At 43.0% G+C, this 61,370-nt stretch overlaps 3 protein-coding genes across 3 annotated transcripts; all 3 read left to right on the top strand.

Annotated features, from left to right (window-relative positions):
* Positions 1-444: 444 nt before the first annotated feature.
* LOC132583019 (vomeronasal type-2 receptor 26-like) lies at positions 445-11,341 on the top strand. Its single transcript, XM_060254686.1, has 4 exons — positions 445-876; positions 3,487-3,613; positions 5,210-6,080; positions 11,311-11,341. Exons 1-4 carry the CDS (start codon positions 445-447, stop codon positions 11,339-11,341), a joined length of 1,461 nt encoding a protein of 486 aa, XP_060110669.1.
* Positions 11,342-18,417: 7,076 nt separating this feature from the next.
* LOC132583020 (vomeronasal type-2 receptor 26-like) lies at positions 18,418-38,222 on the top strand. Its single transcript, XM_060254687.1, has 7 exons — positions 18,418-18,864; positions 24,536-24,831; positions 29,622-29,843; positions 30,857-31,136; positions 32,725-32,943; positions 35,600-35,726; positions 37,321-38,222. The coding sequence occupies exons 1-7, from the start codon at positions 18,418-18,420 to the stop codon at positions 38,220-38,222; spliced, it is 2,493 nt and encodes an 830-aa protein (XP_060110670.1).
* Positions 38,223-47,878: 9,656 nt separating this feature from the next.
* On the top strand, positions 47,879-59,906 carry LOC132583021 (vomeronasal type-2 receptor 26-like). Its single transcript, XM_060254688.1, has 5 exons — positions 47,879-48,099; positions 49,122-49,312; positions 50,722-51,200; positions 57,294-57,420; positions 59,005-59,906. The coding sequence occupies exons 1-5, from the start codon at positions 47,879-47,881 to the stop codon at positions 59,904-59,906; spliced, it is 1,920 nt and encodes a 639-aa protein (XP_060110671.1).
* The last annotated feature ends 1,464 nt before the right edge of the window (positions 59,907-61,370 follow it).

Below are 61,370 nucleotides of genomic sequence, written 5' to 3' on the forward strand. Positions count from 1 at the left end.
GCGCATGACTTCCCTGGGGGACCGTAAGCTGTACGGCCCAAGGTTGGCTCCAGGGAGTCTGTGGATCCCGGCACGCGGTGAGTGTCCGCATCCCAGGCTGCACGTGTGAGGGGATGGCGGAGCTCAGGTGAGCGGTGATCAGGATGCCGGGCCGGCCGGGTCTGAGCCGGTTGATTGGCTCATACCCGGGGCTTTGGGGGCTCGCCCAGTTCCAGGTCAAGGAGGTGGTCGGGTGGACCCCTGGCTTGACCTGTCCCCATGTTTTGCCCTTGCCGTTAAGTTTAATAAAGTGGCCCTTTAATCCAATCCGGTGTGTGGCTCGTTATTCCGCCTGGGGTGGCAATTATCCTCTATGGAGACTCAGCGGTCCTTTTGGGACTCACTCTTCTATTTCTAGCCAATCCCAGTTATAAGGAAGATGCATCATTGAGAAAAGTGTGGATTATGACACCACAAATTGATTTTTCACTGACAAGTCTTCAGAGGGAATGGGATTTTGAGTTCTTCTACGGAACCATTTCCTTCACATTTCACTCAAATGAACCTCCTGGCTTCCAGAACTTTCTTCAAGATGTAAAGCCCTTTGAGAAACAAGAGAATGGTTTTCTCAAGGTTTTCTGGGAGCAGGCATTTGACTGTTTCTATCCCAATCCCCAGGAGCCAATGGCCATCAGTGAAACATGTACTGGGGAGGAGAGGTTGGAGAGTCTTCCTAGTTCCCTTTTTGAAATGGGCATGACTGGTCACAGTTACAGCATTTACAATGCAGTCTATGCCATAGCACATGCTGTTCATGTGCTGTACTCATCCCAATTCAATCACAGGGCAATAGACAGTGGTGGAATAATGGAACTTTATGATGTCCAACCTTGGCAGGTACAATTGATCCAAGAAAACGTCTCTATAGCATGTCTATGATGGTAGAAAACGAGCACTTTTCCTGACTGGCCCGATAATAAACACAGTATATAGAATCAACTTTTGTGCCTTCTTATTCCTAGTGATAATCAGAAAAGCAAAATAGTCACTATATATTTCATTTCATTCACTGTCAATGAAAAATTAATAGACTTAGTTTTTCTGAAATTATATGAAGTTATAACATTTGTATTATATCAGCACTCAGACTCCAGTGTTTTGCTCCCTTTTCTGCTTTCAACTAGGTCCACCCTGTTCTACAAGGCATTGCATTTAATAACTCAGCTGGAGAAAGAGTCTCTTTTAATGATAAATGGGATATGGGAGATGGATTTGATATAACAAACGTGGTCACATTCCCAAACAAGTCATTCCACAGGGTAAAAATTGGACAGGTAAATCCCAATGCAGCTGAAGGAGAAAAATTCATCATTCATGAGAATATGATTGTATGGCAAACCATTTTTAATGAGGTATATATTTCTGTTTTCTAAGGTCCTTCTCCACTCTCTGGGTTGTTAACTGAGAGCCATGTTTTGTTTTGTTCTGATTTGCCTATCATGGTTTTTTTTCTTGATTGATTCATCTCATTCTTCAGGAGAAGCCAGGGTTTGCACTGAAATACTTCAGATATATCTTTAAATTCAAAAATATTTGTACATTTTAGAACATTTTAAACCTACAACAGGTTTTCCAGGTATGTGTGATGGTGAAAAAAAAGTTACCTTTGGCAGATTAATATGGCAGTCATGAAAAGAAACAGTCTTGCATTTGATTTGCCACTGCCTGTGTTTCCTTTTATTAATCTCACTTGGACTAGCTTTCCACCACTTAAAGGAGTCCTTCTTACGTTTTACAGCTTCCATTACTTTGTTGTTAACCATGCAGGTCTTCTCTTATACCTGTTTGTGCCTTTCCTAACTTGTGGTATATATTTTATCTGAGCTTCTAGGATTGTAGTTTTAAATAGCCTACAAGCTTCCCCAAGGGTTTTGACAGTATTTGCCTTTCCTTTCAGTTTCCTCTTCACATGCCTCCTCATCTCAGAGAATTTACCCCTTTTAAAGTTAAACGTCGTTGTGCTGGTCTTTTGGGGCAACTCTCTATTTTTACAAATGGTGTAATCAATAACGTTATGGTCACTGCTCCCAAGCGGTGCGATCACTTTTACATCTCTCACCAAGTCCTGGGCATTACTTAGGACCAAATCCAGGATCGCCCCACCACTGGTAGGCTCAGAGATCATCTGCTCCATAGCACAGTCATTGAGAGCATCTAGAAACTCAATCTCTTTCTCTTGACCGGAACACATATTGACCCAATCAATCTGCGGGTAATTAAAATCACTTATGATGACACAGTTTCTACATCTAGCCACCATCTTTAAGCCTTCCATCATATTATAGTCATCCTCTATCTTTTGATTTGGTGGGCGATAACAAACTCCCATGGTTAACCCTCTATTTCAACCCAAAGCATTTCTAGATGGGAAGCTAATTCTCTGACCTGAGTCTTACTGGACCATATGCCCTCTCTGACATACAGAGCCACCCCACCTCCAACCCTTCCCTCCCTATCCTTCCGTTATAACCTATATCCAGAAATCACTATGTCCCACTGATTCTCCTCATTCCACCAAGTTTCTGAAATTCCCACAATGTCTGTTTTCTCCCAACACTAAACATTCCAACTCACCAATTTTACTTTGAACACTTGTAGCATTTGTGTGGAAACATCTATAATTTCGTGAGAAGGGCGGGATATATATTCTAAATAAAATAAATAAATAAATAAATAAATAATTTCCCAGGCAAGCTAGGCCCGCCACCTTCCTCATGCCTCCTCGAGACTCTGGCAGGCAGTCATTCTGTTTTTCACCATCTCAGTGGACAACTCTGATCCATTACCCGGTAGAAAAGTAAGAGCTAACCCTTCATCTCTTTGAGATGAGTCCTCCCGAACCAGAGACATTTCATCTCCTGTTGGCTTAGATTTAGTTTAAAAACTGCTCTGCCCCTTTTTGATTTTAAGCGCCAGCAGCCTGGTTCCATCTAGGGACAAGTGGAGACCATCTCTTTTGTACAGCTCCCGCTTGTTCCAGAAAGCATCCCAGTGCCTAACAAACTTAAACCCTTCCTCCTTACACCATCGTCTCATCCACACATTGAGACTTCTATTTTGTGCCTGTCTCTCCATCCCTGCATGTGAAACAGGTAGCACTTCTGAGGGCTAAGAGCCCTTTAGCTCCCGCCCTTTGGCTCGCGCCAAAGGCTCGCACCTCTGCAAGGTGCAGCTTAATAATGCAAAGAGGGTGGGGAACACAGCCACTCCTAATCAATCAGCAGCAATCACCTTCAGCCCTTCACATGAACTCAGAAGTTTTCAGCAACTCCCCCAGCTGCTAAGCTACAAACCTCATGCTTGTAGCACTTCTCTGCTCTATCAGAGCTTTAATGTGCCTAGATTTAATTGATTATAGATATCACAATGATATGCTGATCATAATTGCTTATGTCTTTCTGCATACCTCAGCTGTAATGTCTAACGTTCTCTTCCTAAATTTTTTAGACATGGCCCCTTTCTCTGTGTAGCGATTACTGCAAACCTGGCTATCGTAAGAAAAAGAGGGAAGGGCAGCCATTTTGCTGCTATGATTGTGTTCCATGCCCAGGAGGGAAGATTTCAATCCAAACAAGTATGTGATCTGACTGTCAAATTTTTATGCAATTGAAAAAAGCCTTGTTAAGGTGATTTCCGCCTCTCTATGATTTTCAAAAATTCATCCATTAGGCAGTCTAAAGTAATTTCAGATCCAAAACCTTTTCTGAAATGGTTAGAAAAGGATCTAACGAATGCATCATGACCAAGGAGGCTGCCTATGTAAAGCCAACATACCCTTGACTAATTCTTATAGAATCATTGATCAAATTACTTGGGACCAAAAAGCACATGGGGAGGAATGGTGGCTCAGTGGTAGAGCATCTGCTTGGTAAGCAGAAGGTCCCAGGTTCAATCCCTGGCATCTCCAAAAAAGGATCCAGGCAAATAGGTGTGAAAAACCTTAGCTTGAGACCCTGGAGAGCCGCGGCAAGTCTGAGTAGACAACACTGACTTTGATGGACCGAAGGTCTGATTCAGTTTAAGGCAGCTTCATATGTCCGTATGTCCATATTGCAAGACTGTCTCCCCCACCCTCCCAAGATGATTACTCCTTCTATGGATATTTTAACAACTTTATGGGTAATCCCATATGACTCAGTCATCCTGTATGATTGCATATATCATGCAGAACTTTAACTGTGAAAAAATGATACTGCAAACTGCCTTCCAAACAAGTCACACAGTGAGCCTCAGAAGTGTCAGAGTCAGCATCATCCAGGGTTTCACAAAACTTAAAAAAAAAAAAAATCTGAGTAGTGGTTTTAAAAAAGTTCATATTCTGCATTACCATAAGTGTTACAGAATTGTCAAGAAACTGAGCTCCTTTCATCTGGACTTTCACAAGTTTCCTTTACTTCCGTTTTTAAAAACTTCAAATTCGACATTGCTGCATTTTCTGAGGAAACTATAAGGCAGGTCAAGCTTTGTATGAAGGAAGGATCAATTGAAGAGTGGTCATTTCAACAAACCAGGGCTAAATCTGAGTAATAAAGACATAGGGGAATGAAGGAGGGACGGGGGTGAGTCTATCTCAGTATTATACCTGGGGAGCATACTTGTGTTGCAGTGTTCATTTTGGCACAACTTGGAGGCTGGTATTGGAAAACCAGATCTTATTGTATCAGTGTAAAGATCAAATAGCTAAAAATCAATGCAGAAAAACAATGACAACAACTATAATATATAACCACAGCATGATTTAGAATACCATCTGAGTTTTTAGAATACCAACATTTCAAATCCAATAATGAGTTGAAAAAGGAAAGGTCCCCTGTGTAAGCAACAGGCGTTTCCGACTGGGGTGACGTTGCGTTCACAATGTTTTCATGGCAGACTTTTTACAGGGTGGTTTTCCATTGCCTTCCCCAGTCTTTCACACTTTCCCCCCAGCAAGCTTGGACTCATTTTACCAACCTCAGAAGGATGGAAGGCTGAGTCAACCTTGAGCAGTCTACCTGAACCAGTTTTTGATGGGATAGATGTCAGGTCGTGAGCAAAGAGTTCAGATCACAGTACTGCAGTATTGCTGCTTTACCACTCTGTGTTGATATGCCCCTAAAACTAAATATGCCCCTAAAGCTCCCATGTAACGTTTCATATAATGGCCGCTGATAATCTTTCCCCCCCCCAGATATGGACAATTGCATCAAATGCCACAGTGATCAATATCCAAGCAAAAACAAAGACGGATGCATCGCCAAGACATTAAGCTTCTTGTCTTTTGAAGAACCTTTAGGAATTAGTTTGGCTTCCATAGCTGTCTGTTTTTCCCTCATCACAGCCACAGTGCTAGGAATCTTCATTAAGCACAAAGACACCCCCATCGTCAAAGCCAACAACCGGGAGATCACCTACATACTTCTCATTGCTCTCCTGCTCTGCTCACTTTCTTCTCTTCTATTCCTTGGCCGACCAATGAAGGTGACCTGCTTCCTCCGACAGCCTGCTTTCGGCATCATCTTCTCAGTGGCTGTTTCCTGTGTTTTGGCCAAAACCATTACTGTGGTTGTAGCTTTCATGGCCACCAAACCAGGGTCCAGCATGAGGACATTGGTGGGGAAATGGCTGGCTAACTCCATCATCCTTTCCTGTTCCCTTGTTCAAGCCACCATTTCTATGGTATGGCTGGCAACCTCACCACCTTTTCCTGATTTTGACACAGAGTCTTTGACCCAAAGTATCATACTAGAATGTAACGAGGGGTCTGTCACTATGTTTTATATTGTCTTGGGCTACATGGGGCTTTTATCTCTCATCAGCTTGACTGTGGCTTTTCTAGCCAGGAAGTTGCCGGACAGTTTTAATGAAGCCAAGTTCATCACTTTCAGCATGCTGATCTTTTGTAGTGTTTGGGTCTCTTTTGTTCCAGCCTATCTGAGCAGCAAAGGGAAATCCATGGTCGCTGTGGAGATCTTTTCTATTTTGGTGTCTAGTGCTGGATTACTAGGCTGTATCTTTTCCCCCAAATGCTACATCATTGTATTGAGACCTGAGCTGAACAGGAAAGAGGCACTAATAAGGAGAAAAAAATCACTAACCATTGTGATTCCTATTTCCTTTCTCTTTCTTTCTTTTTTTCTTTAGTTACATTCATCCTAACACACACACACCAACAAGAGGGCACACTTATAAAAGATAGGAAAGATAGTGAAGTTTTAAGAAAGGGATTTTTTACTTTCCATTGTCTGATTGATTGATTAAGATTTATATTCCAACATACCCTGCAAATAGACTCAGAATGCCTTCTGTTTTATCAAACAATTAACCATTCCATAAAACATTGAATCTACAAAACATTAATTCCAAGGAAGAATTCCAATGACTCATTTAAAATACCTAACTGGCAGTTCAGCAGTCAGTTACATTTCAGTGCTCAGTAAGTCCATGCCAGAAAAAGGTGGTGGATCATTCCGATTTAATAACTCAGCTGTAACTGGAGACAATAAATGTGAATGATCCATGGAGTAATTGAAGCAGTTGAAGCAATTGACTGTTGGGGGGGGGGCGTATTCTTTCATGTCTGTTGCCTCAACCTGAGTTTTACAGACCCCCCTGATCTCATTTGGGAGCAAGGTCCACTAGGCCAAGCCAGGGTACCAACCAGTGAAAAGAACAGAAGGGGAGATTTGTCTCAGGAGCCAGACAGGTTATTGTTTCTTGAATTGTACTAGACAATGTCTGAAATTAGTTTTAAGCATTTCACAAGTTTGGGGGATGCCAGTAAGACTCCACAGAAGAACTTGGGTTGGGAGAAATAGCTAGGGGTTTGTTCAATCTATTTGATATTAAGAACATAAGAACATAAGAGAAGCCATGTTGGATCAGGCCAACGGCCCATCAAGTCCAACACTCTGTGTCACACAGTGGCAAAAAATTTTATATACACACATACACTGTGGCTAATAGCCACCGATGGACCTCTGCTCCATATTTCTATCTAAACCCCTCTTGAAGGTGGCCATACTTGTGGCCGCCACCACCTCCTGTGGCAGTGAATTCCACATGTTAATCACCCTTTGGGTGAAGAAGTACTTTCTTTTATCCGTTTTAACCTGTCTGCTCAGCAATTTCATCGAATGCCCACTTGACATTTTCAGTGAGTTATCTACCACGACCCCAAGATTTCTGCAGAAATGTACTGCAAATTGACTACTTATACTGAAAGTTCTCCATAGGGATGTGCAAAAAAAAAAAATTGGTTTTACACGGATTCGGAAGTATACGGGGGGGGGGGAATTCGGAATCCCCGTATACTCCTGAATACCGCATTCAGAATAGCCGCATATACGGTAGATGCACGGCTATTACCGAATACACGGCCCTATTATACCCTATGGGCCATTGAAATCAATGGCAAATAGGGTATATTTGAAGCCGCATGGAGGGGAAGGGGTTTGAGGGAGAGCCCCCAAATTTGCAGGGGACCTGCAGGGGACTTTCTGTTGCCTACTTGCAGCCCATAAATATGTCCTGGCAAACCAGAACATGTGACTGTCAACTCCATGGGCTGAAATTCTGTAGTAAAGCTATGATGGATCCATGACCAAACAGGGAGACATGACAGAATTCAGGGGAACAGCTTGGATTTCCATAGCAGCCTACTTTGTCATATCAAAAAATCTTATCTTTTTTTGCGATGCGGTGACCATAATTGTACACAGTATTTCAAATGAGGTCGCACCATCGATTTGTACAGTGGCATTATGATAGTTGCTTTATTTGTTTTCAATTCCCTTCCTAATAATTCCCAGCATTGTGTTGGCCTTTTTTATTGCAATTGCACAGTCTCGACATTTTCAGTGAGTTATCTTCTATGACCCCGTATACTCTTGAATACCACATTCGGAATAGCCGCATATACGGTAGATGCACGGCTATTACCTAATGGGCCATTGAAATGAATGGCAAATAGGGTATATTTGAAGCCGCATGGAGGGGAGGGGGTTTGAGGGAGAGCCTCCAAATTTGCAGGGGACCTGTAGGGGACTCTCCCCTCCAACCCCCCCAAGTCCCAAAACTATTGGGCCAGGGGATCCCATTCCAGGGGCACCCAAAGAGGGTGCCCCTATTCCATCATTATACCCTATGGGCCATTGAAATCAATGGCAACATAGGGTATAATTAGAGGCTACTGGGGGGGCAGGGGGTTTGAGGGAGAGCCCCCAAATTTGCAGGGGACCTGCAGGGGACTCTCCCCTCCAACCCCCCCAAGTCCCAAAAAGATTGGGCCAGGGGGTCCCTGTCTTTGGGCTCCCCAAATGTCCCATTGCCAACAATGATGGGGAAAGCCCAATTAGCCACTTCCTCACTGTAATTGTCGTGGGAAAAGTGGCTCTGGGGAGCAGGGGGTTTTGAGGAGAGCCCCCCCCCCAACTGCTGTGCAGCTTCAGGGCACTGTCCCACACAAAACCCACAAGGCCAAAAAAAATTGGACAGGGGGTCCAATTCCTGGGGCACCCAAAGCCAAACCTAACTTCACATCAGAGAATCTCTATAGGACCCAAATGCACTACATCCCTCTATCTACTCTATGAACCCTGCAGGCCTGGAAGCAATATAAACCCAGTTGCCAACGTCACTGCCACACAAAACACAATCTGCTCAAGGTCTGCTCTGCAGACCTGGCTGCAGCAAACCCAGATGCCAGCTCTCCAGCCCTGCCCCAAACAACATGGGGAGAGCTGGCCAACCAAAACAAGCCTGCTGGTTCTGGGTCTCTCACCCAGGTGCCAGCTTCCCTGCCACAGAATACACAATCTACAGATGCCAGCTCTCCAGCCCTGCCCCAAACAACATGGGGAGAGCTGGCCAAACACAACAAGCCTGCTGGTTCTGGGTCTTTCACCCAGGTGCCAGCTTCCCTGCCACAGAACACACAATCTACTCTATAAAAACAAGAAAGTGACCCAGCCCACACACACCCTCGCCAACCCCCACACCAACCAGAGGTAATTTAAAAAAAACAAAACAAAACCAGCAGAATCACAAAAGGCCAAGAGTTAAAAAAAAGTGGCCTTTTCACCAACAAGAAAGCTCAGGCCAAATCAGTCAACAACACCCCCCCTCTAAAACCAGAACCAGGAAAAGGGGGACAAAAGTGGCCTTTTAAACAATGGAAATTAGGCCAAACAGCACTCCCCCAAGAACCTGAAGAGAAGAGTAACAGCAGCAGCACAAAACAGCAGCAACAAATCAAAAACTGAATACTTTTAAAACAGTAAGAAAATTAACTTTTAACAATACATGAACTTTGCGAACCCCTCCCCCCCAAAAAAACCCCCTTCACCCTAACCCCAAGAAATCCAAGCCACCCAAATCAGGAGAAGTAAAAGGACACTGCACTTTTAAAAGTCCTCTCACTAAATTAAGATATGGGCAAATTGGCAAAATCCCCCCCACCCCAGGCCCCCTCCCCAAGCAGAAACCCCTAACCCCAAATAAGCTACCCAACCACCACCCAAATCTGGATAAGTAAAGGGACTCTAAGTCTTAAACAGTCTTTTTACCAACAATAAATAAAAACAGGAACCCCAAGACTGTCTTACCTTGTCTTCTCCAGGGAAGTCTTGTAAGGCTGAGTGAGAGAGCAGCAGGCAGCAGCTGAAGCCAAGGGCCAGCCAGCAGCAGCACAATCTCTCACACACAGCAGCAATGGAGGAGTCCTCCAGCCAGGAAGGAAGACTCCTTTAAAAGCCCTGCAAATCATGCATTTGCAATGCATTTTGCAAATGCATGCTTTGGATTGGCTGCTGGGGCTCCTCTTCCCCCTCGTCCCCTCCCTGATCCAAGGGAGAGGCGGGAAAAGGCAACTAAAGGCGGGAAAGTAGGCAAGCAGCTCCTTTGAGGCTGCAGAAGCTACTTTCCCGCCTTTTGAATTGATAGCCATTCGGAGGTATACGGCGAGCCATATTCGGCTGCCGTATAATGGGCACCTATGGGGATCGGCTTCAGCCTATTCCGTATACAGCCGAATCAGTGGTGATTCGGCTGTAAATACGGCTCGGCCGAACCGAATGCACATCCCTAGTTCTGCATCAAGTTCCCTATCAAAATCATGACTTTATCCTCTTCATCTTTGGTTGTCATCAGGGGTGGAATTCTAACAGGAGCTCCTTTGCATATTAGGCCACACAACCCCTGATGTAGCGAATCCTCCAAGAGCTTACAAGGCTATTTTTGTAAGCTCCCGGAGGATTGGCTACATCAGGGGTGTGTGGCCTAATATGCAAAGGAGCTTCTGCTAGAATTCCACCCCAGGTTGTCATACTAGTCTTGAATGTGCCTACATTTTTCCTACGTTTAGGAGCAGAACTAACTTGTGTTCAAAACCACACAAAAAAAGTGTTTGGTATGAAAGTTTCTAGGGTTCTTGTTGGCGAAATGAATCATTTCTCACTGGAATTGTCCAAATCACTGTAATTTGATCTTCATTCCAAACCCCTGTTGGCTTTCAGAAAATTCTAGATGATAAGTATTGAAATAGTTATAGAACCATAGAGTCATCAGCAGCTGGAAGGAAGAACAAAATGTCAGTGTGATAACTTTTTTTGCCAGTTGCCTTTTAAAGCCAGCTTGTCAGACTTCCTTGGAGGTTTTAAAACAGAGGCTAGATGGCCATCTGACAGCAATGAAGAACCTGTGAATTTAGGGGTAGGCATTTGTGAGGTTCCTGCATTGTTCAGGGGGTTGGATTAGTTGACCCTGGAGTTCCCTTCCAACTCTATGATTCTATGACTATTTTCACTCTGATGCAGTAGGTGTTTCTGTTGCCAGCTCCTCCCCCCCCCTCGATGGTGAATTCCCTTCCTTTCAAAAATTTTCCTTTGGTGTCCCATGTAGCATGATGAAGGCTGGCTGAGGCTGTAAATAGGCATAGGAAAGATATGCATTACTGGCACGATGTTCAAACTAGTTCTGCTGCTTCTACCTCCAATCTCACAGAAAGCTAAGATCACAAAGTGTCACATGAAGGATCTACTCTCCATTCCCCATGACTGGTACCAGCCGGGAGATCTCCGCATAGGTGGAATAGTTTTCTAGATAGTTTATCACTTGTATGAAATAGCTGTTCATCAACATCCAGTTCAAGAGTTGCATAGGGGTCCATACGAAAGAATTATTATGTTTCTCTTGTGAACATGGCCTGGCTTCACCCTTGAACTTTGAAATGTGCAAGGGAAAAGATGTTGACAAAAAGAAGGTGAACCCTAGTTCTGCCCCAGCACTCTTTCTTTTCAACCACATTCAGAATGTTCTTTATTAAGTCTTGTTTGCCGTCCATCTGGCATGTCTTGATTCACAAAGAAGAATATTTCCATGTCTGGAGGGCAGCAGAAAGGAATAACACATCCTCAAAACATTTTAAAAATATATAAATGCCTGGGGACCCAATGCCAAACAAGCGGAATTCCTTCAGACCAGTCACCTGATTCAGTATAAAGCATCTCCATGTGTTTATGTGACAACGTGAGATGCCTTCAGCGTATGGATTTCCCAGAAAATGTCCTATTTGTTTAAAAGCTGAGATAAATTAGCCAGAACAGTGTTTGATTTTGATTCTCAGTGGTTCTACTTGTAAAATATATGTGAACACTAATTTTTAGCTGACTTATGGATCATTAACCCCAGAGGCGAGAGATGGAAAACTATCTGCTTCCTTTTACTTTTACTGCGTGGTTCCAAATGAAGCTCATCGAAATACGGGGATCGTCCAGTTACATCTCAATTTCTAATGGAAGTGGGTTGGGCTTTTTGCTGGGGATGATGACAGTGGAGAACATTTCTTGAAGCTCCTGGGGCCATCGCTTTCACGAAATGGAATCTGTTTGGCTTTGATGCAGAAAATTCCATACAAAACCAAATTCAATGACATGGATTATATCATTTATATATATATATATATATATATATATATATATATATATATATATGTGTGTGTGTGTGTGTGTGTGTGTGTGTGTGTGTGTGTGTGTGTGTGTGTGTGTGTGTGATATAATCCATGTCATTGAAATTGGTTTTGTATATATGTAAGTATTTACCTTTCAGAGACAGCAAAGCCAATGCAGTTATCCTCTATGGAGACTAAATGGTTCTTATAATTGACAATCTGATATTTCTAGATCTTTCATTCTGGATTTCTCTTAAATACTAAGCCTCACTTAATCCCAGATAACTGGGACACAAAGTGGGTAACAACAATGAGAACCAGTAAAAGCACAGGTTTCTAAAAAAAAAAAAAAACCCAACACAGCAGAATAACCACTAGACAAGCTTTAAAAATAACCTTCACCATAAACTGCTGTCTTTCATTGTACATACAATGCTATTACATTGAAGAGGGAAATCTGTTCTAAAGAGTTCTCTTTTGCAAGCTCTACAGAACTGTGAGCAAGATGCAGATCTTTTAACTTCCTCTGGAAGCCTATTCCATAACACTGGATCAGCAAAGAAAAAGCCCACAAAAAAAAAGACACTTCCTTGACACTGGGGACTACCAGCAGATTTTGCGATCCGGACCAAAGTGCTCGCTGGGGCATATATGGGGAAAGGCGGTCCCTGAGGTATGCAGGCCCCAGCCATATAGAGCTTTAAAGGTTAAAACCAGCACCTTGAAGCAAATCCGGTACATTATGAACATATGAACATATGAAGCTGCCTTATACTGAATCAGACCCTTGGTCCATCAAAGTCAGTATTGTCTTCTCAGACTGGCAGCGGCTCTCCAGGGTCTCAAGCTGAGGTTTTTCACACCTATTTGCCTGGACCCTTTTTTGGAGATGCCAGGGATTGAACCTGGGACCCTCTGCTTCCCAAGCAGATGCTCTACCACTGAGCCACCGTCCCTCCCCTGATCTTTTTTTTTTTTTAATTTTAAACATTTATTGAAGTTCAAACAAAAAGTACAAACAAAAAACCAAAGACACCACCAAAAAGTAACATTACAAAAGGAGAAAAAAAATACATATATCCCATACCCACCCATCATCCACCACCACATGTGAAAGGAGCTTTGGGAGCATATAGGAATATTAAATCTACTGTCTCGTATCATATCCCATACTTTTCGCCCATATATACACTGGTTCCCAAGTTTTTATACATTCTTGCCAATTTCCGTCTCTCAACCTTATGGTTAAGACATCCATTTCGGCAGACTCCAGTAATTTAAACAAAAATTCTTCCTTACACGGGATTTGGGGGGATTTCCAATATTTTGCAAAGAGAATTCTGGCAGTTGTAATCATATATATTACCAATTTTTTCTCACCCTGAGTTAAGTTTTCTCTACATACACTCAACAAATATAGTTCGGGGGAGTGTTTCAGCCTTTTCTTTAATACCTTTTGGATCCATATACTTATTTGTGTCCAAAATTTTCTAGCAATCTCACAGTTCCACCAAATGTGATAGAGTGTCCCTTTAACTTTTTTACATTTCCAACATTTGTCATTATAGGTTGGGTTCATTCTGGCTAATCTCGCAGGAGTCAGGTACCACCTATACATCATTTTATATAAGTTTTCTTTGAAGACTACCGATTTAGTCAATTTGATGTTATATTTCCAAATCTTTTCCCATTCTTCCAATTCAATCGAATAGCCAAAGTCCTGTAACCATCTTATCCAGCTCTCTTTAACCGTTTCCGACTGCATTTCCGTCTCTAATAACCAGCTGTAAATTTTTGAAATAAGATTTTTGGGTTCATATATCATTGTATCAAATTCATTTACTTTGGCGTCTTTAGGAAAGCCCACGCTTTTATCAGATTGGTACGTTGACTTAATTTGGCACCTGACCCACCAGTCCGGGATTATGTTTACTTCCAGATTTAGGTTGTTTTTGGTATCTAACAGTGTTGCATAATTTTGAGGAGTTTTCCAGTCATATAAATTAGGGTGGGTAGCTGCTTCCACTGGTGAAACCCACAATGGAGTATATGTATAAATTTTCTTTTTAGTCTCAAACCAAATCTTATAAATTGCCTTGCGAACTTCATGTGCCTGGAAATTGGTGCTTTTTGGCGAGGTCTGGTACCAGATGTATGCATGCCAGCCTTTAGTCAGTCCTGCCCCCTCTAATACTAGTAATCTTTTGTTTTCTAACAGACACCAATCTCTGGCCCAGGCTAGGCAAGAGGCTTTATAGTATAAATACCAGTTTGGTAAGGCCATACCCCCTCTTAATTTGCTCTCTTGAAGAATTTTTAACTTAATCCTTGGCTTCTTGTTTTGCCATACAAAAGTCATAATCATTTTGTTGAGCTTTTGAAAGAACAAATTGGGTAGTTGGACTGGAATCATCTGAAATAAGAATAGGATTCTAGGCAAAATGTTCATCTTAGTTGTGGCTACTCTTCCCAGAAGGGAAATTTGCAGGTCTCGCCATTTCTCCAAATCCATTTCAATTTCCTTTAAAATCTTCTCATAGTTGTCACAATAGAGAGATTTCACATCATTTGTTAAGTGAATTCCCAAATATCGAATTTTCTTCTCATTTTTAAAGCCCGATTTATCTTCTAATTGCTTAATTTGCTCTTTGGTCATATTTTTAGTTAGGAATTTAGTTTTCTGTGTATTAACTTTAAATCCAGAGACTTCTCCAAATTGTTGCAAATTCATTTTTAGTTTATCAATCGAAGAGATAGGATCCTCCAGAAAAAACAACAGGTCGTCTGCAAATGCTTGAATCTTAAATTCTTCGTTCTTTACCTTCAAGCCTCTAATTTCAGTATCCTCTCTTATTTTTTGAATCAAGAATTCTATTGTAGTTACAAAAAGAAGAGGGGAAAGAGGGCACCCTTGTCTGGTCCCCTGTTCTATTTCCACAAATTCTGAGTTGTTCCCATTTATATTAATTCTTGCATTTTGTTTGGTATATATAACCTCAATGAGCTTCTTAAAATTCTTGCCACAACCAATAGCCTCCAATGCTTTGCTCATAAAATTCCAATTCACGTTGTCAAACGCTTTTTCAGCATCCAATGAGATTCCTGCAAATTGTTTATCAGGATGATCCTTATAGTATTCTAAGATGTTCAAAAAATATCTTAAGTTCTGCCGCATCATTCTTCCCGGTATGAATCCAGTTTGATCTTCCTGTACTATATTGGTTACTACTTTCTTAAATCTATTTGTCAGTATCGTTGCAAAAATTTTGTAATCTGCGTTTAGGAGAGAAATTGGTCTATAATTCTTAATTTCCGTTAACTCTGTTCCTTCTTTATGAATTAATGTAATCAACGCCTCTCTCCAAGATGTTGGAATTATTGCTGATTCCTGAATTTTCTCCAACAATTTTTTATAGGGAATTAAAAGTACATCTTCAAGAGATTTATATACTTCCACCGGAAGACCATCCAAACCGGGCGTTTTGTTAGATTTCTGTTGCTTAATTGCTTCAATTATCTCATGGATTGTGATAGAGCTATCTAATGAATCCTGTTGTTCTTTCGTAATTTGTTTCACATTAACGCTTTGGATATATTCTTCTTGCCGTTGCTCTTCAATTTCCTGTTTTTTGTATAGATTTTGATAAAAGCTTTTGACAATTCGTTCCATTTGATCTTCTTGTGTGGTCTCTTCACCTTCTTGATTTTTAAGTGATCTTATAATTTTTTTTTCCTTTTCCTTTTTAAGTTTGTAGGCTAACCATCTGCTTGTTTTATTTGCATTTTCAAAAAAGTTTTGTTTAGTCCATTTCATTTTCCTTTCCAGTTCTTCTGTTAGCCATAAATTAATTCTGTGTTGCGTAACTTGTATTTTTACTTTTATCTCTTTCGTATTACGAATTTTCTGCTGCTTCTCTTGCTCTTTTAGATCTTTCACTAAATCGTTAAATAGCTTCATACGTTCCCGATTTCTTTTCGCCGAATAGCTAATAGCCATACCCCTAAAAAAGGCCTTGAAAGTATCCCAAATATTCTGGATGCTAGTATCTTCTTCCACATTACGTTGAAAAAATTCTTTTATTTCTTTTTTCGCCCCTTCCAGAAATGCTGTCTCTTTTAAAATTTGGGTATTCAAAGTCCAACGACTGTTCCTTGATGGATAATGTATCATCACTTGCAATGGATTATGGTCAGCAAATGTTTTCGGGAGAATGTTAGCTTGGTTAACTTGTGGAATCAAGCCTATCGTCATCCAACACATGTCGATTCTAGACCAACACCTGTGAGCTTGTGAAAAGTGTGTAAAATCTTCTGTTTGTGGGTTCTTAACCCTCCAGATATCAATAAGACTTAGTTCCTCTACCATCTTGAGAAAAGTCTTTGGCAAGACACTGCGTGATGGATTTTTCTTTAACTTTTCGAATTTTTTATCTTTTTGAGCGTCAAATACCGCATTAAAATCTCCTACAATGCAACAAGTTTCCGTCTGTAACTCCACTAATTTCTCATGTACATTTTTATAGAAATTTTCTTGTTTGTCGTTCGGGGCGTATATATTTACAAACAAAATCTTTTTTTTGTTAATTGTTGTTTCTATTATCAGGATCCTTCCCAATTCATCTCTATAGATCAGTTTGGAGTCTATATTATGGTGAACATATATGGCTACTCCTCTCCTCTTCCCTTCATCACACGAACAATATAACTGTCCCAATCTCTTATTTTGTAGAAACTTAGTATCACTTTCCTTTATATGCGTTTCTTGAAGACAAATTATTTGGGCTTTAGTTTTCTGAAGCAGTAGAAAGGTTTTCCTTCTCTTCTTTGGTTCATTTAAACCGTTCACATTTACCGATATAATCTGCAATCCCGTCTTTTTGTTCATCCTAATATCGTTTTACTTTCTTCTGTTGTTCTTTGGTCTCTTTTAGTGAATTGTCTTGTTCTAACTCCTTCTCTTCTGAACTTGCAGGTATCCTCTACTTCCTTTCCATACAAGTCTGTTTCTTCCTCTTGATCTTCCCCTACATCAGAACTCTGGTTGCTTGAAGCTACAAAACTATCCCAGAAGTCTTCCATTTTTCCCAGGGTAGTAATATTGTACCTCTTGGCTTGGTAAGTAAAAAAGATTCCTTCTGGCACCAGCCATCTAAATTGAATTGACTGCTTCAATAGCCAACTGGTCAACTTCTTATATCCCTGTCTTCTTTGGCGAATTGTCCAGGGAACATCTTTTAAGACTTTGATATTGATATTTTGCCAAGATAAGCCTTCATCTCTTGCCTTTTTTTGAATCTTTTCACAGATCGCAATTCGAACAAACCTTACTAAAACTTCTCTTGGCAGATTATGTCTTCTGGAGTAGGAGGAAGATATTCTCCTAACCCAGTCAATCTCACTCTTTCCTCCCTCCAGTAATTTCTCTTCCTCTGTATTTAGTATCTCCAGGATTTTATCCTCTAAGTTCTCTCCCCTAGCTTCTGGGATATTCTGGAACCTTAGTACATATGCCGCTTTTTCCATTTCTAATTTCGCTACTTTGTCTTCCAACTCCACTAGTTCAGTTTGATTCTCCCGCACCGTCACTGTGGTGACTTTACTTTGATCTTCCAGTCTTTCAACTTTGGCAACCAAACTATGCACTTGCTGTGTGTTTGCTAATAATTGTTTTTGAAAATCGTCCATTTTATCATTTGTTTTTTTAATCTCCCCCATCAGATCCATTTTCATCCCTGCCAGGGCTTCTTGGTTTTGCTTAAAGCTTGCCACCATTATCGCTTGCAATTTCTCTATAGCTTCCTGATTATCTGTTGGTGGTATGGGTCTTGGACCTCCCAGTGAGGTGCCCTGGCCCACTTTTTTGACTTTGGCCTCCATCTGTCTTTCTTTTTTCTCTTTGTCTCCCATACCCTTAATATTTCTGATCACTAAAACAATGTAAAATAACTTTCTCTTGGCTTTATATTGCTTCTATTTCAGTTATTACTCACAACACACACCAATTACTTCAGCGTATTAATAGGTATTGACCGTTCAGAAGTTATGAGCCACTTTAACTACTACTGACTTCCGGTCTATGGCGGGCTGAGAAGGACGCGTCTACTCCCTGCTCCGGTAAAGTTTAAAGCTTTCTCCAGCTGTACTGCCCGAAAAGAAAACATTGAACTTTTTTGCTCACAGTTTACAAGTGATGAATTGCTTAAGTGCCTAGTTGCGCTTATCTGGTGATTTATAGCCGCCTGGCAACCTGTTTAAGTTGCGAGCTGTTAAATTTCCTCTGGTGCTTCTGTGCTCCTGTGTTCTGAGCTGGCCGTTTGTGCTGTTTGACTCGTCCTTGTTGGAGTTAAGACCCAGTGAGGTGGCTGTCTCTGTTTCTGTTTCTGTTCTTGGCTTTGAGAAGAACTTGGAAAGAACTTGGAAAGGTGGCGTCTGGAACTAGGAGCGCAGCCAGAATGGGGAAAAACAACAAAGATAAGCCTGGGGAGGCGGCTGAAGCTCCTTCTGCTACACCTGACTCATTAGCGGCCATGTTAGAAACTATGCGGCAAGAACTCAAGCCTTTGAAAGATATACCAGTCTATATTACACAGCTTCGAGCTGATATCAGAGAGCTAAAAATTGAACTTTCTGCCATGCAAGAAAAATTTCAGTCAGTGAGTGCCAAATGCATTGAAGTGGAGGAAAGACTTGCCACCCACGAGACATCATGCAATGAAAAAATTACCTCATTAACTAGTCGGGTGGATCAATTTGACTCTGCACTGAGGCGCCGTTCTCTCAAGGTACTCGGGTTGATTGGTGTGGAGGCAAGAACCAACGCCGAGTGGGTAGACTTCATGGACCTTTTTTTCAGGCAAGTCTTCAAGTTGGACCAAGCATACCCCTTGGACATTGAAAAAGTAAATAGATTCTTCTCCCCCCATCGTGAGGGGGAGGGAATACAAGTTATTTCAGTCCAATTTCTCAAAATTGCAACCCGAGACGATATTTTGGCTAAGTTTCGACAGTATACTGCTAGGGAGCCTCTGTGCTGGGGGGCAAATGAACGGAAAATTATGATCTTTCCTGATTATGCAAAACATATTGTGGAGGCCAGGAAAAGATTCAAACCAGCGAAGGACATGGCCCGTCAGTTGCGACTGGAATATTATTTGGGCTTCCCAGCAGTCCTATCAATCACACATGCAGAAGAGACTAGGCGCTTCTCCAGTCCTAGAAAAGCAGAAAAGTACCTGCAACAGATTAAGGACCAGTCTTAACATGTCCTTAGTCTAACTAATGAGAGTATTAATTCATTTATTAATCTATTAATTATTTGAGTTTCTGAGTCTCTAGGGATCTGTTATTAAGTGTAAAAATTGTTATATGTATATATATGTGGAGGGCAAATGAATTAAATTAATTAAGCATTTAAGTTGCTGGTTGGGTAAAAGAAAATGGGTATTTATGAAAGCAGATTTCTAATTTAAAATGGAGTGTGGCAGATCTAGTAGCGGGGAAATATATATATATATGGTGTGAACTGTTTTTTTTTTGTGTGTGTATGAGTTGGGCAGCAAAAATAGCTAAACAGCTGGAGGTTTTATAGATACTTTTCTAAGGGGGTAGGGAGTGGCAGAGATCCCGGAAGCACCCCATATAATCGGAAGTCCTTGGGAGTATCACAGGGGTGGGTCAGGGGTGGGGGGGAAAAACACACATGTATTAAACAAAATGAAATTGATAGGCTTAAACACTATATGGTTAGCTTTAAGTTCTAGAAATGGACAGAAACAAGAAAGAAGGCACTCATTTAATATTATAATCTATGGTATATACAAGATTAAGTTGAAAGTATTGTTTCTTTGTTTACATGTTTCATAATTAAGAATAAGGGTGATTTAAGATGGTAAAGATTCTAACGGTTAATATACATGGCGCTAGGACTACAAAAAAGAGAATGTTGCTCTGGCAAACGTGTAAGTCCATGGGTGTAGGGATAATATTTATTCAAGAAACCCATACCTTAAGTTCGGAATGTAGTTGGTTCTGTCAGGAGAAAGGAACTCAGGTTTTTTCCACCGATTATAATATTAATTCACGTGGTGTGGCAATTCTAATACGCAAGATTGCTAATGTGTCAGTTCAACAAGTCATCTCAGATCCAGAAGGAAGATATATTGTGTTGCATACTCATATGTATGGAAAAAAGGTTTTATTGATTTCAATATATGGTTCAAACCGTGATCAACCTGCTGTTCTTCATAAAATAGGAGAAAGTATCCAGAATATGGAGTGGGATGACATTGTTTTTGGTGGCGACTTCAACGTAACTATGGACCCGCTTCTGGATAGGAGCGACGCTAATATAAATAGACTCCCACAAGTTAGAGCAGTGTTGAGTGGCTATATGAAGGATTTGAGGTTGACTGATATATGGAGATTGTTACATCCTACACTCAGGGAATACACATTTTATTCAAGGGTTCATAACCTGATGTCTAGACTTGATTTCTTCTTGTTATCTCCCGATTTAATTTCAAAGGTGAATACTTGCGAGATAATCCATTCAACAATCTCTGACCACAATATGGTCCTGTTAGATATTCACTTGGCTCTTCAAGAAAAACCAAAAACAGCTTGGTGCTTTAATGCTACTTTGTTAGCGGATGACACATTTGTATCACAAATGCGAAGAGAAATCAATGAGTTCTTTGAGATAAATGAAGGCTCGTCATCTTCTAGATCTATAGAATGGGAAGCATTTAAAGCAGTGATCCGTGGGAAAGTTATTGCCTATACTGCACATAAAAAAAGAACAAGCGAAGAGCGGCTTGTATCTTTGGAGAATGAGTTAACTCAGGCTTGGACAATAATGTATCAAAGCCCAAATGTGCTATCCTATAAATTGATCCAAAATTTGAATTATCAAATTAATTTATTAAAATATCATACACTTGAGCAAATCATGTACAAATCTCGTCATCAGCACTGGGAGTCAGGTGATAGAATAGGAAGAATATTATCAAATAAATTAAAAAGGGAAAAAGCTGATAAAAAAATCATTGCGATTAAAAATAGACAGAATAAGATCTGCATAGATTCACAGGAGATTGTTAACTCTTTCTTTGAGTTCTATCAACAATTATATAATATCCCACAGATAGCAGAAGAGTCACAAATATCTAGCTTTCTGAAATGGGTAGAACTAAGTAAATTAAATAGTGAACAAAAAGTGGATCTTGCGCAAAAAATAACTAGTCTAGAGATTAAGGTCGCAATTGATTCCTTAAAACGCCGTACATCCCCTGGCCCAGATGGTTTTATATCTGAATGGTACCTTGAATTTCAGGATGTGCTGATTCCTAAGTTACATCAGTTATATAACTCTTGGTATCAAAATGACTCTATACCAGAAGTAATGAATGAGTCTTTGATAATCGTGATCCCGAAACCCAATAAAGATCGGTTGGAATGTACTAGTTACAGACCAATTTCTCTAATTAATCTTGATATAAAAATCTTAGCAATAATTTTGGCTAATCGGGTTAAGAGAGTAGCGGGGTCTTTGATACACAAAGACCAAACAGGATTTATGTACGGCAGAAATGGGCAGGACAATATCCGGTTGGCATTAGACATAATTGATCTGCAAAGAGATTCTATGGAAAACTCAGCGCTAATCTCTTTGGATGCTGAAAAAGCGTTCGATTCAATCCATAAGAACTTTATTTTTTCGGTTTTATCACATTTGAATTTTCCTCAATCATTGATAAAATGGATTAAATTACTATACCATAATCCATCATCCCGATTAAAAATTAATGATAATTTATCACCTCCTATTCGATTAAATCGCGGTGTGAGACAGGGGTGTCCTCTCTCACCTCTTATTTTCAATTTGTGTATTGAACCTTTAGCGGCAGCCATTAGAAAATCTAAGGACGTCATAGGGATTAAATTTAAGAGTTTGGAATATAAACTTGCTTTATACGCAGATGATCTATTGCTGTTTGTGTCGAACCCTGAGCATTCTATCCCAGCTGTAATGACAATAATTGACAATTTCGGTAAGTTAGCTGGGTATAAAATAAACTGGTCTGAATCTGAGCTGATGCCATTAGGGCGTGGAAGTTTAGATTATAGCTCTTTCCAGTTAGCAGTTACAACAGGGCAGGTGAAATATTTAGGCCTTTTTTTGCCCAACGATCTATCGCAGCTAGTTAAGATTAATTTAGATAGGGTATTAACCAATATAACGACAGATCTAGAAAGGTGGAAGGGCTTGACCCTGTCATTATGGGGGAAAATTAATACTTTAAAAATGTGCATATTTCCAAAATTAATTTATATTTTGAGAGGCATTCCTATTCTAATCCCTAAGAAATGGTTCAATAAAATCGATGGGATCCTATCTAAGTTTATTTGGGGCTCCAGTCGACCTAAGATCTCTATGCTTAAGCTTCAGAGAGAGGTGAAGGAAGGTGGTTTTGGGGTTCCGAACCTGTTATTATATCACAGAGCCCTTTTATTAGCTGCAGTTAAATGGTGGAATCTTGTCAGCTTGGATAACGCACCGACCTGGGCATCGCTTGAGGGCGCAATGATATTTCCATTGGAGGGATGTTATGCACTAGGTTCGACGTTCTCTGTGATAAAACATCCACTGAGATCAATTACTTCAGCTAGAAAAGTATGGGAGCTGACACTGAAACTGGTTAACGCTGACCCTTTCTCGCATGAAAAAGCCTCTTTGTGGGGCAATCCTTTAATTAAGATAGGCAATAAGCCGGTTTTTTGGCTTCGGTGGATGCACGCCGGTATTGTTTCTTTGGATCAGTTAAAAAATCAAGAGGATGAGTTTATTGCACACTATGAACTTCCAACTCAAATAACATCTTTACCATTATATCAGTGGAATTTTATGCAAATAAAACAAGCCTTGCGAACTGTGTTCGGGCCTGATGCGTTGGCGGCATCACAGTGCCCGCCATTGTTTGGTCAACTGTCTGAGGCATTTGAGCAGAAGAAATCCAATTTAGTGTTGTATAATATACTGAAGGAGATTACAATACCTGACCTATCTGCACTAAATCAAAAATGGAATCTAGAGGTCCAATGTCACGTGAACTTGGACCAATGGGAAGATTGTTGTAATAAAATTAGGAAGTCCACTCTGGACATCAGGTTGATAACTATACAACAGAAAGTATTGCATAGAGTTTATTGGACCCCACTTCGTATGTTTAAGAGAGCAATGCTATCCTCAGCAGAGTGTTGGAGATGTAAGAGCAGAGAGGCGAATCTCACACATATGCTATTTAATTGTGAGGTGATTCAGAATTTTTGGCAACAGGTGTTATTGAAAATAAAGGATACAATTAAACGTCAACTACCATGGCAAGATAGTCACTTAATACTAAACTTTTTTCCGAAAGAATGGAAATTAAAGAAGGGGCAAAAATTATGGTTAGGAAGGGCTCTGTTGATAGCAAAACGCCAAATTCTTAAACACTGGAAACAAAATGATGTAATTTCAATTCTTCTTTGGGAAGATGACTTATTGAAACTTGCAGCTTTTGAAAAAATATCGTTTTCTGGTCGTAGACAAATGTGTCGTTTTAATGAGATTTGGAGTCCATTTATGCAAATGATGAATGTTTAGCTGATTTGATTTGATATCGTTGTAAACTGTATCGCTTTACTTTTCTTGTATTCACTATATGAAAGTTAGGTTGATGTTCTTCTTTCTGATATCTATTAATGTTTAACTTGAGTAACTATTGTAATTTTATGCACTGGGGTTTCACATAAAATAAAAATAATAATAAAAAAAAAACTTTAACTACTACTAATAATTACCTAAGTCAAACCCCCACCATTTCATTTTGTTGTATCTCCCCCAAAATCAATAAGTCAATTCCTTGGTAAATCAATTCCACATTTCATCAATACCTAAACAAATAATAAATAATGAATCAATATCTCTTCCCCCAACCTTTCTTCACGTTAACAATTCATTCTTTGGCATTAATATTACTCTAAATTCAGAAAACACAACTCTCAATTCAGTATAATCATTACAGCTAAGACCCACAATTATTTTAAGGCTCAGTCTTATTAGTTTTACTTTGTTTTCTTTCTTCTTATTGGCTTCTTTCTTCTTCTTTCTTTCTTCTGTCTTCTTTCTCCCCTTTTATTTAACCGCCTACAGTCTGTCCCAGGAGAATTTCTATATATAGTCTTAGTCTCTGTCTCTATTTCTCTGGTTCTTATATCCTTTTGTTTCTCACCCTTTCTTCAAGGGAGGGACAGCCGCAGAGTTCCCTGCTAAAAACTGTCTCTCCCTCTCTTTATTAAGCCTTAGTTCTACTTCTCCTTCTCTTTCTCTTTCTGTCTTGTTGTCCGTTCTTCTCTTTCCAGCCACCTTCTATATTCCCCATCACTAGTCTTTTGCTCTTGGCCCACTCTCTATCACCGCTCTCTCCTTCACTCACCACTCAACGCCATCTTCCGCCATGCTGCCTCGCTCCGGACCATACACCAGTCTATTTCTCCCCAACTTTTCCGTTCACAACGTCTGCTCAGTAGACCCGTTGCCACCAGTATAGCATTTTCTCCGCACCACCGCTCGCCTTCGTTTCGTCTCCCCGTCGACTCACCCAGGCACCTTTTCCAAACTTCGCTGTGGCCGTCACCGCTCGACTCAGGGCCGCCTATGCCTCGGATTTCAGTAACTGTCCAGTCCGCTCCGCCAACGCTATTCAGCCGCCACCGCCACCAGCCGCTCTCGCCCTATCAAACTTCTTACACGGCCCTTTCGCCTCTCCGCCGCCGCGCCGCGCCGCCAGCAACCTCTCTTCTGTCTTTCGCTTCCCTGCCAGACGGTAACTTTTTATATTCTTCAGTAGTCTCTCCTCTTGATATTTCGTTGATATTGGCAATTCTTAAATTTTATCCTAGCTTAGGGCAACTCGTCTGAGTTCAGTTGCCCCCTCCGCTCCTATTCCAGAGGCCTGGTTATTGCGCTAAGCGTTGGAGAGCTCCAGGCGAGGGACAGGCTGGAGTAGAAGAGACGCCTCCGCGTTTCTCCTAAACCCCCAACCAGCTCCCCCAAGCTTCGATGCGTCTTTCGGACGCTTCTTAAGAGACCCCCTGCAAAGAGGGACCTCTCTGGAGCGCTCTAATCCACAGTGCACGCCGGAGCTCAGCGATGCCCTGTGTCTCACCATGCCATCTTTCCGGAAGTCCAATCCGGTACATTATCATTGCAATGTGCTATACTTGAGGAACCTTTGAAAAGGGTGGGGAGGCTACCTTTAGTGAAGAATAAAGCAGCCACTGGTCAGCGAACAATGTTACAATGTTATGATCCCAGTTACAAAAAAATTACATTGGTTTCAATCTGCCCCTGAGTCCAATTCAGTGTTGGTGTTAACCTCTAAAGCCCTACATGGCTTGTAATTGGGATCTCTTCTTCTGTACATTCCTGCCAAGGAACTGAGTTCACAGGGAATGGCCACGTTAGCTGTCCCATTGATCCAGTTTCTTTGTCTGATGGGTAATGAGTGAGGGTTGTTCAGTGGCAGCCCCATTGTTACTCAAAATGGCCTGATATTTAGTTGATGGGGGAAATTAACTAGCAAAAGGTGGGTAACTTGGGATATCCACCTTTGTATACAGGGATCCTTTCCCTCAGAGCATTCTGAAATAAACCAGACTGATGTTCAACTAATAGCGTTTTTATTGAGAACTAATAGTATAAGCAAAAGAATACACACAATGTGCACTTGAAAATCACACACACTAACTCAGAGGAAAATAAAGGTAGCAGCAGGAAATGCTGGTGAGGGAGGGCAATATAGACCAGTCTCGTATATTCATAGAAGAGAAAGCAGTGAGCATTTGAGGGCAACAGTGGGATGGCTTCTAGTGCCTTGGCCATACTGGTGGACCTCCTGATAGCACCCGGGTGTTTTTACCGCTGTGTGACAGTGTGTTGGACTGGATGGGCCATTGGCCTGGTCCCACATGGCTTCTCGTATGTTCTTATATTGATGTCAGGAACACACACACACTGTAATGGGGGCAGTGTGCTTATATTTATATCCAAAAATGATATCTAAGGGAATGCTGATGTGTTTGCATCAAAAGAGCTATAGTCTTGATGTGTTTATACGAACTTTTTCAAAGATGGAGGTTATGACAAATGGTTCTCTTCGGACAGAGATATCAAACAACTGAGAGGAGTTGGATTGTTTTACACTTCTAATGATACTCGTGTATAGAATGGGGAGATATTATCAGGTATTAAAAAGGTAAAGGTTCTCCCCTGTGCAAGCACCAGTCGTTTCCAACTCTGGGGTGACGTTGCTTTCACAACGTTTTTACAGCAGACTTTTTACGGGGTGGTTTGCCATTGCCTTCCCCAGTCATCTACACTTTCCCCCCAGCAAGCTGGGGACTCAATTTACCAACCTCGGAAGGATGGAAGGGTGAGTCAACCTGAGCTGGCTACCTGAAACCAACTTCCGCCAGGATTGAACTCAGGTCTTGAGCAGAGAGTTCAGACTGCAGTACTGCAGCTTTACCACTCTGCGCCAAGGGGCTCTTACTATCAGGTATTAGGATTACACTAAACAACGATAAGCATACTAAGTGGAAGCAGTTTTGGGGATGAAAGAGGTTAATGCAAAACAAGGCAGTGTTTTTCCCAAGAAATCCATCGTTATTTCATTTGGGAGGGAGACAAAATGCCTTGCAAATCAGCCTTTTGAATCACTTCCAAATAGTTTCCCAAGCTGGTTTTCTGAGTAGCATTCAAGGGTCACCTTCAGGCCAAGCAGCGTCAGGTATAATGTGATTATCTATTTGTAGTGATTTTATGTGAAGAGAGTATGGGCTTCTTCTCTTCTGGATGTCAGCTACTCAGCTGCAGGGTTGAATATTAATTCCATGATGATGGGACAACCTCCCCAAGGAAGTATACTCAGTCCCTTCCAGGGGTGGAAATCTAGCAGGAGCTCCTTTGCATAAGAGGCCACAACCCCCCCCCCCCTTATGTAGCTAATCCTCCAAAAGCTTACAGGGCTTTTAGTACAGGGCCTCCAAGAGGACTGGATAAATCAGGGTGTGTGGCCTAATATGCAAAAGAGCTCCTGCTAGCATTTCCCCCCAGGTTCCTTCACTCTCAGACTTTAGGAAGCAGCTGATAATGACAGTTCATCGTGAATTTTAATCCAGTATTCTGCCTACTGTCAATTTTCAACCATGATTTTAATACATGGATCTTACATATGATATGCATTTTACTATATTTTATTACTATGTACAGTGTAAGCTGCCTCAAGTTTTTTTTAAGGTAGAAAGGCAGCTAATAATTTTTTTATATGAATGCATTTAAAATAAATTTTTAAAGTGCTCCTTCTGTGGGTGGCAGCAATCTCAGTAGACAGAGAGGCGGATGATAGACACATTCAGGAGATATCTAGAGTAGTTACTCTGATTCATTGCTAGAATCGCACTTCAATCTGATCTATGATTTGACCAAGTGAGCTAAACATCTCGGGCTCCGCAACCCTAACTTTTCTATTGCCTGCTTGAAACCCATGAAGAATTCTTGGCAAACCAGAGTGTCTGGTGTTCACTTTGGTGGACTCCAAGTTCTGCAGGAAAACCTTGAGGGATTTATAAGCAAAGAGTGGGACAACTGGAACAGGAGAAAACTCAGGGGGAAAATTGGAATTGGCAATATTTCCTCAGCAGGCTTAGTTCAATGTATTCAGAATCTTAAATCCTATCCCCTAATGGATCTAGGGCAAAGATCTTCTTGTTAAAATAGAAACTGTGGGCCACTTTTAGAGACTTGCCAAAAGGATGAATTTTGTAAACAAATAAAACTATTCACCCCCTCCCCCCTCCAAAAAAAAGCCCCTGAAAGCATTAGTTCAACTGGACACCCGTTAATTCATTTCAACATTGTCTGCACATACAGAAAGTTTTGCATTGGATCCACTACCAAAGTCATCATTGCACTTTTGAATCTGTCTCCCTTTGTTTGCATTAAGGTGCATAACAAACTTGTGTTCAAAGCCGACAATACTCTAACCTGTCTGGTGCCAAACTTTCTAAAGTTACTGCTGCAAGAAGTAATTATTTCCCGCTGGAATTGAACAAATCACTGTGATTTGATTTCTGTTCCAAAGCTCCTTTGGCCTTTGAGACCATTCTAGAAATAGAAATAACATCGAAATAGTTACAAAACCATCAAGCTATTGATTCTTCAGGTGTTGCCTTCCCAAGACAGATTTGTGATCAGAACATATTTGCTCTGAACAGGCATGGGCTTTTGTTGCTGAAATCTTAATCACGGAAAATCAGTTTCTTTCCAGAAAGGAAATCTGGAGACTCAACCATGCTTCATAGTAGCCTCTTGAAGGAAAGCTGAGTCTGAGAAGGCAGAAGAAGGAGACAGAATGATATTGCCAAGGTCCCGGATTATCTAGCTCCCCCTCAAAGGAGATATGTGTTAGCTCCAATCTCCTATCTCACAACTCTAACAATACCATCCCACAGAAGGGCCTTTTCTATGGCCCTTTGCAATATCTTTCCTTCAGCAGTCGTTGAGGGCCGCTTTAGAAAGGTGCCTATGGCTGAGTGGGTTTGTCTTTGTGGTGCAGATAAAGTTGAAATGATTGACCATGGGCGTTTTCCCACAGAGTTTACCGTGGAGCGACGTCCCTCTTCACCGCGCAGCATCTGCGCGGATTTCCCACCAACTGCTCCGCAGAACCAGGAATTGCCGGGCCTTTTCCATTGCAAATGTAAACCGCTAAAAACCAGTTTACGTTAGCGACACAAAAGCCGCGGCTCTTCCTAGTTCTGCAGAGCAGTTGGTGGAAAATCCGTGCAGACGCTGCGCAGTGAAGAGGGACGTCGCTCCACGGTAAGCTCTGTGGGAAAATGCCCCATGTTTTGTTTGGGTAAGGCCTATACCCTGGCATACGAGCCAGGTACATTTATTCTTTGTTGGAGGGATGTCTCGGATTTTCTGATTTCAAAATCAGAAATATGCTGTTATCAGATTTTAACCCCCAATTCACAATTAATTGTGCCAAATTTATGGCTTCAGCTAGGAGAATTCATGAGGATTTTGTAAGGAAGGGGTCCTGAACTGACTGTTTTTTGAATATTTCCAAGCTTGTATTTTATCTTTTCTTAAATGCCTGAGTACTCTGTATACCATCACAAATGCTACTGAAACTGATATAAATACGGAGACCATGCATAAAGTTGCCAAATTTTGTTCCCATGCAATCAAATTGCATTTTATGGTTCTTACAAGTTAATGTCGAGGTACCAGATTGTAATTTTAACCAGTGTATTCCAGTTAATATTTTTTCTGAAGCTGTATAATTTTTATTTTTTTATTATATGTAGTATATTTATTAAGCTAGAAGATGTTTGACCACTACTGTATTATTTGCCATATCTTATTATTCATACTAATGTCCTATATTTTATTTTCACATTTATTTTTTAAATATCTTACGTTTCACCTATTTAGGTCCATCTTGATTTTTACAATTTTTATGTGGTTGTTGTTGGCCTGCATTGTGCTGTGTATTTGGTCATGGACCGTAATAAAGCAAACTGAACTGATTTTCATTCTTGGCAGGATGTTGGAACTAGTGCTGGTGGTCATGCTGCTGCTTTTACCTTCAACTGCATGCAAAGCAGAGCCCACCAAGTGTGGCATGAAGGATGCGCTCCCTGTTCCTCTTGAATGGTTCCAGCTGGGAGATCTCCTCATTGGTGAAATTGCTTCTCATTTATTTTACCATGTGCATGAAATAGACTTCAGACAATATCCCGCTCAGGAGTTATACAGGAATCCATAGTAAGGAATCATTAGGTACCTCTTGGGCACTTTGCCTAACCCTGCATTTTAATACAAGTTGATAGAAGGATATGGATGGTTGAGGGGGGAGGGGGGGAGATAGACCCGTGTTAGTCCTTCCCCCCCTCTGGGTTCCTCTTTTCCAATCACATTCAGAATCTTATTGACTGAGGCTTGTTTGTAATCCATCTGTCATGTGTGCATCCAGAAAGAAGGCTTTCCTGAGCTAGAGGGGAAGCAGACAGCATTAAGACATTATTATATAGTGGCTTTTATGCATGGCAGAGACTCAGAGTCAGTGATAACAAGCTCTTTTAATAAGAGTGACTTAGTATAAGGTCACATTACAAGACTGGCGTTGGGGCCCACGGGCCAAAGTTATATACATCTCTGGGTTCCTGCGCAAGCGCATTATTGGGTCATTCAAACCGGTGGGGGCTTGTGATTGGTCCTGAGCTGCAGGGATATGAATCCTGCAGCCCTTTGTTGCCAAGTCCCCAAGCTCAGTCCGTATGGCTCCAATGAGCCAGGCAGAAACGTCCAAAGTCTTCCCTTGAATCCACTAACAGACATCCTCCAAACTTTGATAGGCAGAGGATGATTGTATCACCCTTATTTGAATCACTGCATAAGTAACTCTCTGCTAACTCTACATTCTGTGCTGTCTTGGGGAGGGTGCTTTCATTTAGTCACCACAGCCTCGCCCAACCAGGAGTGGAACTGTTCTATGGGTCATAGTGAAGTAGGACAAGAGTTTATAATTTTTTTTTACAAAGAACAGTGAGATGAAAAGATATCTCAGAAAGTGTTGTTATTGAATTGCCAGGCTTTGTGTTCTACCATCTTCTAATGGTTAGACATCTGTGTGGTAGCACACCCAGCCAAACTGCCATGCTCACATTCAAACTACACAACAATTTCTTGTTCCAGTGCGTGACAAAACACTCATCTCTCGAGCTTTTTTCCTTCTCCTGTTGACATCATTGTTTTTCGTATCTCCATATCTCTTATAGTACAACTACAAAAGTCTACCAACATGTCCTGGCTCTGGTGTTTGCTATTGTAGAGATCAACAAAAATCCCAGCTTCTTGCCCAATGTCACTCTTGGGTTCCACAGCTATGACAGCCGCTATGATAAGGAGACCGCCCTCAGGTTGCTCTTTAACGTGCATCGATATTTACCTAACTTTGAATGTGATGCCCATAAAAACCTAATTGCTGTCATTGGGAAATTTAGCTCTGATACCTCCTTCCACAAGTCAGGCATACTCAGTCTCTACAAGATTCCACAGGTAATGTTAGATTGTATATATTTTAAATTGGTCTTTTACTGTTTTTACTGTTGACTGTCTTTACGATGTAACCTGCCCTGAGCCTGTTCTACGGCGGGCTAAAAATCAAATCAAATAAATAAGACCTATGATTAGAAGAAGTGATGTAACCAATTATTATTTGGTGTAGTGGTTTGGTGTAGTGGTTGAGTGCGCAGACTCTTACCTGGGAGAACCGGGCTTGATTCCCCACTCCGACACTTGCACCTGCGGAAATGGCCTTGGGTTAGCCATAGCTCTCGCAGGAGTTGTCCTTGAAAGGGCAGCTGCTGTGAGAGTTCCCTCAGCCCCATCCACCTCAAATGGGGGGAGAAGATATTGAAGATTGTAAGTTGCTCTGAGTCTCTGATTCAGAAAGAAGGGTGGGGTATAAATCTGCAATTTTTCTTCTTTTCTGGGAGTTTTATGGGATGTAAAAGAAGATGGGGGGTGAATGTCAGTAAAAACGAATGCAAAGAAACTTGTTTCACTCAAGGGAGGAGAAGAACAAGGATGATATAATGAGGAAGTACTGAGGATAAGCAGTAAAGCATCTGCTTTGCTGATAAAGTGGCAGCCTCAGTCTCCGGCATCCTCAGTTAAAGTTATGCTTTAGGTGATCTGACAAACCCTTAACATAAATGCCTGGAGAGCCACTGCCAACCAAATAGGCATTATTGACCATTAGACCAGTTCTTGACTCATTATAAGGCGACACAACACGTTCAAGTGAAAGTATGAGATGCTTTTAAAACTTGGATTTTCAACAAATCACCCTAGGTCTCCACCACCTGTGATGTACCAATGAGAACAATGTTTCAACTCTTGCCAGATCTAGTTTCCTTCATGAACTATTCCGATAAAACGAGACACTTGCAGTCAACCAGTTCTCTTAACACATCTAATATATATGTACAATTCTTTTCAGCTGATGTATGGCTCACTTGCCCCAGAAGAGAGGGATGCAAACCAGTCCCCTTCCTTTTACCACATGGTTCCGAATGAAGCTTATCTGAATCGCGGGATCATCCGGTTACTTCTCCATTTCCAGTGGAACTGGGTTGCCCTTCTTGCTGGGGATGATGACCAGGGAGAGCATTTCTTGAAGGCCCTGGAGCCACTGCTTTCCCAAAATGGCATCTGCTCAGCTTTGAGACTGAAAATTCCCACCAAACACAATTGGAACTACTTGGATAATCTCACTGATATGTTTTTAAATGTATATCTACCTTTTAGAGACTGCAAAGCCAACACATTTATCCTCTATGGAGACTCAGTGGTCCTTTTGGGACTCACTCTTCTATTTCTAGGCAATCCCAGTTATAAGGAAGATGCATCATTGAGAAAAGTGTGGATTATGACACCACAAATTGATTTTTCACTGACAAGTCTTCAGAGGGAATGGGATTTTGAGTTCTTCTATGGAACCATTTCCTTCACATTTCACTCAAATGAACCTCCTGGCTTCCAGAACTTTCTTCAAGATGTAAAGCCCTTTGAGAAACAAGAGAATGGTTTTCTCAAGGTTTTCTGGGAGCAGGCATTTGACTGTTTCTATCCCAATCCCCAGGAGCCAGTGGCCATCAGTGAAACATGTACTGGGGAGGAGAGGTTGGAGAGTCTTCCTAGTTCCCTTTTTGAAATGGGCATGACTGGTCACAGCTACAGTATTTACAATGCAGTCTATGCCATAGCACATGCTGTTCATGCGCTGTACTCATCCCAGTTCAATCACAGGGCAATGGACAGTGGTGGAATAATGGAACTTTATGATGTCCAACCTTGGCAGGTACAATTGATCCAAGAAAACGTCTCTTTAGCATGTCTATGATGGTAGAAAACGAGCACTTTTCCTGACTGGCCCGATAATAAACACAGTATATGGAATCAACTTTTGTGTCTTCTTATTCCTAGTGATAATAAGAAAAGCAAAATAGTCACTGTATATTTCTTTTCATTCACTGTAAATGAAAAATTAATAGACTTAGTTTTTCTGAAATGATATGAAGTTATAACATTTGTATTATATCAGCACTCAGACTTCAGTGTTTTGCTTCCTTTTCTGCTTTCAACTAGGTCCACCCTGTTCTACAAGGCATTGCATTTAATAACTCAGCTGGAGAAAGAGTCTCTTTTAATGATAAATGGGATATGGGAGATGGATTTGATATAACAAACGTGGTCACTTTCCCAAACAAGTCATTCCACAGGGTAAAAATTGGACAGGTAAATCCCAATGCAGCTGAAGGAGAAAAATTCATCATTCATGAGAATATGATTGTATGGCAAACCATTTTTAATGAGGTATATATTTCTGTTTTCTAAGGTCCTTCTCCACTCTCTGGGTTGTTAACTGAGGGCCATGTTTTGTTTTGTTCTGATTTGCCTATCATGTTTTTTTTTCAATTGATTCATCTCATTCTTCAGGACAAGCCAGGGTTTGCACTGAAACACTTCAGATAGATCTTTAAATTCAAAAATATTTGTACATTTTAGAACATTTGAAACCAACAACAGGTTTTCCAGGTATATGTAATGGTGAAAAAAAATGTTACCTTTGGCAGATTAATATGGCAGTCATGAAAAAAACCACAGTCTTGCATTTCATTTGCCACTGCCTGTGTTTCCTTTTATTAATCTCACTTGGACTAGCTTTCCACCGCTTAAGAAGTCCTTCTTACCTTTTACAGCTTCCATTACTTTATTTGTTAACCACGCAGGCCTTCTCTTATACCTGTTTGTGCCTTTCCTAACTTGTGGTATATATTTTATCTGAGCTTCTAGGATTGTAGTTTTAAATAGCCTCCAAGTTTCCCCAAGGGTTTTGACAGTATTTACCTTTCCTTTCAGTTTCCTCTTCACATGCCTCCTCATCTCAGAGAATTTACCCCTTTTAAAGTTAAACGTGGTTAGGTGGTCTTTTGGGGCAACTCTCTATTTTTACAAATGGAGAAATCAATAATGTTATGGTCACTGCTCGCAAGCGGTGCGATCACTTTTACATCTCTCACCAAGTCTTGGGCATTACTTAGGACCAAATCCAGGATCGCCCCACCCCTGGTAGGTTCAGAGATCATCTGCTCCATAGCACATTCATTGAGAGCATCTAGAAACTCAATCTCTTTCTCTCGACCAGAACACATATTGACCCAATCAATCTGCGGGTAAATAAAATCACCTATGATGACACAGTTTTTACGTCTAGCCACCATCTTTAAGCCTTCCATCATATTATAGTCATCCTCTATCTTTTGATTTGGTGGGTGATAACAAACTCCCATGGTTAACCCTCTATTTCAACCAAAAGCATTTCTAGACGGGAATCTAATTCTCTGACCTGAGTCTTACTGGACCGTATCCCCTCTCTGAAATACAGAGCCACCCCACCTCCAACCCTTCCCTCCCTATTCTTCCGATATAACTTATATCCAGGAATCACTATGTCCCACTGATTCTCCTTATTCCACCAAGTTTCTGAAATTCCCACAATCTCTGTTTTCTCCCAACACTAAACATTCCAACTCACCAATTTTACTTTGAACACTTGTAGCATTTGTGTGGAAACATCTATAATTTCGTGGGAATGGCGGGATATAAATCCTAAATTAAATAAATAAATAAATAAATAAATAAATAAATAAATAAATAAATAAATAAATAAATAAATAAATAAATAATTTCCCAGGCAACCTAGGCCCGCCACCTTCCTCCTGCCGCCTCGAGACTCTGGCAGGCAGTCCATTCTGTTTTTCACCATCTCAGTGGACAACTCTGATCCATTACCCGGTAGAAAAGTAAGAGTTAACCCTTCATCTCTTTGAGATGAGTCCTCCCGAACCAGAGACATTTCATCTCCTGTTGGCTTAGATTTAGTTTAAAAACTGCTCTGCCACCTTTTTGATTTTAAGCACCAGCAGCCTGGTTCCATCTAGGGGCAAGTGGAGACCATATCTTTCGTACAGCTCCCGCTTGTTCTAGAAAGCATCCCAGTGCCTAACAAACTTAAACCCTTCCTCCTTACACCATCATCTCATCCACACAATGAGACTTCTATTTTGTGACTGTCTCTCCACCCCTGCACGTGAAACAGGTAGCACTTCTGAGGGCTAAGAGCCCTTTAGCTCCCGCCCTTCGGCTCGCGCCAAAGGCTCGCACCTCTGACAAGTCGCAGCTTAATAATGCAAAGAGGATGGGGAACACAGCCACTCCTAATCGATCAGCAGCAATCACCTTCAGCCCTTCACATGAACTCAGAAGTTTTCAGCAACTCCCCAAGCTGCTAAGCCACAAACCTGATGCTTGTAGCACTTCTCTGCTCTATCAGAGCTTTAATGGGCCTAGACTGAATTGATTATAGTTATCACAATGATATGATGATCATAATTGCTTGTCTTTCTGCATACCTCAGCTGTAATGTCTAACGTTCTCTTCCTAAATTTCTTTAGACATGGCCCCTTTCTCTGTGTAGCGATTACTGCAAACCTGGCTATCGTAAGAAAAAGAGGGAAGGGCAGCCATTTTGCTGCTATGATTGTGTTCCATGCCCAGGAGGGAAGATTTCAATCCAAACAAGTACGTGATTTGACTGTCAAATTTTGATGCAATTGAAACAAGCCTTGTTAAGGTGATTTCCGCCTCTATGATTTTCGAAAATTCATCCATTAGGCAGTCTAAAGTAATTTCAGATCCAAAACCTTTTCCAAAATAGTTAGAAAAGAATCTAACGAATGCATCGTGATCAAGGAGGTTGCCTATGTAAAGCCAACATACCCTTGACTAATTCTTATAGAATCATTGATCAAATTACTTGGGACCAAAAAGCACATGGGGAGGGATGGTGGCTCAGTGGTAGAGCATCTGCTTGGGAAGCAGAAGGTCCCAGGTTCAATCCCTGGCATGTCCAAAAAAGGATCCAGGCAAATAGGTGTGAAAAACCTCAGCTTGAGACCCTGGAGAGCCGCAGCAAGTCTGAGTAGACAACACTGACTTTGATGGACCAAGGGTCTGATTCAGTTTAAGGCAGCTTCATATGTCCGTATGTCCATATTGCAAGACTGTCTCCCCCACCCTCCCAAGATGATTACTCCTTCTATGGATATTTTAACAACTTTATGGGTAATCCCATATGACTCAGTCATCCTGTATGATTGCATATATCATGCAGAACTTTAACAGTGAAAAAATGATACTGCAAATTGCCTTTCAAACAAGTCACACAGTGAGCTCAGAAGTGTCAGAGTCAGCATCATCCAGGGTTTCACAAAACTTTAAAAAAAAATCTGAGTAGTGGTTTTAAAAAAGTTCATGTTCTTCATTACAATACGTGTTACAGAATGGTCAAGAAACTGAGCTCATTTCATCTAGACTTTCACAAGTTTCCTTTACTTCAGTTTCTAAAAACTTCAAATTCAACATTGCTGCATTTTCTGAGGAAACTATGAGGCAGGTCAAGCTTTGTGTGAAGGATGGGTCAATTGAAGAGTGGTCATTTCAACAAACCAGGGCTAAATCTGAGTAATAAAGACATAGGGGAATGAAAGAGGGACGGGGGTGAGTCTATCTCACTCAGTATTATACCTGGGGAGCATACTTGTGTTGCAGTGTTCACTTTGGCACAACTTAGGGGCTGGTATTAGAAAACCAGATCTTATTGTATCAGTGTAAAGATCAAATAGCTAGAAATCAGTGCAGAAAAACAATGACAACAACTATAATATATAATCACAGCATGATTTAGAATACTATCTGAGTTTTTAGAATACCAGCATTTCAAATCCAATAATGAGTTGAAAAAGGAAAGGTCCCCTGTGCAAGCACCAGTCGTTTCTGACTGGGGTAACGTTGCGTTCACAACGTTTTCATGGCAGACTTTTTACGGGGTGGTTTGCCATTGCCTTCCCCAGTTTTTCACACTTTCCCCCCAGCAAGCTGGGTACTCATTTTACCGACCTCAGAAGGATGGAAGGTTGAGTCAACCTTGAGCTGTCAACCTGAACCAGTTTTCGATGGGATAGATCTCAGGTTGTGAGCAGAGAGTTCAGATCACAGTACTGCAGTATTGCTGCTTTACCACTCTGTGTTGATATGCCCCTAAAACTAAATATGCCCCTAAAGCTCCCATGTAGCATTTCATACAATGGCCCCTGATAATCTTTTTTTTCCCCAGACATGGACAATTGCATCAAATGCCACAGTGATCAATATCCAAGCAAAAACAAAGATGGATGCATCGCCAAGACATTAAGCTTCTTGTCTTTTGAAGAACCTTTAGGAATTAGTTTGGCTTCCATAGCTGTCTGTTTTTCCCTCATCACAGCCACAGTGCTAGGAATCTTCATTAAGCACAAAGACACCCCCATCGTCAAAGCCAACAACCGAGAGATCACCTACGTACTTCTCATCGCTCTCCTGCTCTGCTCACTTTCTTCTCTTCTATTCCTTGGCCGACCAAGGAAGGTGACCTGCTTTCTCCGACAGTCTGCTTTCGGCATCATCTTCTCAGTGGCTGTTTCCTGTGTTTTGGCCAAAACCATTACTGTGGTTGTAGCTTTTATGGCCACCAAACCAGGGTCCAGCATGAGGAAGTGGGTGGGGAAATGGCTGGCTAACTCCATCATCCTTTCCTGTTCCCTCGTTCAAGCCAGCATTTCTATGGTGTGGCTGGCAACCTCACCACCTTTTCCTGATTTTGATACAGAGTCTCTGACAAAAAGTTTGATACTAGAATGTAATGAGGGGTCTGTCACTATGTTTTATATTGTCTTGGGCTACATGGGGCTTTTATCTCTCATCAGCTTGACTGTGGCTTTTCTAGCCAGGAAGTTGCCAGACAGTTTTAATGAAGCCAAGTTCATCACTTTCAGCATGTTGATCTTTTGTAGTGTTTGGGTCTCTTTCGTTCCAGCCTATCTGAGCAGCAAAGGGAAATCCATGACCGCCGTGGAGATCTTTTCTATTTTGGTGTCTAGTGCTGGGTTACTAGGCTGTATCTTTTCCCCTAAATGCTATATCATTGCTTTGAAACCTGAGCTGAACAGGAAAGAGGCACTAATAAGGAGAAAAAAATAACCAGGCATTGTGATTCCTATTTCCTCTCTTTCTTTCTTTTTTTCTTTAGGAACATTCATCCTAACACACACACACACACCAGCAAGAGGGCACACTTATAAAAATTAGGAAAGGTAGTGAAGTTTTAAGAAGGGGATTTTTTGCTTTACATTGTCTGATTGATTGATTAAGATTTATATCCCAACATACCCTGCAAATAGACTCATAATGCCTTCTGTTTTATCAAGCAATTAAACATTCCATAAAACATTGAATCTACAAAACATTAATTCCAAGGAAGAATTTCAATGACTCGTTTAAAATACCTAACTGGCAGTTCAGCAGTCAGTTACATTTCAGTGTTCAGTAAGTCCATGCCAGAAAAAGGTGGTGGATCATTCCGATTTAATAACTCAGCTGTTACTGGAGACAATAAATGTGAATGATCCATGGAGTAATTGAAGCAGTTGAAGCCATTGACGCTGGGGGGGCATATTCTTTCATGTCTGCTGCCTCAACCTGAATGTCTGGTGAAACAACTCAATTTTACAGACCCTCCTGATCTCATTTGGGAGCATGGTCCACTAGGCCAAGCCAGGGTACAAACCAGTGAAAAGAACGGAATGGAGGATTTGTCTCAGGAGCCAGACAGGTTATTGTTGCTTGAATTGTACTATAGAATATCAGAAATTAGTTTTAAGCATTTCACAAGTTTGGGGGGGGCACCAATGAGACTCCACAGAAAAACTTGGGTTGGGAGAAATAGCTAGGTTCTTGTTCAAGCTACTTGATGTTCTTTTCCTCTGGGAAGCATCTCAGGATCAGTCAAGAAACATGCTGCCCTTGATAAGAACATAAGAGAAGCTTTGTTGGATCAGGCCAATGGCCCATCCAGTCCAACACTGTGTTTCACACAGTGGCCAAAAAACCCAAAGTGCCATCAGGAGTACTAGAAGCCCTCCCACCAGCACCTTGAAGTGAATCCGGTACATTATTATTGCAATTCGGCCCCGCCCGGGCCTCCCCGCGAAGCGGCTGCACGCCGCGGGGCTGCTCTTTGCCTCCCTGAAAGGATGGGAGGCTGACAAGAATCCTTCCAGCCCATCCAGGTGTTGTGGGTGGGCGGAGTGTCGGGGCTATTTGTAGCCTTGACCCCGCCCTCCCTACGCAGTTCAGATTCTGCTCTCGGCTCCGGCGGAGGCTTTTTCAAGCGTCCGGAGCCTAGAGCGGAGGGGGGCCTCATCGCGTGCTGTGTGTTTCGTCGCCCTATTGCGTCGGGGAAAGGGCCGTTTATCGCCCTAGCAGGCGCCACCCCCTGGAGGTGGGTGAGTTCCCAGGGATGGGGTCCCAGCCTGGCTCGACGCAGGGCAAGAGAAGCACCCCCGTGGGCGCGTCCCTTGCAGTTGAGGAGGCCTCGGTGGCTCGCTGGGAGGAGAGGCGAGCAGGCACCGCTTCATGGCCAGTTCAAGTTAGTTTCCCACAGTATTTTGTTGAGCTGCTCCCCCCCCCCCTTCATGTGCACGTAGCGGCAATTTTGTTGTGGGGCGGCTTGTTTGTAGGGGTTTGCCCCCCCACCTCCCTCCTTGGAAGTGAATGCCGGGGGGAAGGGGTTTGACAGGGGAGGGGGCTGCACTTTCCGAGGTTGTTTGTCTGGTTGGGGAAATGCACTAGGAGGGGCTGGGTCTCCCCAGCCATGAGAAAGTTCTGAATGTGCTGACCTGGATGGCACAGGCTACTCTGACCTCGTCGAGTCTTGGAGGCTAAGCAGGGTTGGCCCTGGTTGGTGCTTGGATGGGCGACCCCAGGGAGGACCGGGGTCACTGTGAGGAGGCAGGCAGTTGCAAACATCTTCTGTCCATCTTTGCTATCCGTTTCGCCTTCTTCAAGGATGGTGGCTCAGTGGTAGAGCATCTGCTTATAAGCAGAAGGTCCCGAGTCCACTCACAGCGGCTCCAACTAAAATGGGTTCAGGCAAATAGGCGTGGAAGACCTCGGCTTTGTACCCGGCGAGCCGCTGCCAGTCGGGGTGGACAATGCTGACTTTGATGGACTGGGGGTCTGATGCAGTATAAGGCAGCTTTATATGTCTATATGTTACTTTTCTGAGAAGAGGCAAGGAAGGTAACCACGATCAGAATGGTTGGTTTTTTCTCTCAGTATGGGACCTTAGAAGGGGCAAGTTCTTTCCAACAGGAAGCAACCGGCCAAAGGCCCCGTTAATCGCGTTTTCCGGGGCTCTCTGCGCGAGGAGCAGTGAGATGGGTCTGAGACGGGGCAGTCCATTAGGGCAAGTTTGGCGCTTTGGAAAGGGAAGAGGTGTGGTTGGTGCACCTGTACCCCTGTTAGGTGGCCATTGGGCTCCGGGGCGGTCCGCCCCCTCCCATCTTTACTTAGGGTTGGTGGTAATGTCGAGTCTGTTTGCGTTGCATGATGGTAGGGAATTGGACCAATGCCCTAACGAAGAAGAAGAAGAAGAAGAAGAAGAAGAAGAGATTGGATTTATATCCCGCCCTCCACTCAGGGGAGTCTCGGGGTGGCTCACGGTCTCCTTTGCCTTCCTCCACCACGGCAGGCGCCCTGTGGGGTGGGTGGGGCTGGAGAGGGCTCTCACAGCAGCTGCCCTTTCGGGGACGGCCTCTGCCAGAGCTGTGGCTGACCCAGGGCCATGCCGGCGGGTGCGGGTGGAGGAGTGGGGAGTCGGGCCCGGTTCTCCCAGATGGGATTCCACGCACTTAACCACTATACCAAACTGGCTCTCCTAACAGAGTCAGGAGGCCGGGATGAGCAAGGACCCATGCCTGGGAACAATGGCGGGGGCTTGGAAGTGGAGGCCAGTGATATATGGGGCTTTTTCAGAGCTCTGGACGGCATGGTACAATAGGATGTAACATTTCGTAGGAGGGTAGCGATTATTTCGGCTTTATCTGTGTTCCAAATCAATCACATAATTGTGGCTACAGCTGATAGCGCCATCAAATCCCAATTTGGGGATAGGGCTGACAGGGGCATTTGGTACACAGTCTATCGGCTGTCCCTATTACCGCTCATCAGCGAGACGGTCGGCTCAGCCTCAGCCGCGGTTGGACAATTCTCTTCCCAGGGAGGTTTCTCCCCAATAGCTTGCAAATTCAGGCATGAATGCCCGTTAAGCGGCAGCCCCCCCCCCCATTTTCGGCATGCAGCAAAATGTAGCAGAAAAGGGGGGCGTAGCGACCCAGGGGGCTGGGGCAATCTGCTGACACCTAAAAAAGGGTCCCAGTTCCATTCAGCTGAGAGTGCTCGAGTGTTTCCTGGGGGGGTTTCCCCACGGAGACGGATAGGGCTCGATTAGGGGGAGGGGTTTACATCGTGGATCAGAATACCTTTTTAAGGGCATTGGGCACCTCGTGGTGTTCCTAACCTCTGGTCTATTGTAGGGCTTGAACAGGTTGTCCGGTCAAAGAGAGCAAAGGAGGTTTGTAGGGGTGAGTCTTTGGTCCTTTTATGACCCCCCCCCCCCGTTTCTATGTTCACGGGTTTCCCCTCTTGGTTTGGTGCCCAGGCGGGCAGCTGGTGATTATAGGCTTGTGCATCATCATTCTTATCCTTGTGAAGGATCTGTGAAAGATGGAATTCTTGACCACCTGTGTTCAGTTAGGTCCACTTCCTTTGACCAAGCGGTCAAAGCGGTGCAGGTGCGCGAGCTGGTGCATTGATGGCCAACCGCGACAGTAAGTTGTGTTTCGCCTGTTATTAGTACACCCTTAAGACTTTGAGTTTTTGGGGATTTTAATTTAGGGAATTATTACATGGGTTGAGCCCTAGCGCTCTGTTTCCTGCACAGCCTTTGGGAGATTCAGTTCTTATTTTGTAAAGGGCCTGCCCCTTTAGCATACGAACAGACAGAGGGTCTGGCTACATGCTGGACAGTTGAGGTTTGAACTGGACACGGTTCAGCAGGTCATGAGTCCTGGAGGTTGGTACGACAACTTGGGGAGTGGCTCGATGCCACTGAACCTAAACACACGGTGTCGTGGCTGGAGTTATATCAGCCTGTCGGGAGCTCAATTTTGTTTGTGGAGCGGTGGCACCGGGGAGAGCATGTTTGTGGCATCTTTGTGAAGCCATGTGGTCCCTCCGGTCCCCCCCCCATCATGGTGCGCATTAACGAACGGTTTGCGCAGCGATTGGAGGTATGGGATGCTTTCCTGGAGTTGTTTGATGGTGTTTTGTTTGGCGCGAGGACATGAGAGTAGCAGGCTATCATTCAGATATCCACAGATTCGGCCGGGTCGTCCGGTTTCGGGATTCTTTTTCATTGAATGTGTTTTTGGATAAGGCGACCTCTTGGTTGTAACGGGGCGGTGGACGCCCTGTCTAGATGATGGATGAGCGTTTCACCTGCTGACCTCGGAGGTAGACCTTCGGCCGGAACAAATGCGCAAGGACCTGCGACAGCGTGGTAGGACGTAGCGGTAGGGCAATTATGTTGTGTTGCCCCCGAGCACACGGAAAGTGTATGAGTGTTGCTCGACAATTAGGAGGTGTAGATATATGCTGCTTTGGGGGACAGCCGGCCCATTCTGCGGTTGCATGGATGCAGTTCTGTGTGCAGCTGAAAGATACGGGTTTAAGGGTTAAGTCTATTCGTGTGCAGTAGGCCGCCTTTGCTGCTGTAGCAAGGCGCTGGGCTTTCCAGCTGCAGTTGTGGTTTTAGAGTATGATGCTAGAAGGTCGGTCGCGTGAGCCGGGTGTGCGGGAGGACGCCCGGCATCCCATCTCGCTGCCATACGAGCGAGATGGGGGCCGCGTTTTGCCTGATGTGCGCGGCTCTGACTAGGAGATGGCACTATTCATGCAGACGCACTGACACCTTTTCGGCACCCTTCGGGTGGGTGAACCGATGTGGCTGTCACAGAATGATCAGTCGGATAGGGCGTTGTAGCATAGCGACGTCAAATTTATGGTTGAGAAGAGGGGCTGCAGGTATGGCGACCCAAACGGTTTTGTGGTGTAGTGGCACTTGTATCGCTATCTGTGCAGGGGCCGGTTGTGCGGGCAGGTGTTCAGCATTATGAGGCAGTGAGGGGGAGTGTCCAGGGACCCATGTGGGGCCATAAGGAGCCCCCCCTCACTAAGTATCAATTTCGGGCAGTTTCGGCCCTGGGCAAGCGGGGATGGATTGGGTTCAAGTCCGGCAACCATTCCTCGAACCGCTTCAGCAATGGGCTATACAGGTCCGACCATTTAAGGGTGGGCCGCTGGTGTTAGCAGCTTTCCATGCTTATATAAGCCCATGGGTGCCTCTATGGAGGTGTCGGGAAGGCTGTTAGTTTTAAGTTTGTTCAGTTGGTTTGACTGTTTTCATTCCAGCTGCTGTGTCTTGCCAAGGGAGGCGTGTACTCGCTGGCGGGCATGGTAAGATATTATGGGCGGCCCACTATGCAAGGAGATCACCAGTCAGCACCCTGCGGGGCTGAGTGAGTGGGCTGAAGTGGTAGGGCATGGGCACCGAGGGCTAAGGTGGCCAAGGTCCCTGCTGTTGTTGTTTTCCAGGTGGGCCGGTCCCCCATACCATTATTGCATTTGCCTTGGGGGAATGACCGGGACTGGGTAAGGGAAGGCCCTTTCATTGCAGGCGGTAGCGGAGCTCCGGGCCATCGTGCGGGGGTGGCCTGGAGTCCGACTACTCTGGTCCGCCATTATATCGAGAAGAGTCTGGCTGGCTGCTTGTGACCTGGGTTGGGTCGAGCGGGGCAGATGGAAAGCTAATCTGGCCCTGCGGTGGCCTTTGCTGAGGGTCTGGGTACCTTCTTTCTTCATCATTCACCTTGGTGGGAATGATTGGGGCGGTGCAGGGGAAGGCCCCTTTCATTAGAGGCGGTGGTGGAGCCCTGGGTCATTGTGCAGGGGGGGCCTGGAGTCCATCTAATTTGGTCCGCTATCCTATCGCGAAGAGTCTGGCTGGCTGCTCGGGACCCGGTTGGGTCGAGTGGGCCCGACGGATGGCTAATCTGGCCCTGTGGTGGCCTTGGCAGATGGTCTGGGTACCTTCCTTCTTCATTTAATTAGGGGGGACATGGGGGAGCAGTACTGGCCAGATGTGATTCATCTGCTGATGTGGGTAATCGGGCCTTCTTCCACGACATTCGGCAGGGGCTCGGGTGGCCTTGGCTGCTCGTTGGGGCGCTAATGCCTAAGCAGAGGCTTGGCATTGGCTGTGGCAGAAGGAGCAAGGGGTTTATACCTTGCAGGTGAGCACCCAGGCATCTGCACCTGTTAGTGCAGTCGATACACAGGAGTGGCAGATGGGCTTTATGGCTCAATGCTGTATAATGCGGATCGTAGTCATGCCTCCTCCTAAATTCGCCTCCTTCTGGGTATCGGGGCAGAAGTTTAGGGGAGGGGTTTTGGCCTGGCCGGCCCGGCATTAGCCATAGTCTTATGGCTCGTGCTGGGGGCAGGGTGACTCACCCTTTGTGGGACTTGGCGGGGTCTGAGGAGGACCCCAGGGCTTGTCCTACTGCATGTTGCCCTTGCCGTGTTTGTCGTGTTAATTCAATAAAGTGGCCCATTTCCCAATATTATGTGTCAGCCTCTTTATTCCGACTGGGGGGGCAATGTGCTATACTTGAGGAAACCTTTGAAAAGGGTGGGGAGGCTACCTTTAGTGAAGAATAAAGCAGCCACTGGTCAGCAAACAATGTTAGGATGTTATGAACCCAGTTTTAAAAAAATTACATTGGTTTCAATCTGCCCCTGAGTCCAATTCAGTGTTGGTGTTAACCTCTAAAGCCCTACATGGCTTGTAATTGGGATCTCTTCTTCTGTACATTCCTGCCAAGGAACTGAGTTCACAGGGAATGGCCGCGTTAGCTGTCCCATTGATCCAGTTTCTTTGTCTGATGGGTAATGAGTGAGGGTTGTTCAGCGGCAGCCCCATTGTTACTCAAAATGGCCTGATATTTAGTTGATGGGGAAAATTAGCTAGCAAAAGGTGGGTAACTTGGGATATCCACCTTAGTATACAGGGATCCTTTCCCTCAGAGCATTCTGAAATAAACCAGACTGATGTTCAACTAATAGCGTTTTTATTGAGAACTAATAGTATAAGCAAAAGCATACACACACAAAGTACACTTGAAAATCACACACACTAACTCAGAGGAAAATAAAGGTAGTAGCAGGAAATGCTGGTGAGGGAAGGCAATATATACCAGTCTCGTATATTCATAGAAGAGAAAGCAGTCAGCATTTGGGGGCAACAGTGGGATGGCTTCTAGTGCCTTGGCCATACTGGTGGACCTCCTGATAGCACCCGGGTGTTTTTACCGCTGTGTGACAGTGTGTTGGACTGGATGGGCCATTGGCCTGGTCCAACATGACTTCTCGTATGTTCTTATATAGATGTCAGGAACACACACACACTGTAATGGGGGCAGTGTGCTTGTATTTATATCCAAAAATGATATCTAAGGGTATGCTGATGTGTTTGCATCAAAAGAACTATAGTCTTGATGTGTTTATAGGAACTTTTTCAAAGACAGAAGTCATGCCAAATGGTTCTCTCCGAACAGAGATATCAAAAAAACTGAGAGGAGTTGGATTGTTTTCCCAGAGATGTTTTACACTTTTAATGATACTCGTGCACAGAATGGGGAGATATTATCAGGTATTAAAAAGGTAAAGGTGCAAGCACCAGTCGTTTCCAACTCTGGGGTGACGTTGCTTTCACAACATTTTTACGGCAGACTTTTTACGGGGTGGTTTGCCATTGCCTTCCCCAGTCATCTACACTTCCCCCCCAGCAAGCTGGGGACTCATTTTACCGACCTCGGAAGGATGGAAGGGTGAGTCGACCTGAGCTGGCTACCTGAAACTAACTTCCGCCAGGATCGAACTCAGGTCTTGAGCAGAGAGTTGAGACTGCAGTACTGCAGCTTTACTACTCTGCGCCAAGGGGCTCTTACGCTAAACAATGATAAGCATATTAATGGAAGCAGTTTTGGGGATGAAAGAGGTTAATGCAAAACAAGGCAGTGTTTTTCCCAAGAAATCCATCATTATTTCATTTGGGAGGGAGACAAAATGCCTTGCAAATCAGCCTTTTGAATCACTTCCAAATAGTTTCCCAAACTGGTATTCTGAGTAGCATTCAAGGGTCACCTTCAGGCCAAGAAGCGTCAGGTATAATGTGATTATCTATTTGTAGTGATTTTATGTGAAGAGAGTATGGGCTTCTTCTCTTCTGGATGTCAGCTACTCAGCTGCAGGGTTGAATGTTAATTCCATGATGATGGGACAACCTCCCCAAGGAAGTATACTCAGTCCCTTCCAGGGGTGGAATTCTAGCAGGAGCTCCTTTGCATAAGAGGCCACAACCCCCCCCCCCCTAATGTAGTGAATCCTCCAAGAGCTTACAGGGCTTTTAGTAATGGGCCTCCAAGAGGACTGGATACATCAGGGTGTGTGGCCTAATATGCAAAAGAGCTCCTGCTAGAATTTCACCCCTGGTTCCTTCACTCTCAAACTTTAGGAAGCAACTGATAATGACCGTTCATCGTGAATTTTAATTCAGTATTCTGCCTTCTGTCAATTTTCAACCATGATTTTAATACATGGATCTTATATATGGTATGGATTTTACTATATTTTATTACTATGTACAGTGTAAGCTGCCGCAAGTTTTTATAAGGTAGAAAGGCAGCTAATAAATATGTTATATGAATGTATTTAAAATAAATTTTTAAAGTGCTCCTTCTGTGAGTGGCAGCAATCTCAGTAGACTGAGAGGCGGATGATAGACACATTCAGGAGATATCTAGAGTAGTTCCTCTGATTCATTGCTAGAATCGCCGTTCAATCTGATCTATGATTTGACCAAGTGAGCTAAACATCTCGGGCTCCACAACCCTAATTTTTCTATTGCCTGCTTGAAACCCATGAAGCATTTTTGGCAAACCAGATTGCCTGGTGATCACATTGGTGGACTCCAAGTTCTGCAGGAAAACCTTTTTGGATTTATAAGCAAAGAGTGAGACAACTGGAACAGGAGAAAACTTAGGGGAACAATTGGGATTGGCAATATTTTTCAGCAGGCTTAGTTCAATGTATTCAGAATCTTACATCATATCCCCTAATGGATCTATGGCAAAGATCTTCTTGTTCTGCACATACAGAAAGTTTTGCATTGGATCCACTACCAAAGTCACAGGTTCATTTTCTTCAGATTTGGTCATCATAGCACTTTTGAATCTGTCTCCCTTTGTTTGCATTAAGGTGCATAACAAACTTTTGTTCAAAGCAGTCAAATCTCGAACCTGTCTGGTGCCAAACTTTCTAAAGTTACTGCTGCAAGAAGTAATTATTTCCCGCTGGAATTGACCAAATCACTGTGATTTGATCTCTGTTCCAAAGCTCTTTTGGCCTTTGAGACCATTCTAGAAATAGAAATAACGTCGAAATAGTTACAAAACCATCAAGCTATCGATTCTTCAGGTGTTGCCTTCCCAAGACAGATTTGTGATCAGAACATATTTGCTCTGAACAGGCATGGGCTTTTGTTGCTGAAATCTTCATCACGGAAAATCAGTTTCTTTCCAGAAAGGAAATCTGGAGACTCAACCGTGCTTCATAGAAGCCTCTTGAAGGAAAGCTGAGTCTGAGAAGGCACAAGAAGGATTTTCATTCCTGGCAGGATGATGGAAGTAGTGGTGGTGGTCGTGCTGCTGCTTTTACCTTCAACTGCATGCAAAGCAGAGCCCACCAAGTGTGGCATGAAGGATGCACTCCCTCTACCTCTTGAATGGTTCCAGCTGGGAGATCTCCTCATTGGTGAAATTGCTTCTCATTTATTTTACCATGTGCATGAAATAGACTTCAGTCAACATCCAGCTCAGGAGTTATACAGGAATCCATAGTAAGGAATCATTAGGTACCTCTTGAGAACTTGCCTAACCCTGCATTTTAATACAAGTTGATGGAAGGATATGGATGGTTGAAGGGGGAGGGGGGAGATAGACCCATGTTTGTCCCTCCCCCGCTCTGGGTTCCTCTTTTCCAATCACATTTAGAATCTTATTGACTGAGGCTTGTTTGCAATCCATCTGTCGTGTGTGCATCCAGAAAGAAGACTTTCCTGAGCTAGAGGGGAAGCAGACAGCATTAAGACATTAGTGGCTTTTATGCATGGCAGAGACTCAGAGTCAGTGATAACAAGCTCTTTTCATAAGAGTGACATAGTATCAGGTCACATTACAAGACTGGCGTTGGGGCCCACGGGCCAAACTTATGTACATCTCTGGGTTCCCGTGCAAGCATATTATTGGGTCATTCAAACCGGTGGGGGCTTGTGATTGGTCCTGGGCTGCAGGGATTTGAATCCTGCAGCCCTTTGTTGCCAAGTCCCCAAGCTCAGTCCGTATGGCTCCAATGAGCCAGGCGGAAACATCCGAAGTCTTCCCTTGAGTCCACATACATAACAGACATCCTCCAAACTTTGATAGGCAGAGGATAGGCAGAGGATGTTTGTAGCACCCTCTACATTTGAATCACTGCACAAGTAACTCTCTGCTAACTCTACATTCTGTGCTGTCTTGGGGAGGGTGCTTTCATTTAGTCACCACAGCCTCGCCCAACCAAAAGTGGAACTGTTCTTTGGGTCATAGTGAAGTAGGACAAGAGTTTATATTTTTTTTTACATAGAGCAGTGAGATGAAAAGATATCTCAGAAAGCATTGTTATTGAATTGCCAGGCTTTGTGATCTACCATCTTCTAATTGTTAGACGTCTGTGTGGTAGCACACCCAGCCAAACTGACATGCTCACATTCAAACTCCAGCACAATTTCTTGTTCCAGTGCGTGACAAAACACTCATCTCTCGAGCTTTTTTCCTTCTCCTGTTGACATCGTTGTTTTTCGTATCTCCACATCTCTTATAGTACAATTACAAAATCCTACCAACATGTCCTGGCTCTGGTGTTTGCTATATCAGAGATCAACAAAAATCCCACATTCTTGCCCAATGTCACTCTTGGGTTCCACAGCTATGACAGCTGCTTTGATAAGGAGACCGCCCTCAGGTTGCTCTTTAACGTGCATCGATATTTACCTAACTTTGAATGTGATGCCCGTAAAAACCTAATTGCTGTCCTTGGGAGATTTAGCTTTGATACCTCCTTCCACAAGTCAGGCATACTCAGTCTCTACAAGATTCCACAGGTAATGTTAGATTGTATATATTTTAAATTGGTCTTTTACTGTTTTTACTGTTGACTGTCTTTACGATGTAACCTGTCCTGAGCTTGTTCTACGGCGGGCTAAAAATCAAATCAAATAAATAAGACCTATGATTAGAAGAAGTGATGTAACCAATTATTATTTGGTGTAGTGGTTGAGTGCACAGACTCTTATCTGGGAGAACCGGGCTTGAATCCCCACTCATACACTTGCACCTGCTGGAATGGCCTTGGGTTAGCCATAGCTCTCGCAGGAGTTGTCCTTGAAAAGGCAGCTGCTGTGAAAGCCCTCTCCAGACCCACTCACCTCACAGTGGGGAGAAGATATTGAAGATTGTAAGTCGCTCTGAGTCTCTGATTCAGAGAGAAGTGTGGGGTATAAATCTGCAATTTTTCTTCTTTTCTGGGAGTTTTATGGGATGTAAAAGAAGATGGGGGGGGGTGAATGTCAGTAAAAACGAATGCAAAGAAACTTGTTTCACTCAAGGGAGGAGAAGAATAAGGATGATATAATGAGGAAGTACTGAGGATAAGCAATAAAACATCTGCTTTGCTGATAAAGTGGCAGCCTCAGTCTCTGGCATCCTCAGTTAAAGTTATGCTTTAGGTGATCTGACAAACCCTTAACATAAATGCCTGGAGAGCCACTGCCAACCAAATAGGCATTATTGACCATTAGACCAGTTCTTGACTCATTATAAGGCGACACAACACATTCAAGTGAAAATATGAGATGCTTTTAAAACTTGGATTTTCAACAAATCACCCTAGGTCTCCACCACCTGTGATGAACCAATGAGAACAATGTTTCAACTCTTGCCAGATCTACCGTTTCCTTCATGAACTATTCCGATAAAACAAGACACTTGCAGTCAACCAGTTCTTTTAACACATCTAATATATATTTACAATTCCTTTCAGCTGACGTATGGCTCACTTGCCCCAGAAGAGAGGGATGCAAACCAGTCCCCTTCCTTTTACCACATGGTTCCGAATGAAGCTCATCTGAATCGCGGGATCATCCGGTTACTTCTCCATTTCCAGTGGAACTGGGTTGCCCTTCTTGCTGGGGATGATGACCAGGGAGAGCATTTCTTGAAGGCCCTGGAGCCACTGCTTTCCCAAAATGGCATCTGCTCAGCTTTGAGACTGAAAATTCCCACCCAACACAATTGGAACTATTTGGATAATCTCACTGATAAGTTTTTAAATGTATATCTACCTTTTAGAGACTGCAAAGCCAACACATTTATCCTCTATGGAGACTCAGCGGTCCTTTTGGGACTCACTCTTCTATTTCTAGGCAATCCCAGTTATAAGGAAGATGCATCATTGAGAAAAGTGTGGATTATGACACCACAAATTGATTTTTCACTGACAAGTCTTCAGAGGGAATGGGATTTTGAGTTCTTCTACGGAACCATTTCCTTCACATTTCACTCAAATGAACCTCCTGGCTTCCAGAACTTTCTTCAAGATGTAAAGCCCTTTGAGAAACAAGAGAATGGTTTTCTCAAGGTTTTCTGGGAGCAGGCATTTGACTGTTTCTATCCCAATCCCCAGGAGCCAATGGCCATCAGTGAAACCTGTACTGGGGAGGAGAGGTTGGAGAGTCTTCCTAGTTCCCTTTTTGAAATGGGCATGACTGGTCACAGCTACAGCATTTACAATGCTGTCTATGCCATAGCACATGCTGTTCATGCGCTGTACTCATCCCAATTCAATCACAGGGCAATGGACAGTGGTGGAATAATGGAACTTTATGATGTCCAACCTTGGCAGGTACAATTGATCCAAGAAAACGTCTCTTTAGCATGGCAGGTACAATTGATCCAAGAAAATGTCTCTTTAGCATGTCTATGATGGTAGAAAAAGAGCACTTTTCCTGACTGGCCCGATAATAAACACAATATATGGAATCAACTTTTGTGCCTTCTTATTCCTAGTGATAATCAGAAAAGAAAAATAGTCACTTAATATTTCATTTCATTCACTGTAAATGAAAAATTAATAGACTTAGTATTTCTGAAACGATGTGAAGTTATAACATTTGTATTATATCAGCACTCAGACTCCAGTGTTTTGCTTCCTTTTCTGCTTTCAACTAGGTCCACCCTGTTCTACAAGGCATTGCATTTAATAACTCAGCAGGAGAAAGAGTCTCTTTTAATGATAAATGGGATATGGGAGATGGATTTGATATAACAAACGTGGTCACATTCCCAAACAAGTCATTCCACAGGGTAAAAATTGGACAGATAAATCCCAATGCAGCTGAAGGAGAAAAATTCATCATTCATGAGAATATGATTGTATGGCAAACCATTTTTAATGAGGTATATATTTCTGTTTTCTAAGGTCCTTCTCCACTCTCTGGCTTGTTAACTGAGGGCCATGTTTTGTTTTGTTCTGATTTGCCTATCATGGTTTTTTTCTTGACTGATTCATCTCATTCTTCAGGACAAGCCAGGGTCTACGCTGAATCACTTCAGAGAGATCTTTAAATTCAAAAATATTTGTACATTTTAGAACATTTGAAACCAACAACAGGTTTTCCAGGTATGTGTGATGGTGAAAAAAATGTTACCTTTGGCAGATTAATATGCATTCATGAAAAAAACACTCCTCTCTGGGAGTCGTGGGTGGTGTAGTCATTTTGTAGTTTCTGTAACCCAAATATTCCTGATCCATCAAAGAAATGAAATTGTAATAATATTATCATTGATAAAAATGTGCTTTAAGAACATAAGAGAAGCCATGTTGGATCAGGCCAATGGCCCATCCTGTCCAACTCTCTGTGTCACACAGTGGCCAAAAATTATATTTATATATATATATATATATATATATATATATATATATATATATATATATATATATATATATATATATATATATATACACACACACACACACACACATATATACACACTGTGGCTAATAGCCACTGATGGATCTCTGCTCCATATTTTTATCTAACCCCCTCTTGAAGCTGGCTATGCTTGTAGCTGCTACCACCTCCTGTGGCAGTGAATTCCACATGTTAATCACCCTTTGGGTGAAGAAGTACCTCTTTTTATCCGTTCTAACCCAACTGCTCAGCAATTTCATTGAATGCCCACGAGTTCTTGTATTGTGAGAAAGAAAGAAAAGTACTTCTTTCTCTACCTTCTCCATCCCATGTGTTCTGTCTTGCATTTAAGTCTTGATGTACAACACAGCGAACGCGACAGAGGCGACCAGTGGAAATCCACCTGTACCCGGATGTAGCTCACTAATACGCTCCACCAATCAAGATCTGTGGTGGGAAGTTTAACTGGCCAGGATTGGATCTGGCCAGATGGAGGGTTGTTCCGGGGCATGTATGTAATCGGGACCCGGCCCGCGTTTCCCTCTCTTGTGATGTACTCGCCAATAAAGTATGTTGCCTTCAACACGTCTCGTCACTCAGTACATTACACCATGCATAATCTTGTATACCTCTATCATGTCACCCCGCAGTCAATGTTTCTCCAAGCTAAAAAGCCCCAAGCGTTTTAACCTTTCTTCATAGGGAAAGTGTTCCAAACCTTTAATCATTCTAGTTGCCCTTTTGTGGACTTTTTCCAAAGCTATAATATACTTTTTGAGGTGCGGTGACCAGAATTGCACACAGTATTCCAAATGAAACCGCACCATCGATTTATACAGGGGCATTATGATACTGGCTGATTTGTTTTCAGTTCCCTTCCTAATAATTCCCAGCATGGTGTCGGCCTTTTTTATTGCAATCACACACTGTCTTGACATTTTCAGTGAGTTATCTACCATGACACAAAGATCTCTCTCTTTGTCAGTCTCTGCCAGTTCACACCCCATCAACTTGTATTTGTAGCTAGAATTTTTGACCCCAATGTGCATTACTTTGCACTTGGCCACATTGAACCTCATCTGCCATGTTGACGCCCACTCACTCAGCCTCAACAGATCCCTTTGGAGTGCCTCACAATCCTCTCTGGTTCTAACCACCCTGAATAATTTAGTATTATATGCAAACTCGGCCACTTCACTGCTTACTCTCAACTCCAAATCATTTATGAACAAGTTCAAGAGCATGGGACCCAGTACTGAGCCCTGCTGCAGTCCACTGCTTACTGTCCTCCACTGCAAAGACTCCCCAATTATACTCACTCATTGCTTCCTATTAATTAGCCAGTTTTTGATCCACAAGAGGACCTGTGCTTTTACTCCATGACTCTCAAGCTTACTAAAGAGCCTTTGATGAAGAACTTTATCAAAAGCTTTCTGGAAGTCAAGGTAAACAATATCTATCGGGTCTCCTTTGTCCACATATTTGTTCACCCCCTCAAAGAAATGTAACAGGTTAGTGAGGCAAGATCTTCCCTTACAGAACCCATGCTGAGTCTTCCTCAATAACTCATGTTCATCAATGTGCCTACTCATTCTGTCCTTGATAATGGTTTCTACCAACTTTCCCGGTATTGAAGTCAGACTGACTGGCTTGTAGTTTCCCGTATCTCCTCTGGAACCCTTTTCAAAGATGGGGGTGACATTTGCTACCTTCCAGTCCTCAGGAACGGAGGCAGATTTCAATGAAAGATTACAGATTTTTGTCACAAGATCCACAAGTTCAACTTTGAGTTCTTTCAGAACTCTTGGATGTATGCCATCCGGACCTGGTGACTTATTAGTTTTTAATTCGTCTATCAGTTGTAGGACCTCCTCCCTTGTCACCTCAATCTGACTCAGGTCTTTCAACACCCCTTCCAATATAAGTGGTTCTGGAGTAGGCAAACACTTCTCATCTTTTATAGTGAAGACGGAGGCAAAAAATGCATTCAGCTTCTCAGCCATTTCCCTATTTTCCTTCAGTAATCCTTTTACGCCATGGTCATCCAAGGGCCCCACTGCGTCCCTGGCTGGTTTCCTGCTTCTAATTTGAAGAAATTTTTATTGTTGGTTTTTATGTTTTTTACAATATGCTCCTCATAGTCCCTTTTTGCCTGCCTGATCACAGTCTTGCATTTGATTTGCCACTGCCTGTGTTTCCTTTTATTAATCTCACTTGGACTAGCTTTCCACCGCTTAAAGGAGTCCTTCTTACCTTTTACAGCTTCCATTACTTTGTTTGTTAACTGTGCAGGCCTTCTCTTATACCTGTTTATGCCTTTCCTAACTTGTGGTATATATTTTATCTGAGCTTCTAGGATTGTAGTTTTAAATAGCCTCCATGCTTCCCCAAGGGTTTTGACCGATGCTTCCCCAAGGGTTTTGACCGTATTTACCTTTCCTTTCAGTTTCCTCTTCACATGCCTCCTCATCTCAGAGAATTTACCCCTTTTAAAGTTAAACATGGTTGTGCTGGTCTTTTGGGGCAACTCTGTGGTCGTTTTCGCACTCATCTCCAGCCGGTGCGACCCCCCTATTCACCGCGCAGGATCTGCGCGGATTTCGCACTAAATGCCACGGAGCAGCCTTTGGCGCCGGAAACTCCCGTCGCAAAAGCCGCGCAAACGCCAAACTGCTTTTTGGCGATTTACATTTGAGCAGCTTTTGCGACGGGAGTTTCTGGCACAAAAGGCTGCTCCGCGACATTTAGTGCGAAATCCGCGCAGATCCTGTGCGGTGAAGAGGGGGGTCTCGCCGGCTGGAGGTGAGTGCGAAAACGACCTGTATTTTTACAAATGGTGAAATCAATAACGTTATGGTCACTGCTCCCAAGCGGTGTGATCACTTTTACATCTCTCACCAAGTCTTGGGCATTACTTAGGACCAAATCCAGGATCGCCCCACCCCTGGTAGGTTCAGAGACCATCTGTTCAATAGCACAGTCACTGAGAGCATCTAGAAACTCAATCTCTTTCTCTCAACCAGAACAAGTATTGACCCAATCAATCTGTGGGTAGTTAAAATCACCTATGACAACACAGTTTTTACGTCTAGCCACCATCTTTAAGCCTTCCATCATATTATAGTCATCCTCTATCTTTTGATTTGGTGGGCAATAACAAACTTTCATGGTTAACCCTCTATTTCAACCTAAACCATTTCTAGATGGGAATCTAATTCTTTGACCTCAGTCTTACTGGACCGTATGCCCTCTCTGACATACAGAGTCACCCCACCTCCAACCCTTCCCTCCCTATCCGATATAACTTATATCCAGGAATCACCGTGTACCAATGATTCTCCTCATTCCACCAAGTTTCTGAAATTCCCACAATGTCTGTTTTCTCCCAACACTAAACATTCCAACTCACCAATTTTACTTTGAACACTTGCAGCATTTGTGTGGAAACATCTATAATTTCCCAGGCAAGCTAGGCCCGCCACCTTCCTCCTGCCGCCTCGAGACTCTGGCAGGCAGTCCATTCTGTTTGTCACCATCTCAGTGGACAACTCTGATCCATTATCCGGTAGAAAAGTAACAGCTAACCCTTCATCTCTTTGAGATGAGTCCTCCCGAACCAGAGACATTTCATCTCCTGTCGGCTTAGATTTAGTTTAAAAACTGCTCTGCCACCTTTTTGATTTTAAGCGCCAGCAGCCTGTTTCCATCTAGGGACAAGTGGAGACCATCTCTTTTGTACAGCTCCCGCTTGTTCCAGAAAGCATCCCAGTGCCTAACAAACTTAAACCCTTCCTCCTTACACCATCGTCTCATCCACACATTGAGACTTCTAATTTGTGCCTGTCTCTCCAGCCCTGCACGTGAAACAGGTAGCACTTCTGAGAAGGCTACCTTGGAGGTCCTGGCCTTAAGTCTCCCGCCTAGCAGCCTAAATTTTTCCTCCAGGACCTCACGACTGCATTTCCCCACATTGTTGGTGCCAACATATACCACAACCACTGGCTTCTCCCCAGCACTATCTATCAGCCTATCTAATACACGCGTAATGTCCGCTACCTTCGCACCAGGCAGGCAAGTCATCATACAGTCAGTACGCAGTTTTGTCATCCAGCTGTCTACTTGCCTAAGGATTGAATCACCAACTACCAGGACCCCCCTCTCTCCCTGCCCAGGGATGGTTCCTTGGCATGAAAGGATTCCCGCTCACCAACCGAAAAAGAGGTCCCTTCTGAGGGTGCATCCCCTTATTTTCATCCCAGTGCCCTGTTCCCTCTCGATCCTCATGCTCCCTGGCAACAATGGGACTGCCACGTTCAGAGCGGGGCTCATCTAACACGTCCCCAAGAGTCTTCTCTGAGTGCCTAACTGACCATCTCTGCTTCTCCAGGTCAGTCACCGCAGCCTCAAGGGTACGAACTCGTTCCCTGAGGTCCAGGAGCTCCTTGCATTGAGCACACACTCAAGACTTCTGTCCTGTGGGCAGATAGTCATACATGTGACACAGTGCAAAACACTGGAAAGCCCCCACCCCCCTGCTGGCATTCTACCATCATGATAGCTTTTTAAAAATATATAGTCCCCTTTTAAACCCTGTTTGTTTATGTGGCTCCCCACCTGGAGAGTCTACTTACCTTATTGGGGACACAAGGAATCTGGGTTCCTGGTCCTTACACAGCCACCAGGCTAAGAGCCCTTTAGCTCTTGCTTTTCGGCTCGCGCCAAAGGCTCACACCTCTGGCAATGCACAGCTTAATAATGCAAAGAGGGAGGGGAACAGAGCCACTCCTAATCAATCAGCAACAATCACCTTCAGCCCTTCATATGAACTCAGAAGTTTTCAGCAACTCCCCCAGCAACTAAGCCACAAACCTCACGCTTGTAGCACTTCTCTGCTCTATCAGAGCTTTAATGGGCCTAGACTTAATTGATTATAGATATCACAATGATATGATGATCATAATTGCTTATGTCTTTCTGCATACCTCAACTGTAAAGTCTAACGTTCTCTTCCTAAATTTCTTTAGACATGGCCCCTTTCTCTGTGTAGCGATTACTGCAAACCTGGCTATCGTAAGAAAAAGAGGGAAGGGCAGCCATTTTGCTGCTATGATTGTGTTCCATGCCCAGGAGGGAAGATTTCAATCCAAACAAGTACGTGATTTGACTGTCAAATTTTGATGCAATTGAAATTTTGATGCAATTGATTTCCGCCTCTCTTGGTTTTCGAAAATTCATCCATTAGGCAGTCTAAAGTAATTTCAGATCCAAAACCTTTTCCGAAATAGTTAGAAAAGGATCTAAAGAATGCATTGTGATCAAGGAGGCTGCCTATGTAAAGCCAACATTCCCTTGACTAATTCTTATAGAATATTGAACAAATCACTTAGGACCAAAAAGCACATGGGGAGGGATGGTGGCTCAGTGGTAGAGCATCTGCTTGGTAAGCAGAAGGTCCCAGGTTCAATCCCTGGCATCTCCAAAAAAGGATCCAGGCAAATAGGTGTGAAAAACCTCAGCTTGAGACCCTGGAGAGCCGTGGAAAGTCTGAGTAGACAACACTGACTTTGATGGACCAAGGGTCTGATTCAGTATAAGGCAGCTTCATATGTCCGTATGTCCATATTGCAAGACTGTCTCCCCCACCCTCCCAAGATGATTGCTCCTTCTATGGATATTTTAACAACTTTATGGGTAATCCCATATGACTCAGTAATCCTGTATGATTGCATATATCATGCAGAACTTTAACTGTGAAAAAATGATACTGCAAACTGCCTTTCAAACAAGTCACACAGTGAGCCTCAGAAGTGTCAGAGTCAGCATCATCCAGGGTTTACACAAAACCTTTATTTAAAAAAAAATCTGAGTAGTGGTTTTTAAAAAGTTCATGTTCTGCATTACAATAAGTGTTACAGAATGGTCAAGAAACTGAGCTCCTTTCATCTGGAGTTTCACAAGTTTCCTTTACTTCCATTTTTAAAAACTTCAAATTCGACATTGCTGCATTTTCTGAAGAAACTATAAGGCAGGTCAAGCTTTGTATGAAGGAAGGGTCAATTGAAGAGTGGTCATTTCAAAAACCAGGGCTAAATCTTAGTAATAAAGACATAGGGGAATGAAGGAGGGACGGGGGTGAGTCTATCTCACTCAGTATTATACCTGGGGAGCATACTTGTGTTGCAGTGTTCACTTTGGCACAACTTGGAGGCTGGTATTAGAAAACCAGATCTTATTGTATCTGTATAAAGATCAAATAGCTAAAAATCAATGTAGAAAAACAATGACAACAACTATAATATATGACCACAGCATGATTTAGAATACCATCTGAGTTTTTAGAATACCAGCATTTCAAATCCAATAATGAGTTGAAAAAGGAAAGGTCCCCTGTGCAAGCACCAGTCGTTTCTGACTGGGGTGACGTTGCGTTCACAACATTTTCATGGCAGACTTTTTATGGGGTGGTTTGCCATTGCCTTCCCCAGTCTTTCAAACTCCCCCCCCCCCCAGCAAGCTGGGTACTTATTTTACCGACCTCGGAAGGAAGGAAGGCTGAGTCAACCTTGGGCCGTCTACCTGAACCAGTTTTCGATATGATAGATCTCAGGTCGTGTGCAGAGAGTTCAGATCACAGTACCGCAGTATTGCTGCTTTACCACTCTGTGTTGATATGTCCCTAAAGCTCCCATGTAGCATTTCATACAATGGCCCCTGATAATCTTTTTTTCCCCCCAGACATGGACAATTGCATGAAATGCCACAGTGATCAATATCCAAGCAAAAACAAAGACAGATGCATCGCCAAGACATTAAGCTTCTTGTCTTTTGAAGAACCTTTAGGAATTAGTTTGGCTTCCATAGCTGTCTGTTTTTCCCTCATCACAGCCACAGTGCTAGGAATCTTCATTAAGCACAAAGACACCCCCATCGTCAAAGCCAACAACCGAGAGATCACCTACGTACTTCTCATCGCTCTCCTGCTCTGCTCACTTTCTTCTCTTCTATTCCTTGGCCGACCAAGGAAGGTGACCTGCTTTCTCCGACAGTCTGCTTTCGGCATCATCTTCTCAGTGGCTGTTTCCTGTGTTTTGGCCAAAACCATTACTGTGGTTGTAGCTTTCATGGCCACCAAACCAGGGTCCAGCATGCGGAAGTGGGTGGGGAAATGGCTGGCTAACTCCATCATCCTTTCCTGTTCCCTTGTTCAAGCCAGCATTTCTATGGTGTGGATGGCAACCTCACCACCTTTTCCTGATTTTGACACAGAGTCTCTGACAAAAAGTATCATACTAGAATGTAACGAGGGGTCTGTCACTATGTTTTATATTGTCTTGGGCTACATGGGGCTTCTATCCCTCATCAGCTTGATCGTGGCTTTTCTAGCCAGGAAGTTGCCGGACAGTTTTAATGAAGCCAAGTTCATCACTTTCAGCATGTTGATCTTTTGTAGTGTTTGGGTCTCTTTTGTTCCAACCTATCTGAGCAGCAAAGGGAAATCCATGACAGCCGTGGAGATCTTTTCTATTTTGGTGTCTAGTGCTGGGTTACTAGGCTGTATCTTTTCCCCCAAATGCTATATCATTGTATTGAGATCTGAGCTGAACAGGAAAGAGGCACTAATAAGGAGAAAAAAATAACTAGGCATTGTGATTCCTATTTCCTTCCTTCCTTCCTTCCTTCCTTCCTTCCTTCCTTCCTTCCTTCCTTCCTTCCTTCCTTCCTTCCTTCCTTCCTTCCTTCCTTCCTTCCTTTCTTTCTTTCTTTCTTTCTTTCTTTCTTTCTTTCTTTCTTTCTTTCTTTCTTTCTTTCTTTCTTTCTTTCTTTCTTTCTTTTTTTCTTTCTTCCTTCCTTCCTAACACACAGAAACACACCAGCAAGAGGGCACACTTATAAAAAATAGGAAAGGTAGTGAAGTTTTAAGAAGGGGATTTTTTGCTTTACATTGTCTGATTGATTGATTAAGATTTATTTCCCAACCTACCCCGCAAATAGACTCAGTATGCCTTCTGTTATATCAAACAATTAACCAGTCCATAAAACATTGAATCTACAAAACATTTTTTTCCAAGGAAGAATTTCAATGACTCATTTAAAATACCTAACTGGCAGTTCAGCAGTCAGTTACATTTCAGTGCTCAGTAAGTCCATGCCAGAAAAAGGTGGTGGATCATGTTAGTAACTGTGTAGCTTAGAAGTTACTGCATCTTAGATCATCTACTGTCATCTACTGTCAAAGTGATGAGGTCATGTGACTGTGATCACAGGACAGGCTGATGCAATGCCCGGTAATTGCCTGTAGTCACAGTGAGTCAGCATATTTGCTGATTGGTGGGCTGAGCTATAAAAGTGCTAACTAGCAAGGTTACATTCTCTCTCTGTATTGATGATTGTCTGGCGTAGCACTTTGGAGCTCTGGATTGTAATTATACTGCACTTATCTGTAAATATTTGTAAATACACTGATAGTTTTAGTAGAACCAGTGTGAAGTCTCTTCTTATCTGCGTTACCATTTTTATCAGCCTAATAGTACGCTGCTCTGCTAACACGCACTGTCCGTCAGATCATTCCGATTTAATAACTCAGCTATTACTAGAGACAATAAATGTGAATGATCCATAGAGTAATTGAAGCTGTTGAAGCAATTGACACTGGGGGAGGGGGCATATTCTTTCATGTCTGCTGCCTCAACCTGAATGTCTGGTGAAACAACTCAATTTTATAGACCTTCCGGATCTCATTTGGGAGCATGGTCCACCAGGCCAAGCCAGGGTACTAACCAGTGAAAAGAACAGAAGGGGGGATTTGTCTCAGGAGCCAGACAGGTTATTGTTTCTTGAATTGTACTGTAGAATGTCTGAAATTAGTTTTAAGCATTTCACAAGTTTGGGGGACGCCAGTAAGACTCCACAGAAGAACTTGGGTTGGGAGAAATAGCTAGGTTTTTGTTCAAACTATTTGATATTCTTTTCTCCTGGTGAGCATCTCAGGATCAGTCAAGAAATATGCTGCCCTGGATAAGAACATAAGAGAAGTCCCTTTGGATCAGGCCAATGGCCCATCCAGTCCAACACTCTGTGTCACACAGTGGCCAAAAATCCCC

Source organism: Heteronotia binoei, chromosome 15, assembly GCF_032191835.1.
Source record: "Heteronotia binoei isolate CCM8104 ecotype False Entrance Well chromosome 15, APGP_CSIRO_Hbin_v1, whole genome shotgun sequence".
NCBI lineage: Eukaryota > Metazoa > Chordata > Lepidosauria > Squamata > Gekkonidae > Heteronotia > Heteronotia binoei.

Coding starts and splice junctions, on each gene's coding strand:
- LOC132583019 (XM_060254686.1), top strand. CDS start 445: ATGACACCACAAATTGATTTTTCACTGACAAGTCTTCAGAGGGAATGG. Junction 877..3,486: donor ATGATGTCCAACCTTGGCAG/GTACAATTGATC, acceptor TAAATTTTTTAG/ACATGGCCCCTTTCTCTGTG. Junction 6,081..11,310: donor TTGAGACCTGAGCTGAACAG/GAAAGAGGCACT, acceptor AGCACTCTTTCT/TTTCAACCACATTCAGAATG.
- LOC132583020 (XM_060254687.1), top strand. CDS start 18,418: ATGGGGAAAAACAACAAAGATAAGCCTGGGGAGGCGGCTGAAGCTCCT. Junction 29,844..30,856: donor GAGTTATACAGGAATCCATA/GTAAGGAATCAT, acceptor TATCTCTTATAG/TACAACTACAAAAGTCTACC. Junction 31,137..32,724: donor GTCTCTACAAGATTCCACAG/GTAATGTTAGAT, acceptor CCCAATCCCCAG/GAGCCAGTGGCCATCAGTGA.
- LOC132583021 (XM_060254688.1), top strand. CDS start 47,879: ATGATGGAAGTAGTGGTGGTGGTCGTGCTGCTGCTTTTACCTTCAACT. Junction 48,100..49,121: donor GAGTTATACAGGAATCCATA/GTAAGGAATCAT, acceptor CATCTCTTATAG/TACAATTACAAAATCCTACC. Junction 51,201..57,293: donor ATGATGTCCAACCTTGGCAG/GTACAATTGATC, acceptor AAATTTCTTTAG/ACATGGCCCCTTTCTCTGTG.